The 72,089-nt window shown below is 41.2% G+C and overlaps 3 protein-coding genes and 1 pseudogene across 5 annotated transcripts; all 4 read right to left on the reverse strand.

Moving 5' to 3' along the window:
* Positions 1-301: 301 nt before the first annotated feature.
* LOC120547270 (uncharacterized protein KIAA0408-like) lies at positions 302-8,331 on the reverse strand. Of its 3 annotated transcripts, none has more exons than XM_039782799.1 (6): positions 8,151-8,331; positions 3,697-3,955; positions 2,821-3,117; positions 2,259-2,323; positions 1,261-2,158; positions 302-1,136 (listed from the first exon to the last, which is right to left on the reverse strand). In XM_039782799.1, the coding sequence occupies exons 2-6, from the start codon at positions 3,838-3,840 to the stop codon at positions 879-881; spliced, it is 1,662 nt and encodes a 553-aa protein (XP_039638733.1). In that variant the 5' UTR covers positions 3,841-3,955; positions 8,151-8,331; the 3' UTR covers positions 302-878. The 3 variants fall into 3 exon arrangements, with proteins under 3 accessions (XP_039638733.1, XP_039638732.1, XP_039638731.1); XM_039782798.1 differs by lacking the exon at positions 8,151-8,331 and adding an exon at positions 6,176-6,237; XM_039782797.1 differs by lacking the exon at positions 8,151-8,331 and adding an exon at positions 5,096-5,754.
* Positions 8,332-8,338: 7 nt separating this feature from the next.
* On the reverse strand, positions 8,339-14,237 carry LOC120547269 (protein SOGA3-like). Its single transcript, XM_039782796.1, has 8 exons — positions 13,045-14,237; positions 12,120-12,344; positions 11,687-11,845; positions 11,431-11,499; positions 10,716-10,985; positions 10,251-10,622; positions 8,610-9,269; positions 8,339-8,480 (listed from the first exon to the last, which is right to left on the reverse strand). Exons 1-8 carry the CDS (start codon positions 13,804-13,806, stop codon positions 8,370-8,372), a joined length of 2,628 nt encoding a protein of 875 aa, XP_039638730.1. The 5' UTR covers positions 13,807-14,237; the 3' UTR covers positions 8,339-8,369.
* A 3,352-nt stretch (positions 14,238-17,589) lies between these two features.
* Positions 17,590-25,921, reverse strand: elovl4b (ELOVL fatty acid elongase 4b). The gene is made up of 7 exons (XM_039782800.1): positions 25,651-25,921; positions 23,602-23,693; positions 22,764-22,951; positions 21,152-21,232; positions 19,677-19,848; positions 19,408-19,535; positions 17,590-18,972 (listed from the first exon to the last, which is right to left on the reverse strand). Exons 2-7 carry the CDS (start codon positions 23,666-23,668, stop codon positions 18,691-18,693), a joined length of 918 nt encoding a protein of 305 aa, XP_039638734.1. The 5' UTR covers positions 23,669-23,693; positions 25,651-25,921; the 3' UTR covers positions 17,590-18,690.
* Positions 25,922-58,909: 32,988 nt separating this feature from the next.
* LOC120547271 lies at positions 58,910-64,727 on the reverse strand (annotated as a pseudogene).
* Positions 64,728-72,089: the final 7,362 nt, after the last annotated feature.

Genomic DNA, 72,089 nt, shown 5'->3' on the forward strand with positions numbered 1-72,089 from the left:
ATAGTACTTAAGCATATTCAGTGTGACATAATCCGCCGTGTCATATATCAAATATCTGTGTTTAGAGGACAATCTGTAAATCGTCGCATATTTTACCATGCAGCTCCTCAGGTATGACTGAACCAGCAGATGTGTTAAAGGTGGAGGATCAATTAGCAACTGACATTGCTTGAGCTGCCACTGCACTGACATGCAGGGATATCCATAGGCTTGACATGCAGCAAATAATCAACACCCTGAAATATGAGCCATCGTAAATGCAAAAATGCAATGCTGCAATAGAGAGAGACGAGTCTTTATATCAAAGCACTGTCATATTTATTACCAAGAAGAAAAAAAAAAAACATTAAAGGCATATCATAGTCATTTGTCACAACTGTTATTTGAACACCTTAAATATATCACTTTGACAATATGATACATTAAAACACACTGTTGTTGACAGTTAGCAGATTGCTGCTGGGAGCACAGCCGCGACTTAATCTATTCCTACTGGTGGCCAGGTTGAATTTGATTCAACAGGGCAACCATGAGGATTAAACACATGAGCATGCACCCTCAAACTGGGGCTGCATGCAAAATCTCATTATACAGAAAAGACCTGAAATTCAATACAAAAAAGAGGATAAGGGGGTAAAAGCAGCTAAGCAATATGTTGATGTGTTGGTAAAGGTTTCATCACAGAAGAAGCAAAAAGCCACAGCAACACTGGAGAATGTCGTGGATGTGTTTTATCTGGAACATGTCATCAAGATGAAATTAAGCATTTCTTTAACTCTCTTAAAGCACTTTGTTTCACAGAAAAGTCCTTACTATTTACACAGAGAGAGAGGGTTTCCCTGGAGGAAGGGATCAAGCTTTGGTGAAATGGAAAGGTATCACATAATGACTGTCTCAGTCTGAAGAGAATAGGAAACGAGAGGCCGGTGCTTCAGGACGGGACTTGGGGTTCTGGTCATGGGGCTAGGGGGGCGAGTCAGGGGACTGGGGGGCCTGTACATTGGGCCTGATGGGGTGGTGATGATGGCAGTAGGGGTGCGGCCGGCCCACCTGGAAGGAGGTCGCTGATTGGCTGGCCGCGCAGGACGAGAGAAGCTCTTTTTAGGATTGGCTGGGGACAACTTGGCTGGGTTTACCTGAGCGGAGACATAATGGGACACGTTAGATTATGTAGTATCAGCACACGTTTCATTGGTTTGCTTTTGTAAAATTGGTGCTAATTCTGAACTTAATGACAAAAAGAAGCAGAAAAAAGCCTACCTGCTGTGGATCCTGTCTGTAAGCTGTGTGTCCTGCTCTGGGACTGGAGCTGTACTCATGTTGGATGTCCAGCATGTCCAGCAGCTCAATAAGTCCTTCATCCTTCACTCTGCCACAACCTAGCAACTCCTGTCCCACTAGCCCACCCCTCTGGATCTTCTGAGCTCCAGAGGAAGCACTTGAGACCCTGTAGTCCATTTTGGGCTCCACATGTTGGGGTGCAGGCTTCCTTGCTCCCTCTCTGTCTGCCCCACTGTTAGCCCTGGGTCTAATCTTTGGGCTCCCTGCCACCTGTGATCTCCTCTGGGACTGCTGAGGACTCCGCTGGGCCCCTTTAGAACCGCTGTAGCCTCCTCTGTGATCCTTGTAGTTCTGTCTACCAGAGTCTGATACTAACCCCCATTCTTGGCCGGGCTCTATCTCTGCTGTCAGCACACCGGAATCTGATTGGCATTTCTGGGCAGGCACACGCATGGGCACCCTGCCGGAGACTACAGTGGCTCCCAGAGCTCTGCGCTGACAGCTCGGGGTGGGACACTTTGGCTCTTGTGCCAGCCCCTGATTGGTCACCACCCCTGATTCGGTGAGCATTTTGCCCTCGTTTTCCTGAAGCATGGCTCCAAACTTCCTGAGAACAGAGGGGCTGCCGCACTTCCTATCTCCCAGGACGCCAGGACCGTAGGACTTCCTGTCTGGAGCAGGAGATTCAGCTGTTGTTATGGGGAGCTGTGAGCGTGGTTGTACAGCAGGAGCATCCCTTTGTCCAAGAGGGGGCTTGGCACCTGTGTTTTCTTTGTTGGGGGAACTCTCTCTGCGGGGGGAGCTCTTCATGTGAGACACTTGGTTCTTCCTGTTTTCAGTGTCCTCAAAACTGCCCACAAACTGCTCTTCACCAAGCCTGAACCAATCCGAAACAAACAAAAATAAGATTAACAGGTGTTTCCCTTACATCACATCATTCTACAAAAGTTCCAAGAATGGGGCTGCAGTGCACTTACCTTTCATTTCCAGAATTTTTTCTGATCTCTGATCCCGGGCTCACCTTGATCGTGTCACTGAAGCGCTGAGAGAGAAGGGAAAAATATATTTAAGAAACAGCCATATCAACCTCTACCTACTATATTTAGAAGCTTTAAATGAGTGTGCTACTTCAAGATCACTGACAATGTTCCGTTCACTGTACCTTACCAAAACTGACCCCTGATCATCAATCAATATAGCACTGCTAAAACCACTCTGATCTACTCTACTTTAACTTTGGCCATGCACATGGCTTTTTATGTGGAACAGGAAACAGTTTAACGTCTTGGCTTTCTTTCTGACTGCTTCGTCAGGAGTTGGGAAAGTGCAAGAGTTGGTGAAAGTATGTGAAACTAACTCCTATCTGGTAACCTGTCAGTGTAAGCAGACTGCAAGGAACCAGCTAACTGTAATCAATATGTTCCTGACTGAACCCCAGCTGAACCCCCGTATCATGTCCACATATCTGGTTTCCTCAGATGTGCAGATGCCAACAAAATGAGGCATAAGGCAGTAAAGTAAAGAATTGCCTTTACTCACCACGTGGCGAGCTCCATTGTTCTTCCGGCTCATTTGCTTCCCCTGCCCCAAATAATCCTGCAACAAGTCTCCAATCTCTGAGTTGGCGTGGCAGTAACCGTAGCCATTTTGATGACTCGCAGGGTAGCTGTACCCACTGGGGCTATAGTTACAGCCGTTACTATAGTGATGTGGCACAGGTATAGCTCCAGGGTGATTCTTGCTATGATGGCTGGGCGCAAAAAGACCATTGCCATTTTTCTGGTGGTCAGTAGTGATATCGTTTGCTCCTCTGCGGGCCTGAACTTCATTGTACAACTGAAAAATGAAAACAGAAGAAAACATAAACAACTTCTCAAGTACTGTACACAACTACATGCAAAAACCACTCAACAAGGGGAACTGTGTTTACACAACAAACAAGTCTTATAATTATCACAAAATCGTTGCACAGCCTAACCTATATTTATGATCAGCACATGTTATTCCACTTTGCACAACTATGTTTCCCATCGCAACCCTTAATGCTCCTTTAGTATCCGCTTTCAGACTTTGTGTGTGTGTGAGAGAGAGAGTTCAGCATGTCTGTCGGCACATCACAGTTTAATTGGCTTGTTAACATTTGTCTTTATCATTGCTCCAACAAGGCCATGAGGTTGAGTTAGTCGGTGCGGTGCCAACAGTTTATTATGGTGCACTAACAAACAGACTGCGCTGCTCCACAAGTCACTTTTTTTTTTATTCACTGACTCAAACTGTCCACTAATCCACACAACGTTCTACTGTATTCAATATTCAACGTGTGTTTTCAAGGCAAACAGCAGCTTGAGATCATATTTTTGGACTCCGGTCTCTATGGCATTGGAAACAGTCCAACATTTTTATACGTAATCTTACCTCTTCAATTTGTCTCTGGATGTCCTGCAGCTGGTCCTCCCACTCCTGCATCTCTGAGTCAAAGTTGTCCATCAGCTCCGGCTTGTCTTTACCCCAGCCCCGGCCACTGTGTTCCAGCCCACGCTCCAGATCAATGGCTGCCATGACGCAGGCCGTTCAATACCCAGAGGCCTCTTTAAATGGCAATTTCCCCTTTCTCCTGTTTCACTTTCCTGTCAGAGGTCACCGTAGGGTTGGAAGGATCGATGGACTGGAAACACTATAAAGACAAATACATGGGGGAAAAAAGAGGGTTGGAATACATTATGTAGTTAAGTAGTAATTATCCTGATATAAACTTCTTTTCACAGTGTTTCTGTGTCATTTAGCCCCAAATCTGATTTGGCAATCTCATTGTTACTTAAGACTTAATACTTAAGTGAACATTTTTGACACTTTTTTACAATGCTAGTCAACCTGTTTTCGTCTCCTAACAAGGCAGAATAAAACATACAACTGCACCAGTGGCAAAGACAACTAATTGAGGACAAATTGCAGCAAGTGAAACCTATTTATTCTATTGGACTTGAGTCTGACTTGTATTGTTAGGCATTTTCCGTCCTCACATAGGTCAGATATTTACAGTCCTCTTCTTTCACATTCTCTAAAATTCACAGTCATGAAAGCCTACCTATGCAGCACGTGTTGCGTGTGTTGCATGACAGCTCTTGGTCACTTTGACCCTTCAGCCTGCCTCTGTACGCCGCAAGACATGGTGGAAAAACTCAACGCAAACTCTGTCTCTGTGTCATATCTCAGATGATTTCAGGGTTGCCCCTCAGATGTATCCCCAAACCTTGTAAATGTGGCCATTCATTACTGTCATGGTGGTGTTTTGTCCCAATGGGAGCACTAATAGCCTAACTATTATTGCAGCCCCTGCTTTGTTGTTGTTGCCATCATTAAATATGACAAGTATCCTGGTTGAAAGTGCCCGAATGTACCAGCCACTTCCCTCCCACCTGTTATGTAAGAGTAGAGATATTAATAATCTTGTAACTATGCATAGTAAACTGGCTGCATGGTCTGTACACATGGCAGAGGGACAGAGAGAGAGTGAATTTATGTCAGAGACAAAAACATGAAAAAAACAACCCAAAACTTGCTCAATAAATAAATGAAGAAAAAAAAAGTGAAGTAAAAAAAATGTTATTAAAAAAATGAAAACTTAAAAGAAAATCACCATGACACTAAACAAGATGACAATTGGCCCAGGCAACTTCAGGTTTTGCCATTCATGATGTCTAAATTGTAAGCTTATATACAATTCATTTAAAATGATATTGTCTTAAATGACACTAAACCATAAGCAATTTCCATTACAGCCATTTCCGCCTCAATGATAAACAGCTGTCCTTACCTTTCTCAACATAAAAGTTTTCAATGCTCCAGTGTAAATCCTCAGCTTGCTCTATTCCTGCGTGCTGTGCGCTCTGGCCTCTCCAACAGATTCACTCCCCTCGGCGCCTAATTGTCAAGTCGCCTCTCTCCGGTGCTTCCCCTTCCCTTTTCCTCCACTGTGTAACGTAAAACCCTGCGGACTGGATTTAAAGGGCCCCAGTTCTTCTAGTTTGGCTGTTGGGGTTAAGTCCGGAGCGTTGAGCTAAAGGGTAAACAACTTCTGTTCCAGCCGGGGTACCCTGCCTTTATACTGCTCCCCACTGTTTACGTGGGTGCGCCATTGGAGCCGGGATCAAATATCATAATGTCAAATTTATTCCAGCATTTTCGGTCTCGGTGGGACAACTGTCGTCACCAGCATCCTGGCTATAATTACTGGGGCTCACGGTGAGAGGGAAAGTGTTTACATAGCTATTTCAGCTGCTGCGATCCCTCGGCCAATGGGCTTCTCTGTTGCTACTCTGCTTTAGGATGCTTGGGCAGATTTGGTCTTGTGACCATGCCCCACTGCAAATCATTTTTCCAAGGGATGCCAAATGGGTGTGTGACACCATGAGTAATAATGTGTCACAGTCAATAATATCTTTATTGAAGGTAGTCACGAAAAGGAAATTGCAACGTGGATGCCTTGCTTGTTTGGCATAATTTCAGTCTTTTTTTTTTTTTTATTAATTTATTTTATAATATTTTTTGTCATATTTATATTTTAAAAGAGCAAAATGTGTGAAACCTTATACAATGTCCTGGACTAACCCGAACCTGCGACTGTGTTCTTGACTCATCCCGCTGCTACTGTTCATCTGACACACCATCAATTACTAATGCCTGGCTCTAATCAGGGGTCCCGCTGGGAATTTTTGGGGGCCCCCCTTGGACAAGATCTGACATTTGGCACTCAACGGGATCATTAGAATTCCTTCCAGTTTGAAACACCTGGATCATTGCCATTTTCCCTACACCTGTTGTGTTCCCTAATAAATGACAAATCCTTCACCAAGTAAAGGAGAGGGGATAAAAACAAACTTTAGCCTTACTTTACCTTTAGGCAACAACAACAGGATGGTACAGCTAGTGTCGTTCTGAAAAACAAAGTAGAGGCGACTGCTGTCATAAGCCTGTGACAAAATAAACTATATTTAGCAACAAGGTTAAACCATGACATAAACCATGGCATGGAGAGGTGATTTAGGTTTCCTCCCTTGCAGCTTTGTGACCTTAAACCTCGAGGTAAGCAACACTAAACCCTGTATGACCTCCATTTCTGAAACATATTCTATCTACAGTATCTCTGTCTATTAATGTGAACCACATAATCTCAACTCAAAGGTCCACTTACTGGCTTTTCAGTCTTATCTCATGGTCTTCATCAGCAATAAAAACTGGCTTAAAAAAATACTTTGGCATTTGGTAAATATATTTATTCACTTTCTTACCAAGACTTAGACGAGAAGATTTATACTACTCTCATGTATGCTAAGCTGCATAAGATGACGCTATAGAGCCAGCAACAGTTAGCTAGCTTGCTTACCATAAAGACTAGAAGTAGGGGGAACGGTTAGCCTGGCTCTCTTCAAAGATAAAAAATAAATAAAAAATGTGCCTAGCAGCACTTCTAAAGATCACTACATAAAATGTTTCATGTCATTAATCCGTGGAAATATAAAAGTGGAAGCCATGGCTTGCTAGGTTTCCCCCTGCTTCCAGTCTTTGTGCTAAGCTAAGCTAATCAGCTGCTGGCTCTACCTTCATATTCAGCATACAGACATAGCCTAACAGTGGTATCAATCATGTCATCTTAGTTTTAGCAACAAAGCAAATAACTGTATTTTCCAAAATGCCAAAACATTCCTTCAAAACAGACATTTCATCCGTCTAAAGCCAACATGGACAAGAGACCATGTAACTGCTCAGGAAAATGGACCTGAGCAAGCTCCATGGACCCTAGAGTCGAAATTGTTTTGTCACACTTACTGTTGAGGTAAAGAATGAACTTCTATAATCAAAACTATCTAGTATTGGTTTAAACGGACATACATGCTAAAACTACGAACATTTCCAAACACAGAGGACATATTAAGCACCTCTTTGTTGACTGCTGTTGTCATGCAACAATCTTGCCCCTTAATGTGGTCCAATATGAAAATATTACATTCCATTTGTTTCTTTTTTGTTATTCTTTAATATTTACATATTTTGATGTTCACTCTGCTGCAATACAAACAATCAGATCGGTGACACATTAGGCTTGTTCGAGATGAACTGCGCCTCGCCTGTAAAGTGGACGAGAGCAGGTGGGAGCAGCCGGTGGCGGTGACAAAAATTCGCTGTCAAGTCAGACAGTTTCCAGCCGATTCCAGCAGCCTTCAGGCTGAACAGGAAGTCATAGAAACACTGTGGTCCGATTCCGATTTAATAAAATATTATCAGACCCAGCTTGTAAACAGTCTCCAGTTGTTTTAATTATGACAGAGTAGCTCTCTCGATCTGTTGCTGATTTTAATTAACACACTGTAGATGATCTGTAATCTGAACGGATTTAGTCTCTCTGACTTCTAAACATAACTATCAGCCACACAACATGTGGTTTCTACAGAATAAGCCTTTAAATTAGACAAATAGCAGTTAAAATCCCTCCAATTCAAAATCAATAAAAAGTTTATATAAAATGTCATCATGTTGAGTCGATTCTGAACCAATCAGCTGTTAGGTCAGCTGAGAGGCCGGCGTTTCCCAGCATGCCCTGGGTCCGCCTGGGTCTTGCAGTCGGTGAAAAGCAACTGCGCTGCCTGCATCTCAGAACTGCGGCCGCCTTGATCTCGTGAGGTTATCGTTACCCACGTGTGCATGACATCAGAGCAAGTCAGGATCAAGTCAAACACAAATCTAACCGGCATACATTGGGCGGCGATTGCCGGTGATCAATTCTGCGCAGACCTGGCTCATCTCGAACGAGCCTAGTAATAAGACAATAGTCAGGTTTTCAAAGAACTGGGATAGTACACATTGTAACTCACCTTCCGGAGGGGCTGATATGGACAGTGATGGGTTATGGATAATGTAGACTCCAGTGTTGAATCTAGCCACACTCTCTTGAATGTGACTGCAGCTTTGGCAAGTGCTGAGCTTTTCCTGTGCTTTTGGTTACCTTGGCAACAAATGATGCGGGGGGGGAAAGAAAAACAACAGAACAAAACAAACAAACAAGGGATGATGTGAATTAAGGGAGGCGAACATCACAGAACAAAGAAAAGAGTAAAAAGAAAGACTAGTTTAAAGATGGTGGCGTAAGAGAGGGAGGAGAATAACACAAGTATGAGGATGAGCAAAATGATAGGCTGGAACATCTGGGCGAAGGAAGGGCGGAAGGACAAACCAGGAGGTTGGATTTAGTGAGAAAACGGTAGAAATAGAATCAGCATTGAACTATTTCAGAAATTTTTACATAAAGCTCATAAAAAAATGTTTTGTCTCACCGACAGTGGCTCCTCCGTCTCCCTGTCCTCATGCCTCGGCACTTCCAGTTTGTCTATGAAGGTCTGCAGTTCTTTTCGGAAGGCCTTCATCTGAGCGTTAATGCGATACAGCAGCTCATGTTCCCTGATCCTGCTCCCATCTTCCTCCCCACCCTCCTCTCCCCTCCCGAACATCAGGTCACTGTTTGAGACGTAGACCCTAGCCTCTGTGATGATAGTGGCCGTGTCAGCGATGAGCCGGTCCATGGTGCGAACGAGCCTCTCCGCCTCCGTGCGGATGTCAGTCATTTGCTGCCTTTCGCGCAGGGTGCACCGGCCCCCAGGCAGAAAGCGGGCCAAGGCGGAGGAGGCGGCACCCTCGGGCCCAGTGGGGGTGTAGAGGCCCCGCGTGGGCGTCAGGCAACGGCTGCTTCCGTTATTGTTTCTGACCTCATCTGAGTCACTTTCCCCACCTACAGGGCCCTCTCGTTTGCGGTGCGGTGGGAGGAGGCGGGAAGAGGTGGAGTCCTCGTCACTCTCACGGCGACCACTTGTCGCACCGCCTGCATCGCTCTCTGCATCGCTGTCCCGTGGGCTGGGCCGCAGGGAGAGGTGGGAGGCCAGGTCATAGCGCTGCATGTTGGAGAGGAGCACACGATTCTCGTACTGCAGCTGCATCACCTGAATAAAAACAAAGAGATGTGCAGTAATAACATTTGGTAATCAGACTTTTTACAAAATAGGACATACTGAGCAAAGATTTTAAAATTAGGCATAACAGGATACGTTGTTAGCTCCGCAAACGACATGGCTCTATGGATGGCAAAGTCACTTTGGTGAACCATGACCTTTTTATCCAGCGCTATCATCAGATCAACATTTTTTATTTGTCCAATACTTTGGTTTATGACCGAATACCTGCAAAAATACTGAAATTCCCATCAGCTTCAGCTGTACTTTGTCTTCAGTGCTAATTAGAAAAAGAAAGCATGCTAACATGCTTAACCAAGATAGTTAACATGGTAAACATTGCAGAACTTCAACATGTTAGCATTGTAAATGTGAGCATGTTAGCATGCTGATGTTAGCATTTAGCTCAGCGCACTGCTGTGCCTATGTACAGCCTCACAGAGCTGCTAGCAAGGCTAAATACTCTCTTGTAGGAAAGGGATCTGTAATTTCCTAAAACAGCTGAACACTGTATTTTTCTTTAGCAAAAAATAGCCTACTCAAACTAGTAAATAGTGCATTTACAGCTTTAGCTGTATTTTGTATTCTGTGCTAATTAGCAAATGTTAGCATGCTAACACAAATGGTGAACATGGTAAACATTAAAACATTACATAGGCCTACATTAAATCAGCATTTAAGCATTGTCACTGTTAGCATGTTGCCATGCTAGCGTTAGCATTTAGCTCAAAGCACTGCTTTCCCCACGTGCAGCCTCACAGAGCTGCGAGCATTACAGTAGACAGTTGTTTTTCTATCTTTGATTAAATTCCTACAAAATGAAACATAATTACATTAGTAAATGTATATCTATATGAGGAGTAATAATATTTTATGACTATGGTTAAGTCATAATCACAGAATATTTTATGTTTTTTCAGCTCATAATCTAAAAGCAAATTATTGTCAATATGATCAATCCGCTTGAAATACCTTGCCACTAAGGTCATTAATCTGTAGCCTTGCTGCCTTTAACTCCTCCTGCAGGGCTTCTGCCTTTGCTCCATCAATCCCTCCACCTCCTCCCCCGTGCCTGGCGCCTCCCTCATGGGTGCTGGCTTTGAACCGCATCTTGTTTAGCTCAGCAGTCACTCTCTTGTTTTGATCTTCAGCATCTGCTAGATTCCTCCTCAGCAGCTCTGCCTCGTCCTCCACCAGCTGCAGCTGCTGTCGGAGCTCCGTCAGATCATCACCGCGGCCCCGCCCCGAGCCCTGCCCACCCATCGCTCCGCACCCAGAGCCTCCAGCACCCTCTCCTTCACCGCGGAGGTCGTCGAGCTCGGCCCTCAGGCCACGGTTCTCAACCTGTGGGGTAGAAGGAGAAGAGCTCAACACTCACATGACTCCCACTGAGGTGTTACTCCCTTAACAGACTTGTGTAGCATTGTCTGCTCTTACCTCCAACTCAACTATTTTCCTCCCCAGGATGTTGGCCTCCTCCTCCACCAGGCGGAGCCGGAGCTTTAGCTCTGACTCGCGGGTGGTGGGCGGACCCCCAGCTTCTCCTTTAGGATGGGTGCTGTCCAGTTCACCATAGAAGGAGCGGTACTTCTGCAGCTCTTGGTCTAGACGGTCCTTCTCTTTGTCAATTTTGGCCGTCTTCTTTCTCATAAGCACCGCTTCCTCTTTGATGAACGCTAGCTGGCACTTAAGGTCCTCATTGTCCTCCTGGAGCACAGAGATAACACAGACTGTACATACTAAAGTGCATTTAAGCAGGAACGGTTCCAACCTAATCCTGAAGTTCACAAAGTAGGTTTCCACAATAAGACATAAAGACAGAAGGACTTAAGATTAAAGAGAAGTTTTTTCGCTTTCAAAGCTAAAACATTATCTATCATTGGACCAAGAGGACGTTTGATGTCCACTAAGTCTAAAGTAATTCCTGTACTTTTCTTTCAAATGATTTGAGCGCTTGCTTTGGCCTGTTGTGGCCCCGAGCTGAAAAGCAAAATGTTTGACTTGAGAACATTACGTAAGGATGTGAGCGAAACCTGCAGAATCTATATATTTTTATAATTCCTCTTGATGTCTGGAAAAATATTCATGACAAGACACAAATATAAGGGAAAAAGAAGATAATTGTTTTTAATTACTTGTACAAGCCTCTCACCTCTGTAGGAGTCTGTGCTGATTTCCTGTCTGTCTTCTGGATGTCCTTGCTTCCTCTTCTCTTTTGAGACTGTTGGAGGACAGTTCGAAAGATGAATGTTTAAATTTGTGATGGTTTTTGTCTGTGTGTGTGGTCGTGGCAAGTAGGAAATTCCCATGTAACGCCCCCAAACAGGAAGCGGTGCATGGTGTACAGCTAATTTTTTGCAGCTAGAATTAAATCTTTCAATAGACTATCTATGTAAGTATTTACATACCTCTTTGTTTTTGTCTAGTTCATTCTGCAGGGCTTGTTTGGTCACTTCCACCTCTATGAGTTTCTGTCTCAGTTTTTCATTCTCCTCCTCTGTCTTTGTGCGCTTCTCCTCCACCTTTTCCAGCTCGTGGTGCAGCCTCACAGACACATCCTTCGCTACCTGCATTGTTTAGTTAGTGTGAGGATATCATTTTAGAATATTTTCACTCCAACTTAGGGGATTTTCATGTTTTATCTTCAAAACAAAATAACTACATATAAGCATAATTTATAAACCAGCATAGGAGTTAAAGCTACAACCATGACAATTGTTTTCTAAATGCAATGTTTTCACCTGTGGCAGATGCTACATTGAAAGCTTGCATACACATCCTTGGGATTGCTCCCAGAAAGACACACACAGAGAGTTGAGCACGTTCCCCTCCCCTCTGCACCTTCAGGTCCTGCTCCAGACTCCTGAGCAGCTCCTCATCGATCTCTCCCGTCTGGGCGTAGCGCATCTTCTTCCTCTCAGCCTTCCTCAGACGATACTGCAGGATCCGGCAGTTTTTATTGGCTCTCTCCAGCTCACGCCTCATCTCCTGCAGCTGACACGTGTCTTCTTCGTAGAACGTGTCCCGCATCTCGTCCATCTCGGTCCTCATCTCCTCAATTTCACACTGGTGGGTGCATAGTAGAGATTATATTAATAGAGGTTAATATTAGGATCAACTAAACTCTGCTGTTTGGTTTTAGAATCTGACTTTTGACTCCACAGTCAGTAATGGATGTTTTGGACTTGAGCCAAATATAGTCAGCTTCAGACATGTGCACAAAATATCTGAATTCAAATTTATTTCATGTGCCAAAGACTGGATGTGAGTTGCTTCAATTTTATTTTTTATCAGTATGTCTTCTATGACAACATAGCACATATGAAACCCCAGCTGTTGACTCCCTTGATTGTCCCTCATTTGAAACACAAGATATCATTGATTCTAGCAGATCGATACCAATGTGTGTTCAATATCCAATTAGTCATCTGTAGCCAGTGTATTTTCAACTTGGGTCTTAGCTTCATGTTCTGTGAGGACGGAGGATGTTCAACAGACAAATCAACTGATGTTTACCTATCTAAGATACTGCAAACACAAGATTTAGTACAGAGTACTGTGGCCCCAGGGTTTTATGGGCCCACAGGCTTCAAATAGGCCCTACCAACATGGATTTTTGGTCATCCTATTATGAAAAAACAAACGTCGACTGTTTGGCAGTGGATTCTGGTGAGGTGACACATTGTCTTTTTTATCTGCCATATTTTTATATGCTGCTAGCTGATGACAGAGCACCAGCCTAAATAAAAAATAGCATGCATCAAACCTTAAGATCTTCATTTTCATCAAGCAGTCTTTCCATCTCGTCTTCAAAGGCCTGGTCCTGCTGTGTCACGGACCCCGCCTCTGTTGCCTCTGCAGCCGGCTCCGGCTCTCCCAGAGCGGCCTCCTCTGTTCCCATGTTATCCGTCTTGGTTTGCATCTTCGCACTGCTTCTTCTCAATCTCTTCTGCAGATGGAACTGGATGAGTTCAGCATGTAAGCATCCTCCTCTCCACAAACCCAAACCGAGGCCCGAGCCGCAGCCCTCAGACGCGCCGCTTCTCTCCCTACGACGGCCTTCCTCTCCGGGTATCTTCCCTTTCTCTGCCACGGAGAAGGAAGGCGATGCTCTGCCGGGCAACAAACGCTCGGAGGAGTCGCCCTTGAGGCAGGGCAGGCGTAAAGCGGAGCGACGGGCCGATGCTGATGATTCTGTCGGACCTTTCCCGACAGCATCCGCCCTGTTTGGTGCGACTAGATCAGCTTCAGCACCATCCGGATGAACAGCTGCCCCTCCGCGGCTCTCGGGCTCCCTCTCCCTTCCGTCTGCGGACCTCAATCTCTCTCTCACCCCGATGATTCTGCTCCTTCCCGCGGGTAGAGGAGATCTGGACCTGCCTGGGCGCCGTGAAGCTCGTCTGTTTGCCCCTTCCTGGGCTGTAGCCGGCGAGGGAGCCCGGTGCTGCCTCCTCCTCCCTGCGCTATTGTCTGCTGATGATGTTGACGATGATGGAGGATCTGCAGCGCCGCTGGCGGCAGGCTTCATTTTATTTTTGCTTCACTTGGGCCTAAATAAACTCCAAACGTAGACTGTAATTTCTTGCTGTTCATCACGAGTGAAAATGAAAAAAGCTGTATAGAAATTCCACACTTGTTTATTTACATAGCCTATGTTTAGCTCGGTTTTAAGAGTTTTTAACTTCCAGTAGGCAAGCCACAAGATGGCGCTTTTTTGCGACTGCTTTACACTATGGCTTTACACCCTCATCACCCTGACCCATAACTTTACGAGGGATGTGTAGGCCTACTTGTTTTGTCCGGGACCATTAAATATGGACTCTATCCTGCTGGACCGACAGCCACTGACCGACATATTTAAAAAAATAAAATCTAAACTGTGAATGCATTTTTACACAGAGCTCCACATAATGGGTGAATTCTTACCGCAGAGCATTAAGGAGAGTCGCTGACACAGGGCACCACCATTGACATATGGGCACCACCAGGCACTGCAGGGGCACTGGTCATATGACGTAGGGGACGTACGTCAAAACCAGGAAGCGGACATCCACCCCTACCCCTTTATTTCTCTCTGTCAAATTCAAATTAGTCTTAGTGGAACTACCATAATAAAGTACAATATTGCTGTAGCAGGTTGCACAGGGTTTAAAATGTATGTACAAATTTACATGTACAAATTTAGACTAAGGAGCTGAATATCTTGTGATGAAAACTACACTGCAGGAGTAGGCCTACTTACTTCCATGCATTATAAATAACAGTTAGCCTATAATTGCTGTCTAGACAGAGTAAAATGTGGGGCTGGACTATTCCTCCACCCCCCAAGTTACCACAAATTAATTAGTAACTAATTTATGGTAACTTGATTAAAGGAGCACTCCAACTATTTGACAGCCGGTAAAATCAGTTGTATACTGTCCTCTGTAGCTCTGAAGGTGGCTTTCTAATGTCTGAGAAAATAACTCTGATAATTTATCAGATTTGGATTGAGATTTATCATTTTCAACAGAAAGTCTTTGTTACAGTTTTTTTCCGATTGCTAAACGACAGTGGGCACAACTGACGCCGCATGTACAGTCTGCACAGCAGCAGTTCATGTGGACCAAACTCTAGTTCGTTTTTCATTGCTTGAACACAGTACCACACATTCAAAACAGAATATATTTCAGTCTGGTGCCTATCAAACACTGCTGATTGCAATTTTAGCTGAAAGCCTAAGCAGGTGTCTTGTTTTAGACTAGTTAGTGAACATATACGGTATTTATACACAGGAAGCTCAGAAAGCCTTTTTTTGTATACAAACACCAAATAAGAATGAAACAATTATACACTGTACCGTTTGAGAGAAACAGGTAAAAGAGCAAAGATACCAATATGTCCAGGTAAGATGTCTGAGGTTACATACACAGCTATAAAAAAAGTGAAAAACATTATATCTTTACTATAGTAAAACTGCATTCTTACTGTTTTTCAGAAAGTAATAGGTGGAAGCAATGGAAACACCACATTCATTTGTATTTAGAGATGATGCAGACATCCAATGTGATGAAGAAAACTTGCCGCATGATGCTGGAGAGAGGCATGATTAGTCACACTATTCTTTGTTACTGTTTTGCACCTTTCCAGTAATTCCATGAATTACTAGAGACAAAATACTATATTGAAGCAAACTGCTGATTTTCATTCCTTGTTGTTTGCCTTACGTAAAAATTGGTATATTACATATAATCTATATCTTTTCTTTAAAGAAACTATTGAGTAGTGTGAAGTCACTCAAATTGTTCAAACTGTAAAGATGAGAAAGTTTGTAATTTGTGTATTGGTTTTTGATGCTAGTGTGTTTACTGTTAGTGTGTTCTGAGTGACAGTGTGTGTTATCTCAGTGAGGATTGTTCATAGTGTTTGGCTGCATTGAGCCTGTTTTGAAATGTGTGTTAAGAGTTGTGTTGCTTGGAATGAGTTTTGCAGGAGATGTGAACTGTTTAATTCAGGTGACTGTTGGTAATGCAGACTGTAGTTTGAGTTTTGCACATGTGGCTTCAGTTGTGCCCAGTGTCGTTTAGCAATAAAAAAAATAATGTATGAACTTGCAACATGGAGTTTGAAAGATGTGGGCATTTATCAGGCAGAAGGGTTTAAGAAAAGAGACTATTGAAGTGCATTAAGGGAATTGTAAGATCCATAGTGGGGACCAAAAGTTGGGATATCTCATGACCATTCTTTTTTAAGTCTGTCTCTTGTAAATCCCCAATCTTAATGAAAGAATAATGCTAAATTGTTGACATTCAGGCCCAACAGAGGGTGCTCTCCACACACAAAACTGAGTCAGCGCAAGCTCTGAAGGCAATCTGTCCCACACAAACGGAGAGCCAGTAAAACGCTGATTGTTTCAACTCTGTTAGGCTAGAATGAGCTCCTTAGTCATATAATTGCTAATGAGATGAGTGAGTGACGGGTCGGGTCGGGTTTGCAGAGATTTAGCTCCTGCAAACTGACCCTTCAACCCTCCTCCCTCTAATAGACTGGCCCTCTCAGAATACCAGGTGGGTCAGTCGACTGTCAGTCAGTAAGCTAATGAAATGATAGGCTTATTTCCTACACATTATGAAAGCCGGGGAAAGAGTTATACTGTATGTTCGGGAACCAGCTATTTGTTTTACACCTAAATATTTATCTTAAAAGAGTTGCATAGGGATGTAGTTATTTCTACATCAAAGTGTAGTTGCAGTAGGTCTACAATTTGACACACAAATCTGTACCCAAGCTCCATAGTATGTGTGTACATGTATAGCAGCAGGGATGTGGGTTATAGTGACCTGTGCTAAATGCCTTTGATAGAAAAGCCTTGGCCTTTCTGCAATCCTCTTAGTCCCTGGCTTAGATCACTCTGTGTCCCCTGTGGAGGACAACACCTCCTCTCATCCAGTCTATCATTCACATCTACACCTTTAGAACTCCTTCCTTCAACCTCCACCCTGATGCCATGGGTGCAAAGAGACAGGTGGTGGTGCACCAGGATAAGATGGAAGTCTGTAAAGTTGTGCATGCAGTGTACAGTAGGTGGGAGGGAGGAGGATGTGGAAAAAGTGTCTAGGCGTGAAAAAACCCTCAGTTGCCTGAGACGTGAAGTATCAGGAATAACCGAATGGGTGAAAGAGTAATAGAGTGTTAGTCCCAAGCTAATAAAGAAATGGATGCTGATTGTGTGAAATATGTGGATGAGAGGGAGTCCTGAAATTAACCAGAATATAAAATTCACAGCACAGATATCCCTGTGTTGTTTGTGGAAAAACAAAACTTGTATTTTCTAATACAAAATAAAAACTTTGATCGCTCTGTATTTTCATTTGCACAGTAAATTAACACTATATCAAAGCCAAATGTAAACTAATCCATACAGTTTGAAGTTGCAGTAGCAACCTGGTGGCAGATTAGTAAAGGCTTCTCTTCCAGTGACCTGCTATCCTGGGTAACTCATGGAGTGACGTGGAAATAAGCTCTTTTGGAGCTAAAGCCAATTTACCTCCAAAGATTAGGACAGATCTGTCTGGACAGGCTAAAGTCACAGCCTGCCTCTGCCTCTCACACACCCCTGGGATGGAAGAGAGATGAAAGAAGTATGAAAGAAGAATAAGGAGAGAGAGGAGATGGGAAGATGGGGGATGGGAAGGCTTTGGCTCCAGATTAGAATCCTAATGAGTGACAACCTGATGTTTTTTTTGGGTTAAAGTTGCTGATTTTCCAATTGATTTAGCACATGCATGGCATGTGTTTACTCACACCAACACAAAGACACACAAACATAAACTATGGGGTGCTGACATTGTCTTTATTTCAGTTATATGTGACGCCAGAAGCTGTGTTGCTTTCATTTTTAATAAGACAATGAAATAACCATTTGTTTTCTTAAAAAAAAGCTCTTTTTAGGAGAAGTTTCCCTTCAGTCCTACATGGTAGTGAGACAATATTGAGCTGAATTTCAAATCTCTTACCCTTGCACCTCGGCTACATTGCACAGCAAAAAGAAATAAATCAGAAGGACCCACAAAAAATATTATAACAAAGATACCCACACATTTGCATGAATACTAGAAGAAACTAAAGCCCCCATCCTCCAAAGTCTTTTGTACAATTTAGTCACAATGAACACAAAGAAAATAGCATGTCATTCTGTAAATGCAGCACAGTTATATCAGTTTGAGACAGCAGAGAAACGTCAAGTCCATAACATGTTGGCTTGGTAGATGTTGTAGATGGATGAAAAGTAGTTAAAATACAGTAGATGGCGGTTGTGAGAATGATTTTTTCATTCACTAACTTTGCTCAACTCTAAGTATTTGTAAACAAAATCTCTCCCCCTCCGAACTGAGAAACAAAAAGCTTTGGTATTAACATCTGCATGTTTTTATGTTGGTAATAGTAATTCATGAAAACTCTTTTACAACACTATAAAATAAATTAGCATATTAAAGACTATTTAAGCTTTCCGTTGAAACAATAATGGAATCCTTAGTACAAAAGTTGGAGGTGAATTTTGGTTGATTAGTTAGTGGATGCTGAGCAGTTTGTAGGTCCTTAAATATTTATGCCCTGTTCCGGTCCAAAACACAGTTGGACAGAAGAGCGCGGAGCCTACATGATCAGCATCTTGCTTTTCTTGATTAACAAAAAAAAACAAAAAAAAACAACACCCCTCGCTTCCTCCCAAAATCCCTTACAGACAAAAACACACACTTCTACCCTTTCACCTTTCCAAATTGGTCCCAAATCACCTCCTTCTACATTATTTGCAGGGATGATGAAGCCAGTCTGGTTTCTGTGTATCCCTTCCCTAACCCTCTCTCCTTCTCTGGCCCTTCAAACAACTGTCCTCTTCCTTTTAACCGCCAAGCACGCCCTTTTCCATTCTTTACTCTCTTTTCGCTCTTCCTTTCTTTTGCCTCTTTCCGTTATCCTCCACGTCTTCCACTTTGCTATGACCGTTAGTTACCATAGAGGTGCCGTTTGCCACAGGCTTGCCTCCCTTCTGCGCAGAGGAAGGTTTGCGCCGGTACGCGTGGTAGTAGAAGTTGGCGAAGAGGATGATGAAGGTGACGGCGTAGCCAATCAGAGCCCACTGCATCCAGGCGGGGAATGGACAGCCTGTGTAGAGGGAGTGTCCAGCATGGCCGATGGTCACGTGGAACTGGATCTGTTGAACACACAAAATAATACGCATAATAATAATACTACATAAAGTAGTTAAACAGCCTGAAACACAAAATGCAATAAACTTGCAGAATGTACGACATGAAACTACAAAGCATTCCTGTGAGCATTCCTTATAATGTACTGCACAAAAAAATACTTTTTCATATAGGACCTATCATTGAAATAGATCAGTAACAAATTAAGAACTGTCACATACCTGTACTGCTTCTAAACGTCTAAATAAAGCATGTTTCTCAAAGCCAAAATAAACAACACATTTTAACACTATGACTTAAGTCTATCTCATTGACCTAACGGCAATGTTATGACTTATAATTAACATAACAGTATAATTAGTGCACATAAAATTGTTATTTTAAGGAGGATATTTCACTCAAAACACCCACAAAAAGTAGAACCATAAAATAATACCCACCATCTGGATAATGGTGAGGTATTTCTTCCACCAGAGGTACTTCTGCATCTGAGGCCCCAAAGCTGCCAGGCCGTAGTAACCGTACATGAGGACGTGGATGGAAGAGTTGATGGTTGCACCAAAAAATGCTGTGGAAAGATTGAAAGGGTTAGAGCTGAATCAGATGTCACGTCGTAGCGTGCAACTGAATGCCAGAGCCACCAAAGACGAGGTCAACGTGATGACTTCAACTGCTGGATGTCATGAAGATGTAGAACCTTTTTACTCACATTGTCCACCGGGAACCCATTTGATACCGATCCACCAGAGGATGAACATGGTGCAGTGATGGTAGACGTGGAGAAAGCTGACCTGGGTGAACTTCTTCCTCAGGATGAAAAACACCGTGTCCAGGAATTCCACTCCTTTGGAGATGTAGTACCACCAGAGAGCAGATGCTATCTGAAGACATCAAACAGGGAAGAGTGAATTATTACAAAGCTAAATCTTTAAATTATTTTTTGGGCATTTTTAGGCCTTTATTCAACAGGACAGCTGAAGACGTGAAAGGGGAGAGAGAGGGGGAATTACACGCAGCAAAGGGCCGCAGGTCGGAGTTGAACCCGGGCCCGCTGCGTCGAGGAATAAACCTCTATATATGGGTGCCATGAGCTATCCGGGCGCCCACAAAGCTAAATCTTCATGTTTTTGCAAGCAGTGGGGAAAAAAAAATCAAGGAAAAGTATATCATCAAGCTTAAAACATACGGTACAGCAATATCATACTGTCAGATAGATAGCATGAAGTAAGGATCGTAACAAAATTCTCGGTCACTCACATGTTGTGTATTAAGAGTAATTGTATGAAATACAGTATATTTCCCCCATTTGTGCTGTACGCTATTAGACGTCCCACAGGAACATGTCACAAATCACTGTGCTTTCTCCTATGTAATGCTTCATCCCTACCAGCCTAATACACACATGCACATAGTACACATGGTTGCTCTCTAAGCTGTGGTGGTGTGGCATCATGCCATTATGAAAGAGCTAGGCCTGAGGGTGGAGTGGTACTGTGGAGAGACCAATTACTCCCGCCTATCTGACTGCAGGCCACACCCTGTTTGTCCTGAAATCCCTAGAGATATAAACTTTGATCTCTCTCTGTCTCTTTCCTCCTTTAACCCTTGACAAAACAAAATGCACGGATCTCCTTGAGGTCGTTGTTGTCACATGATAAATTTGGTACTTGTGTATAGAGATGTTCCGATACCGATACCAGTATCGGAAAAGCTTCCGATACCGCCTAAAATGCTGGTATCGGTATCGACAAGTACTGGAGTTTATGCACCGATCTGATACCACGTAATTAAGCTCTGAAGAAAATCTACTTTAAAGTAGTTTATTTATGTTCTCTATCCGTTTATGACTGACTGTCAAACTGAATAATAAAAAAGTTTGATGGCGTTCATTGTTTGTGTTTGTTCATGTCTCACAAAGAGTTTAACAACAATGATAGACATCACATCACATCCATACAGGGATAGTAATATAGAGATGTTAAAACATAGTAAAATATATGTATTTTTTTAACACACTGGTATCGGATCAGTACTCGGTATCGGCCGATATGCAACTTCAGGTATTGGAATCGGTAGCGGGAAGGGAAAAATGGCGCCGGAACATCTCTACTTGTGTACAGGTGTGTGAATGTGCGTATTTGTGTTTGTGTTTGCTGATGTTGTGGTGTATTGGAGGGAGCTTACCCTGACTTCGTTGACATCGTTGGAGTAGTTGACAGGCTGACAGAGGTAGCTGTACCCGGCTGCACTAGAGGCTAGTAGGAGCTGATTGGAAGAAAGAAACCACAAACAACTCAGAAAATGGTTGACATTTCCTTAGATATGGAGAAAGCAACAACTAATCCAGTGCACAAAAGTAATCCCTGTTGACACTCTTTCTAAAGTGTTTTTGAGTTCTCTATAAAACCAGCAGAGAACTATTAGACATCTAGGATTTTTTACATTATTTGCTGTAAATAAAAAAAAAAAGGCATTTAGATGCACAACCACTTGCTAGGTGCTTGGTTGAGATAATATGTAGAGCGAATGCCCATACATAAAACTCTAAAAAAATGTAAGTGGTTCAACTGCAATTGTTTTGTCTCTTTACATTAAGCAGTCGGTTTGTCACAGTGAGAAGGATCACTGGTGGTAGATATGGTACTCACACTGGTGTAATCTTCTCTACACCATCTTTATTGTCTTTTCTAGCCTTTTTGTAGATTATGTGTGAGCAACTAGAAAAATGAAACATGCGTAATTAGTTGGAGTTAACACAGCTTTCCTCTATAAGCAATGGCAGCAACAGAAGGTTTGCTGATCCGAGAGGGGGTCGGGGCGGGGCTCTGTAGATAGTCTATGTCTATGACGTTTCATATCCGGGATTGTTCAGGTGCCGCCTGAAATCCTGCCGGATGTCCCTAGTTTTCGGCCGGATGTCCGTCACCTGTTGCTTTCTTTGTGTTGGCATTTTAAACCCCGGTCGATTTCTGAGGACTATGGTTAACTGCTCCTCAGATCTATGCAGGGTAACTGGAGACAGCTAGCTAGACTATCTGTCCAATCTCAGTTTTCTGTTTGAACTAAAACAAATTTTGAACGTACACATTCCAAGTTCCTTCTTGATGCTATTCTGCATAGGCAGCGTCATTTAAGTCCGGCGCTGCCAATGAAACAGAGCACGTTTTACTCCCATCCTGGAATGTTGTGTGGACTAGCCAGACCCTCCTCCGCAGCGCTGTGGAGGAAGGTCTGGCAATGCGAGACTACTCTGTAGACAGACCTACAGTTAGCAGCTGCAGCATCTCAAATTCAGCCAGCGCAAACCCCAGCGGGCCCGCGGAGTGCGCTAGCTAGCTAATTCTTATTTCTGGTCCGATAAAAAATTAATTCATCAAATTCAGTGCCCCATATCGCTATTTTTCCAGTTTCAAATCCTTCATATTGTCAACAAATTAACATGTACAGCTGTCCATGGGAGAGATCAAACTATAGGGGACGCCATATAAAAAAAAATCATGTTGCTTTAAGTTACATGTTTTGTAACCTATTAGATCTACATAGTCTATGAACATATACTGTATAAACATAGTACTCAGTGATTTTATGTCTGGTAATGTTTATGCGGAAAATGTCTCTGCATATAATATTTATATTTGAGTGTAAAGCCAAGTCTGACTGTTACACAGTGTTGCTCTGATGTAGCCTGAGGGAAAGCCATTTAGTAACACTTAACACGTATAGGGAAAACGTATTGCTGTGTTTTCAGTCGTGAAATACTGTAATGCATGAAGTAATCTATACAGTATGTCCTTACCTCTTTGGCGATGTAAAAGTTGAGGACCACCATGCTGAAGTTGTAGACTATGAGGGTCTTCCTGAGTATATAGGGCTGGCGGTCCTGCATGTATCTAGGCCCCGCCCAAAGGAAGAGCAGGTACAGGCAGCTGATGGCCAGAGTGGGGATGGGAGATGACATCATCGGCCAGCTCTCCACCCTCTTGTCTAGAGGAAAAAGGGGTTAATTTTAATAGTGGGAAAATGTGTGGTATGATGTTAAACAACATAACTGTTTAACACACATGGAATGCAAGCAGTATCAAGCTTACTTACTATAGTTAACTGTCACAGCCCCACAACTACTGTATAGGCCCTCTCCCACAACTTTTATGACACTTGGTGTGATACAAGTGTATCGGGTAAGCCTTGTGCTAGATAATTACATTTTAGCATTCTGATGATCAGTTAAAGGAAAAGTTCAAGAACAATCCCATTCTTTTTGCACTTTTGTTTCTGATGACATTATTCGTATGAGTAATGGAAACAATTTCCTTACCAGCCTTATTGTAAAGACATAGGGACAGTGCACAGGCCATCACCACGAGTAAGTTTTGTAAAACAGTTTTTTGAAGTAAGTCCCCAGTTTGACTATATTATATATAGTACGCAGTGGGGGGTTGAAACAAACTGAATGTTAAAATGATGTGCACTCCTCTATCTGAACAAGTAAGCTGGTGACTACAATTGTATCATTCTACCTTAAGATTTACCCGATAATTTGTATGACAGATAACAATCGCCATTTTTTTCTTCAATAATCTTACATTTGAAGTGACTCACTGTGATTTAGAAACAAGTGATTGTAAAGATCTTACCTGCTATAGTAAGGCCCCATTTGTAAAATTCTACAGTGTCATTTACAAAATGTGTTACAACCTCCATGGCTCTGCCTTTGGTCCTGATTATACTGTGGCAGGGAGAGAAAGAGAGAGAGGCAACAGAGGCAACGTCAGTGAGAACCACCCAAATTAAATTACAGGCCATACGTATCCTATCAGTGTAACTGGTAGCATGAGGAGCTATGCTATGTAAGCATTTTAGTATGTGTCACACTACAAATGTTCTTGTAAACCACTGAATCACATATTTGCTAATTGTTGATGGGCGCATATTTATCATGCCAAAGATGTCTAGACTAAACCCAACACTTTCAGCACATCAAACTGAATTCTCAGGGTGTTGAGTTCCTACAGATAATGTTTGTGAAAACATTCACGAGAGAGAGCCTTTTAGAGAGGGATTTGTATAATGCTGTGTCATATTATATGCTACAGAATGGAATCATTCAGCTCATTATAAATGAATGGATAAAGTTTTTTTTCCCATTACACTCTTTTTTAGCATTGCTGCAAACATCCTAGAAGAACACATTATGCTTCTCTTCTCTTGCCCTCATTTGAAACAGCATGGTAACATTAACCTCCACAAGAGGCTAATGCACGTCCCATTGATTCTTATGATTCCTGGCCAGTCACAACAGTTGGACATAATTGTAGTACAATGAATGGAGGATATTGGGTAATACGTTTTTCTCTGTTTCTGACACTTTTCTCTTTCACACAGATAGTTAATAATTTCTCTATTAACCTCTTTTAACTTACTAACAGGGTAAATATGACATAATAATCTAACTAAAAGTTAGTACTAATGGTACATAGTAGACCTACATCAAGAGAGAAGTTGACTTTAATAAAGCAGCATTACATAAACACTTATTATCCACCTGAGAGCTAAAAGCAGGTGTCTCCATATGAATCAGTAATTAATCCGATGCGTCCGATCAGGTTCCCTTTCAATAATTAATTGCTCTGTATAAAGTGACATGGCCACAGTCCACCAACGAGTGTTCACTGGCAGGAAAGTGCTGAGTATTTAGACCAAATATTGCATATGGGTGTGAGGACTCGATAGCCTGCAGAATAGACTACAGTCTTTTTGCAGGACTTCATATAACAACATACCCACCCAGAGTTTAGTTTAGTTGCAGTGGGCCGCGGAGGGAAATCTGATAGAGGGTTCCCCGGGTTTGTGCGCACACAAAAAGACAGGGGCGCATGTGTCAGCAGGTTTCGCTCGGACCGCTCAAGAGGCTTACATTCAATTGATAAACGAGCTTAGATGTAGGCCTTCTGTAAGTACAAATGCCCAACGACACACAAGCCCGTTTGATGGTTATCTGCCTGCATGTGCTATGACAAACTAAAAAATGCCTTGTTCATGAAGAAAATAGAGAACTTGCACACTGTTAGAATAACATTGTTATTGTAATTTTGCAATAATAATAATAATAATAATAATATAACATTAAAAAAAACTCACAGATAGCCTAATTTGTTTTAAAAAGAGCCAATAAAATCCTTTACACTTGTTTTATCTCAGAGATTTTAGGTGAATTCAAGTGTGATTTAAATGTGCGTTTTTGCCCAGGCTTAAGTTAACAGGTGGGTGAGTGAAAGGTGCTGAAGGCGAATGCAAACGAGAAAATATTAGCTACCAAACTATAAAATTGTTTTGAAAAGTGTCTTCCTCGACCCACGTAGGAATTGATTTGACGTGGACAAAGGGCTGGGCTCTTTCCCAGCAAGGCTTCTTAATTAAGCCCAAAAATCTGACTAAAACTGGGAGTTAGCCCGTTTTTAATGTAAATGCAGGAATATAATTTAGCATGCCCGAAACCAAATTACGACAACGCATCTCCCACACACACACACACACACACACACACACACACACACACACACACACACACACACACACACACACACACACACACACACACAAACACGGTGAAATGAAGGAGACAAAACAGAAAAGACAGAGAAAGATCTGTGAATGAAAGTGTTAAAAACGATGCCGTTACTTACGTTCTCGATATTTAGGAGCGTGTAATGACATCCGGTGCAATTTGATGCCCAACTCCTCTCAGTTGCTGCTTCGCTTTTCTTCTGCCGTTACTGCTAATCAGTTTCTACACCGCTCCGGTTACTTTTCGACATTAAACAGCTATTTGGCAAGAAACTAGACAAGGCAAGAGAAAAGCTATGACTAAGATGCGCCAGTTATGCATTCAGTCCGTGCCGGCCGCTCAGCCGCATCATATACTTGCAATCTCCTAGACATCGAGAAGCCAGATGGCATTGCGCATGCGGGAATTGACTCTTTTGTGTGTGTGTGTGTGTGTGTGTGTGTGTGTGTGTGTGTGTGTGTGTGTGTGTGTGTGTGTGTGTGTGTGTGTGTGTGTGTGTGTGCGCGCGCCACAGCAGCTGCTGTTGGCAGCTCATTGCTCTGATTGTCAAAGACGCTTACTTTCTTCTGTTCCATCCTCGCTATTTGCTACTACTATATAACTAAACTAACTTATTAACTAACTAAATGACTTCATAAATCTATGGGCTGTTTGTGTAAGATTCATTCGATTAAATTAATACGAGTGCGTGCAAACTAGTTAGCAATTGAACCATAGACTGTTAATTATATACAGTCTATGAATTGAACACAAGTTTAGCTTAAAGTAATGAATAAAGGTAGGAATAAATAACTAAACAGTTCAAATGATTAGCTAAAAGTAATGGCTAAACGGTCAAAATAGTTAGCTAAAGTTAATGAGTAAATGGTAGAAATAATAGCTAGAAATGGCCAAACAATTAGCTTCACTCCACTTAGCCTAACGTTGCTAGTATGATTGCTGACCAAACCAGCCTAAACACTGACAATTCAACAAGCATGGAAACATTAACATTATAATGTACTGTATAATGTTATACATTTGGAAGTTAATGGTATGTGAGTTCACATGACAGGGCTGTGGGGGTAAAAAGATTGGGAACCACTGGTCTAAATCCATCTACTTTGGCTCTGCAGGTTGCTGGTGATATGTTCTCCCATGTCATCTCTGCCCTGGTCATCCCACTAGATGGTGCTGTCAAGCTATCATTGGATCTTCAAGTGGTCTGCCCCTGTTACCATATAAGTTCTGCTGCTGAGAGATGAGGTTTCTTTAAAGGAAGCCTAACTCTGTTAAAGTAAGTCAACTAGTTCCTTTTTTGGCTAAGGTATATTGTTGGTCATTCACTTCATATTGCAATAGGCCTGTGTCACTAACAGAGTTTATTATCACCATACAAACACTAAATCACAAGTTACAAAAAGACTGAAATGTAGTCGTGAATCTGAGGCATACATCTATCTATTGAATCTAGCTGAGGACCATGCATGAGCCAAATCAAATTTTTCAAACAAACAAAGAAAAACTCAATACAATAAGTCATTTATGTACTGGTGTAAAAATAGTGGCAGTTTTCTGTCTTTTCCCTTCCTCTTGGCTGCAGCGTGGTTAAACCTTTATATACAGTCTAGGGGTTCAACGCTGTTAGATATCTGGCAGATGAAGGATAGCATATTCACATTCACGGTTTAGCTGTGATTTACAGCTTATATGTAAATGTTGACCATAATCTAGAAAGAACGGCACTACTGTCCACTTAATTTGGCATGAATGGTAATATATGTAAATTCAATGGTGAATTATGTATGCACACTACTACACTAGAAATAACACTTTGCAAGTTTCCTCTGGCACAATGTATTCCACGTTTGCCTTTATTGTTCAGTTCATGACTGCAATTGCACTGTAATTATGGTACTTGCTCAGGCAACAGCAAAGCTCTCATTTCTAAAATTGACAATCTTAAGAGCATCCTCCCCATACTAGCATCAGGATGTATGGTGTTGGAGAAGAACATCATTTAGGCTTATAGGTGTAGTGTTTGTTTGTAGGTTAATAACATTTTTGTGATTACAAAAAGCAAAATGGGTTCACATTATTGAATTAAGTTGACAAAGTAACATAAACCTGTAGATGAAGACATATTGATATGTCATCTACAGGCAAACTGCAGCCTTTATGCTCATTGCCTGCATGTGTAAATGCTGTAGTAGCTACAGTATATCTACTTTTGCAGCTCAAACTGCTGCTGGTATCACTTTTCCGATCCTTTTGGTCTTGCAGGATGGGAAAGTGATCAGAACTAGTCTGACGATGACCCACCAGATTCCTAATGAAATTAATTTGCAGCCTTCTTAATGTGATCGTGTGTTTGTTTGTGAGTGAGCTACAACATAGTTTCCATGAGGTGTTTCACATCTAATAAAAGAGAGCTTTACTCCAACGGTTTTTGTCAGATTCACCTGCCTGCCTGCACTCTATTGGCCTTACCACACACACACACACACACACACACACACACACACACACACACACACACACACACACACACACACACACACACACACACACACACACACACACACACACACACACACACACATTTAAATCTTTGGTGTGGCTTATTCAAAATGTGGCAATCGTAGAATGTGAAGGACACGGTGGTCCTATAATGAGAAATGTTAAATGACTATTGGTCTGTAGCTCTACCGACCACATCAGGGTAACCTAGAAGGTTGGGTTGGCTGCAGATTGCGGGGTGAATAAACACACTTAATATTAGAACAGCCCTGAATCGTGCACTTACAACTCTTGGCTGTAATACAGCGAGACAGAGTTTCTGTGCAAAGTGGTATTGCTCATGTGACATCTGGAAAGTGAGTCCCATTGAGTTGTGGTTGTTCAGCTTGTATCTGAATGTACTCTTTGTGTGTGTGTGTGTGTGTGTGTGTGTGTGTGTGTGTGTGTCAGTCAAAGTGACGGAAGTAGAGTTTAAATGTTGTGTGTTGGTGACTGAAGTTCCTGTTTTCACCCTTCCTAGTTTCTTACTTTAGCTTCTTTCTTTCTTTTCTTTTTCCTTCTTGTCCTGTTTGCTCTTTCTTTCACTTCACTTCCCACTCGGCCCCTTATGTTGTGTTTTCACGGCTTGTAAAGTTAGTGTCTGTTAATCTTACACACTATTTATCACTCTTTATGGTCTTCATATTTCATTTTACACCAGGCAGTGACATTTTCAAAAGGGTAAACATTTCCCAACTTCCAACCCAGCATAGCCACACCACAGTATCTCATTTTAGCCCCCACAGCATCCATCAGAGATTATGATTTATGCTGGAACCCACTGTGCACAAACCACCAAAATCTCTGTAAGGGAAACTTCCTTCTGTAGACCGCCTTCACAGTCAACCACCTGGGATGAACCATTTTCCACATAACTCTGGAGCGGTGCACTGCTGTAAAAAGCCTTTTGGGAAATATCACTTCTCATTCAAATACCACTTCACATTCTGCTAGTAAGGTGGTCATTTTTTTTTTAACACGGAACTCCTGTCACTGGGAGGTCAAAGTCTTGCAACATGAAGTATCTGTTTGCACATATTTGCATATGCAGAAACACTCATCCATCACTGGAAGACACATCAATCCATTGTTGTCATTTGGGCATTTTTTGATGACATGTGAGAGGAGTAGCACAGATCAACGCATTCTCATGAGCTGGCTCGTTTGATATTGTATGAAAACTTATGCTTAACAATTTGTAAGATATCTCACGAAATGGGCCCTTTTACAGCAGACATTTTGAGATGTCATAGCAGGGCAAACACGGGTGAAATTGATCAAAGTCATTATGGTCCCATTCTGTTTAGTGTGTCACGGCCATTCCAGTGAGCAGGGCCGCGATATTACGAATCCCACTATGGCCACGCCAAGACCCGGCCTTCAATAGCATTTATTGGCCAGGTGTCCATGAGAACGCAAGGTAACGTAACCCCATTTGTTCAGGTCCTATCCCTTGACCAATCGGCTATCCTAACCTTAACCACTTGAGGTGAAATGCCTAACCCCAACCAATCGAGCTGCTTCATAGGGCAGGTCTTGGCGTGGCCATAGTGGGATTCGTAATTTTGCAGCAGGGCAGGCATGCTAGCTCATACAAGGGACCTGGCCCACCTAAATGGAACAGGGCATAACTGTTTTGCTACGGTTTCCAGGTTGATCAACATGTTGCCTCGAAACGGTGTGCATGGCGTGCACCCATGGATAAAAGCTATAGTGCACGACTATTTTATATTAATGAGCATCTGTTACATTCAAGCCTTTGCCAAATAAGTTGATAATAAAGCTAATTAAGCCTATTAGCTCCACAAACCTCTCTCTGTATTTCTCAGTATGGCCATGTTTACAAAATGGTGTCTGGCGACTTTCATAAGCAGTAGCTCGAGTGATGCATTTTACGTCACCACTGAGGAAGGACAACAGCAGCGTTCAGTTTTGGAGACGAAGAGGACATACAAATTCCAAGATAATTACCTCTTCTGAAGAGTCTATCATGTTTTTTTTAATCCTCTGTGTCCTCCTTGATTTTATGGGATAAATGCTACTAGCAACTGCGTGGAGGAGGGTTGGGGGTGGTGCGTGACCACCGAAGGCTTGCGTCATGTGGATGCGCTGACAGTGTTGTTGTCATTACTTAGAATTCCTCATGGAGGAGACAGAATCTACACACTAATAGCTTTAAGAGAAAGGCATGCAGCTGGCTTTGGTACTTTTTCTCTCGTTTGGTGGGCGTGTCACAGGTGTTACCCAATCAGTAGTGACGTGCATGTAAACCTGTGGTATTGAAAAGGCAGTGTGTTTGCAGTGTTCAACACACTGCCGTTTCAGTTTAAATAAATGTTTGCTATGTTTTTTTGGGGCTGAATGCGCCCCCGTTTCACAGGAGAAAGTCTTCTGTTTTCCCCTTAACTTCTTCCGGGACACGAACTCCGCTCCCCCGCTTAAAAAGTCCTGTCTTTCAGACCCATCCACTACCTGATTTCCTCCCTACGCGGATGTTTGCGGCCTTATACTGCGGCAGTTAGTTTGGGTCTTACAGTTATAAATATGTGTAATACATAGAAATTACAGTGCATTACTTTTTGTAGCTATATGTATGAATGGTTCAGGAGAACAGCCTGCACACATAGATGTATTCTCCATGTCCTGCCTCTTTTTCAACACATGCAACCAGGAAATTACAAGCTTAAGGAGATTTTGCTCTTACAGTGTGCATATGCACTTACTTTTCTCAATGGTTTCTCTGTGTCTATGGACTGTAGGTGAATATGCATGTGAACCCATGTGTGATGACAGACAAATCTCTGCACAATGCACATGAACCCTAAAGCAGTACTAAATCAGTTGGAGTTTTTGTTTCAGGTTTAGCACAGTGGATTATATTATTCTCATATGCAGAAAAGTGCAACAGTTTCCCATAAACAACAGAATTTGTGCTCCTTTCATTAGTGCTCCTCCCCTAACTATAGTTTCTCCAATTGCATCAAATTGCCCTGAGTCATTTTCTTTCACAGTTTTTGTGTAATCTGGATCAGATCCTTTCCATCAGAAGCTTTTTACATGGTTTTAATTGAAAGGCATATGCATTAGGCTGATGACTAACTAACTAATATCTCTGTTTGGTGGCTCACAAGATGTGACATTAGGGCACAGCCTGTTCCATTTTGAGGATAACTTTTTTTTTACTGCTACTCATAAAAACAGGATTTGAGCTGCATACACACACACACACACACACACACACACACACACACACACACACACACACACACACACACACACACACACACACACACACACACACACACACACACACACACACACACATTGTTTTTCCTCCCTCCTCTAAGCCAGACCTCTTGCTCCAATCAGTTTCTATTTATTCAGTTTTTCACTCATTTACTGTTTGTTATGCTTCACGTCTCTCAACTCTTAACCATTTTCATTCATCATCTTTCTGAGGCAGTTTCTCTTATGTTTTTAGTTTAATTTCACCCACTCAATTGTGTGCTTTTGCACACACACACACACACACACACACACACACACACACACACACACACACACACACACACACACACACACACACACACACAAAACCTTTATTTATACAGGGTAGGTTGGCTGAGCATGCAGCGACAACCTGTTTACAGTGTAACTAAAAAAAATATAATATTGAAGTATAACAGGACCAGACATAAACAGAACACAACAATGAACTAACAGAATTGGTTAAAGGTCCCATGACATGGTGCTCTTTGGATGCTTTTATATAGACCTTAGTGGTCCCCTAATACTGTATCTGAAGTCTCTTTTCTCGAAATTCAGCCTTGGTGCAGAATTACAGCCACTAGAGCCAGTCCCACAATGAGCTTTCCTTAGTATGTGCCATTTCTGTGTCTGTAGCTATTGAGGAGGAGAGAGGGGGGGGCAAGGTGGAGGGGGGTGTGTGGCCTTGACCAACTGCCACTTTGCTCGTTTGAAAGCCATGATGTCTCTCTCTCATGGGTGGGCCAAATTCTCTGGGTGGGCAAAGCAGAGAAAGGGGAGGTGATCTTGCTCCTTATGACCTCATAAGGAGCAAGATTCCAGATCGGCCCATCTGAGCTTTCATTTTCTCAAAGGCAGAGCAGGATACCCAGGGCTCGGTTTACACCTATTGCCATTTCTAGCCACTGAGGGACCATAGGCAGGCTCGTGGAACGCATATTAATGTACGCATATTCATTTTCATGCCATGGGACCTTTAAAGCAGTTACAGACAGATATGGGGGAATTGTGTAAAATGTTTTTGAGATGACAGAGTTGTATAAAAGCTTTAATTTTTGGCAGCCTTGCAAATAATTCCAGTAAAAGTAATCTTTATTAAATCACTTCCGTGCAAATGCTTCCTGAAGCATCAGTTAATCAGTGCAGCAAGCATCAAAGTGTCTTATATAAACCACCAGTTCCAGAGAAGTAAAGATAAAATGTAATGGTAGAGATTTTCTGATAAGGGCTTTCTAAAATGAAAAATAGCAGTAATTATTACATCTCGCATGCAGGGAGGGCCGACCAACCATATCATTTAAAATGGTGAGTATTATAATTATCTGCAGAAGTAAATCTAAAAGCTGAATGGTTAACTCAAGCTAAGTGTGGAGACAGAACTGACTGCTTCAATTGCTTGGCTTGCACTCTTTTTCTCCTCTAATGAAATCTGAGTCTCGGCTCTAAGCTGCAGCCTCTGTTATTAAGGAATGACATTCTTTGTCCTGGCTTTTGCCATACTGTAACCTATGCGGTGATCCTAAAATACTGTTGCTTCATGCGCTTAGAGAAAACCAAGTCTGGTAAATAACTGCTGGACATTACAGATAATTAAATGAAGATTGATTTTCATCTGAAGTAGTTCTTAAAATTAAACAATGTGTTTTATCTGACACTTTTTGTTGAATATATTTTATCTGTAACCCTGTGGTGAAGTCGTCTCGCTCAGTTCACAGCACATTTAATTACACCACATACAGTGCCTTGCGAAAGTATTTGGCCCCCTTGAACTTTTCGACCTTTTGCCACATTTCAGGCCTCAAACATAAAGATATAAAACTGTAATTTTTTGTGAAGAATCAACAACAAGTGGGACACAATCATGAAGTGGAACGAAATTTATTGGATATTTCAAACCTTTTAAACAAATAAAAGACTGAAATATTGGGCGTGCAAAATTATTCAGCCCCCTTAAGTTAATACTTTGTAGCGCCACCTTTTGCTGCGATTACAGCTGTAAGTCGCTTGTGGTATGTCTCTATCAGTTTTGCACATCGAGAGACTGACATTTTTGCCCATTCCTCCTTGCAAAACAGCTCGAGCTCAGTGAGGTTGGATGGAGAGCGTTTGTGAACAGCAGTTTTCAGTTCTTTCCACAGATTCTCGATTGGATTCAGGTCTGGACTTTGACTTGGCCATTCTAACACCTGGATATGTTTATTTGTGAACCATTCCATTGTAGATTTTGCTTTATGTTTTGGATCGTTGTCTTGTTGGAAGACAAATCTCCATCCCAGTCTCAGGTCTTTTGCAGACTCCATCAGGTTTTCTTCCAGAATGGTCCTGTATTTGGCTCCATCCATCTTCCCATCAATTTTAACCATCTTCCCTGTCCCTGCTGAAGAAAAGCAGGCCCAAACCATGATGCTGCCACCACCATGTTTGACAGTGGGGATGGTGTGTTCAGGGTGATGAGCTGTGTTGCTTTTACGCCAAACATAACGTTTTGCATTGTTGCCAAACAGTTCGATTTTGGTTTCATCTGACCACAGCACCTTCTTCCACGTTTGTGTGTCTCCCAGGTGGCTTTTGGCAAACTTTAAACGACACTTTTTATGGATATCTTTAAGAAATGGCTTTCTTCTTGCCACTCTTCCATAAAGGCCAGATTTGTGCAGTATACGACTGATTGTTGTCCTATGGACAGAGTCTCCCACCTCAGCTGTAGATCTCTGCAGTTCATCCAGAGTGATCATGGGCCTCTTGGCTGCATCTCTGATCAGTCTTCTCCTTGTATGAGCTGAAGGTTTAGAGGGATGGCCGGGTCTTCGTAGATTTGTAGTGGTCTGATACGCCTTCCATTTCAATATTATCGCTTGCACAGTGCTCCTTGGGATGTTTAAAGCTTCCGAAATCTTTTTGTATCCAAATCCGGCTTTAAACTTCTCCACAACAGTATCTCGGACCTGCCTGGTGTGTTCCTTGTTCTTCATGATGCTCTCTGCGCTTTACACGGACCTCTGAGACCATCACAGAGCAGGTGCATTTATACGGAGACTTGATTACACACAGCTGGATTCTATTTATCATCATTAGTCATTTAGGTCAACATTGGATCATTCAGAGATCCTCACTGAACTTCTGGAGAGAGTTTGCTGCAACGCAAAGTAAAGGGGCTGAATAATTTTGCACGCCCACTTTTTCAGTTTTTTATTTGTTAAAAAAGTTTGAAATAGCCAATGAATTTCGTTCCACTTCATAATTGGGACCCACTTGTTGTTGATTCTTCACAAAAAATTACAGTTTTATATCTTTATGTTTGAGGCCTGAAATGTGGCAAAAGGTCGAAACGTTCAAGGGGGCCGAATACTTTCGCAAGGCACTGTACATAGCAGTGAATGGACTCCAATAACCTTTTGACCAAACTCCACTTGTAAAAATCCACTTGTTATTCAACTACGTATATTTATTGACCGTGCCTTTACTAATGGTGAGAAACACTGTTACAAGCACATAATTACCCACTTTATGGGCTCCTACATAGCGATGAATGTGCATTCTTGATGTGAACAGTATTGTTCTCTACGTCTGTAAGAGTATGATAATATTTTGAGGGAAAATAAGTTTCTCCTAAGGCTAAAGCTAGCTGGACTTGGCGTAACTTCAGGAAATCTGATTCTCTGGATTTTTCCTCGCTGGCACCCCTGGGCCAGCCACTTATTTTGACTGTGTTGAGCAAAATTTGTCATGGTGGATGGTGTAATGAAAATCCATTAAAAGAAATACGGCTACACAAAACAAGTTATTAGATCATTTTTAGTGGTATAAGAAGTTTGAGGTGAAGCCAACGGAGAGGGTCTGCAACTGCGGCCTGGAAAGCTGGAGTCAACATGAGGCACTTCCAGCACAATGTGGTCACTAATTATATTTACAGCTGGTTCAGGACCCGCCCTGCCAATATACCCATAACAGGGACATGGTTAATGGCCAATAGACTACACTGCGAATTTAAATTAACTTGAGCTCTTTTTTCTGGCCTGTTTTTTTCTTCCGACCAACCTTTCAGTCACACTCAGTAAAGATGTCAGAAAGCTCAAAGCTTTATAAAATGTAAATACAAATTTTAAGAAATATTGTAATGCTGTTGTGGAGTGACTCCCGTATTTGCATTTATGAAGTTTATAGATAAACGATAGATATCGAATGAGTAAAACAAACCTGATGGCTTCCAAAGACTCATAGATAAATCAAAATTCAGTTCTCTCAATGATTTATCATAATACCCAATCTGATACATTATTGTTCAATTTTATTGACCTTTTTATTGCTTGTTTCTGTTGTCACGCTCATGACATAAGGTTGTGGTTGGTTAGATGCTTGGTTAAATATAAATAAAAAATGTCAGTATTCATAGAAATACTGGCAAATACTGATACTACGCTAATATGTGCTAATATGTGCTATACCAATCTTTATACAGTAATACATAATTTTTTCAGTTAGTAGACACCAAATATATGTACAGTACAATTTTCACTGACAGGAAACGACACAAGATGTGCAATGGCAAATGTCAATCAAAATGTGACTTTTTTTTGTGAAATTTTGTATCTCTCATACAGAAAGTTGGGGAACTGGGGATCCCCATAATGCAACTCAATAACATCTGTCATCAGACCCCCCCCCTTTCTGTTAAATGCCCTCATCTTTCCAGCTCAAGCCTACAGCATGCATTAAACAACTGTTTTCACAGGCTGAGTAGTATTCTCCATGACAAGTAAACTGACCTTTGTGTGGAAAATCAGTGGCATGCCCATTTTCTTTTTTTTTTTTTACAAAAGAAAATAGGTTTTCCAAGACTCAATACTCAATTTTTTGTTTTCCTTCCTTTCAGAGATGCTCCTGGAGCTGAATCACCTCTGTCAGGGACTTAAAATGTGCATCTGTGAGTAGCTACCTCTTACTGACATCTTTGATTATACTCAATTTTGTCATTTTCCCAGTGTGACCACACTACATACTCTAAACCCTCTTATATTAGTATGTACAGTAGTATGGGATTAGGACAGTATTAGTTTGACTGTAGGTAGGCACTGCAGGTATAGCAGTCGGTAGTTAATCCTCTGCCCCAGAGAGCTCAAAGCCTCTCAGGCCTGTCGCGTTCTGTTACTGTTAATCTGAACTGGATGCATTGCCAACGGGCTGACCCACTGCCTGTGACCCTGCCACAGCTGAAGTCAGCATCTGAAGTCACTTAGAGAGGCAAGAGTGACCTGTGCCAGTGTGCTGCAATGTGAGGATTACCAATTACCCGCCAATGTGCCAATTACCTGGTTTAAAATGCCAATGACCTTTGATAACATTTTGAAACTGAACGTTTTGGAGTGATTTGGTGGATAAAGTAATTATTTTCACATTCCAAAGGCATATAAATAAAAAGGGAGAGTAAATAACTATATGTGTATATATGTGTGTATGGGCTATTACTAGTTTAATTTGACTTGCTTAGCAGACAATGAGAGAGACCAATTTTGTTTTAATAGACCCACTGAGGTGAGCTATTAATTCAGAGGGAAAGCAGATCTGCTTTTCTGTGTACGGATGCTGCACATTATGTGCCAGCATCCTCTTTGTGATGGACAGTATGTCTGAAAAGATGCACTTTAATTTAGCACACCTCCAGCCACTACCACTCTGTACCACATAGGCAGCCGCTCTGTGAAATGGCTGCATTGAGGAGACATAACAGTTGTTGTTTTCAGGAAGGAATTCAGTTTTTTGAGTGGGTCTTATTCAACACATTATCATCACTCAGAATATTGTGGGCTTACAGTTTAACCCATGCATACACAGAATAGACCAGGCATGTAGGTATTGGTTTGCTGTATGCAGTGAAGTGCTATGTTTTCTTGTTACTTTCAGTGGTTGATTAATGATGACCATTACCCACCAGTGAATCAAATAAAAAAAAAAATTTTGAAGGCAACTTTTACCCCCACTGTTTAAAAAAACTGGACATTTACAAAATTTTGAGGGCAAAAATAATAATTAGTACATCAAGTTGGTGTTTTTTTTATGTGAAATGAGCCCACATTAAAATACATACAGTAATCCTTATGCCAGCATGAGTCAATAAAAAGCATACTATTGCTATTATCAGTGCTTTTATATGTAACAGTGCTTTTTGTGCAAATGTTAGAGATGGAAATTAAATAAATTGAATGAAAATAAAATTATGGCTTAATGTAGGATTAGGATATTGGCCTAAAATATTAAATTATATAGTTTTTTTTCTGAAATCTTGGGGGCAATTTATGCCCCTCGATCACATTTTTTAATCGCATTTTTGCCCTTTGCCCCCCTTGATCTCTTACACTGTTACCCACAATCCTTACCCTTTTTGTGTGCATGTATATATAAGCTACCCCTAGCCCTTAATTCAAAGTAAGGGTTAACTGAATAAAACTATACCCATTAAGGCTATCTGTGAATATCACTACTGACTAGTGCACGACTGCTAGGAGCCTTTACTCAGAATAAGTGAAAAAAAAGGTTATTATGATAAATGATGAGCCTATGGGGTTTGAAATAGAATAACGATTGTGTATTTTAACTATATTTTAACTTTTTTTTAATTGTCTCAGCACCTACACTCACCTAAAGGATTATTAGGAACACCATACTAATACCGTGTTTGACCCTATCCTCTCAATATGGGCCAACATTTCTAAAGAATGCTTCCAGCACCTTGTTGAATCAATGACACAAAGAATTAAGATAGTTCTGAAGGTGAAAGAGATCCCCCACACCATTACACGTGGTAACAAGGCATGACAGATCCATGTTCTCATTCTGTTTACGCCAAATTCTGACTCTACCATCTGAATGTCTCAACAGAAATCGAGACTCATCAGACCAGACAACATTTTTCCAGTCTTCAACTGTCCGATTTTGGTGAGCTCTTGCAAATTGTAGCATCACTTTCCTATTTTTAGTGGAGATGAGTGTTACCCGGTGGGGTCTTCTGCTGGTGTAGCCCATCCGCCTCAAGGTTGTGCGTGTTGAGGCTTCACAAATGCTTTGCTGCATACCTCGGTTGTAACGAGTGGTTATTTGAGTCAAAGTTGATCTTCTATCAGCTGGAATCAGATGGCCCATTCTCCTCTGACCTCTAGCATCAACAAGGCATTTTCGCCCCCCAGGACTGCTGCACCATACTGGATGTTTTTCCTTTTTCAGACCATTCTTTGTAAACTCTAGAAATGGTTGTGCGTGAAAATCCCAGTAACTGAGCAGATTGTGAAATACTCAGACCAGCCCGTCTGGCACCAATAACCATGCCACGCTCAAAGTTGCTTAGATCACCTTTCTTTCCCATTCTGACATTCATTTTGGAGTTCAGGAGATTGTCTAGACATGGACCACACCCCTAAATGCATTGAAGCAGCTTCCATGTAATTGGTTGATTAGATAATTCATTAACATGAAATTTAACAGGTGTTCCTAATAATCCTTCAGGTGAGTGTATATAAATAGGGCTGATACCATGGAAAAAGACCAGACACGTTTCATCCTGTGCTCATAGAACTAGGGTTACAATGCATAACCATATATTATATCTCATAACGCATTATGAACAAACCAGGTGTGTTTGATGTGTCTGAAGCATCCTTTATATACCGCATACCCAAGTATGAAGACAAGCTAACTACTCCTCTAGACCAACTATCTCAGCAATCACACTTCTACTGGACACTGGGGTTGCCCAGTATTGACCAAAATTGTCCTAAACTTTCCATGAGTCCCACACATGCATGTGTCTTTTCATTGTAGCATAGGCTTATAACAGTGTTTATTTCTCATTGAACAGATTACTCTTCCAGTATGAGTGTGCTGGCTCACTATCGTACTGGCACACCTAAATGGAACAGAGCAATTATTATTGTTAAGTGTCTTCACATGATTTTTGATGAAAGTCAAAATACAAATTATTCTGTCATCCATCCGAAGGCTGTTTAATTGGCTGCCATAAATCTGTTGTATGATTTATTCCTCTGCTGTGTAACTGATGGCTAAATGAATGAAAGGGAATCAGTGCCATCAGTTCTTACGCCTGCGTTGTCTCTACTCACTCATTACAAACCACACCTTCAAAAAACACATCTGGGATATTTACCTTCGTCACATTACATGGAAAAGCGTGAAACCGGTAACAGGAATGTGTTTCATGTTGCCAGCTTGCTTGTGTGCACGCTCGTGCTTCTCGTCCTCGTGGACGTTCATGGCAAACAAATAGAATGGGGACCCGCCCATACAAACACCCCAGGGTAACTATACAAAACAATGTCATTCTTGGTTAAAAGTAGAATTTAATAAACAGTCTGCATGCTAACATTGAGCCATTCTGTCCAACCTAGCTATCAACCCATAATGTTAGTGGTATACAAAAGAATAACCTCACTTTTATCTTATGAAAGCCAACCTCCAGCAAACTTTTTTGAATGACAGATTTAAGGAAAATGTGCACAACATACACCATGCTTTAATAATTGCAATAGCAGAGCCACAAAAAAAGAACACAATCTTTACATGGGTACTAATAAATCATGACTAAGCTGTTAGCAAATGTACAGCTTTGGCTTGAAAACAGCTACAGAAGTTCATTTTAAAACATCCAAGTTTAAAAGCCTCCATGAGACATTTATGTGAAACACCAGAAGTTTTCTCCAAAGAGAGATTACTTTTTGAAATGTAGAACAGAACAAAAAATCCCCAATCTTTTCCCCAGTATGATCTGGAGCTATTTACCATATTTAAGGCTACGTACCAAATTGATTTGAGACATTTGTTATCATTGGGGTATGTTTTTAGCTGGCTAGATGCCATGCGTACAATATGAACGCACACATTGTTTTTATCTTTCATTACCTTTCCTCTATTTATTTAGATTCGGATCTTGCATACAGTAAAGCCAAAAATACAATGATCGTAAGTCACCAAAGGATTATCACATTTTACGTAGAAATAATTTATCAACACAGGCAGTGACTCAGTATAGGAGAATAAGCAGTTTGGGGCCTTTCAGTTTCAGTTTCCTGCTAAGAGTTAAATGTGCAGTTCAAAGGGATTTTTTGAAGTTAGAAAGCCATGCTTTTCAGTTGTAATGGATCAGTGCAAAACGGGTTGTATTGTAGACTTTTTAAAGAAAGTCTTTGTTGTGTGTGGCCTGTGATCTAATTTAAAGACAGCATTAGGGGTTTGTCTTTGAATGAATAAAAAGGACTTTATTTTCTAACCAGAGTTTAATTTTTTTGTTTGTGTAGTCATTTCCAGTTGTCCTAAGGACTTTTGGATCTTTCACAAACACATTTACATTGTTAGTTTGATGATTGGCAATATATTGTTCTTGCAGTTACACTTACAGCAAAAAAAATACTGTATATGGTCTTTGGTGTGCATGAATAAAGGACAAAGTGAGACAGAAAGTGGGAGAGTGTGTATGTGCGAGTTTTTTCATGCATGTTTGTTGGGTGAAAAGATGTTTGTTGCATATTTTTTAGGCCGTTGCCAGCTGGTTGAGTAACCCCACTCTACCATAACTCTTACCTACATGCAGTAAAGCTGTCTCGTAATATTTAATGAGAGACTAAGTATTGCTAATTGCTCATTTCAATTACACCAGACATTTATGTTAATTGATCCTTCCCTGACCAGTTAACCAAAACCTCTGTTTTGGTTGTGTAATTGTGGCTGGGGAAAAGGGTGATGAGCATTCTTTTGGGGGGTTGAGTCTCATGAGTTTTATTTAGCAACAGAGGATCGACATGTGAGAGTCCTACGAAGCAACATTAGAGGAATAGTTGCATTTTAGATAAATGCACTTAAAGGGTAACCTCTGTGTTTTTCAACCTGGACCCTTTTTTCCTATGTTTTTGTGTCTATAGCTGCTTTCCGACCGGAGGGATTTTTGCAGTTCCTAAAACATAACATTCCTAGAACCCTTTTTTTCTCGTGTTCCGACTGGACCAATTTGGGGATTTTTAAGTTCCTCTGGCCGCAGTTCCTGTAACTCTTTCAGCTCCTACTTCAGGGCAGGGTCTTTTTCCTTTTCCCTTTTCCACATAGGAACCCTTAGTGACCTAGCAACGTCTGAAACACAAACAATACATATTCTTCACTGTCTGTTGCAATTTGCCTACGTATGCTAACTCATAAGACAAACATCACGCATTCAACCAGCTAATTGTTAATGCTAGTTAAACTTACCCGTCGTTTCGTTTGCCTGATGCGCCCTGCTCTTCTATCTTCTTCCATCATATTAATTAGGATCATATTACACTGGAGCCTTCATCTTGTTTCTCTGTTAAGTACTCCAGCCTAGTCTTTAAATGTAGCCGTTCGAAACTATAAAGACCGTTGCCGTGCTTGCGTCACTCCCTTACCCCTCCTACCAGTTCCTATGGCCACTTGGCCAGTGCGAATGCAAATGGCATAAACGGTTTTGGTCGAGAGTAGTTAGAACTGTTTAGAAGTGAACTGTTCCTATAACTACGTTCCTGTAACTACTTGGTCGGAAAGCGGCTTAAGTGACTGATGGGAACAACAATCTTTGACATTGGTCCAGTATTACAACGTAAGTTAATAGGGCAATTGTGCAGCTTCTATTCGTTCACAAAAGTGCTTGTTTTGCCTTTGACAGGCTCAGATTAATATTCTAAGCGTCTGACAACATTATGGAAAGGATTTCTAAAGAGGTTGACCTTTCTGTTAAAGAGTAAGATCCTTTTTTTAAACAAGGTTGTCTTGCCATGTTTGTAGTGAATGAAACTGACAAGACTTTTGTTTTGTTCGACCTCATATTCATCTTATTCATCTGTTTCTTCACTGTGGAACCGGATGAACGGTATGAAGAGACATTAATTGTGTATTTGTCAAGCTATTATTTAGCAATAGGGCAACAGCTAATCGATTCAATAGATTTTAAAAAGTAGTTTATTTTCATCATTAGTTGGGACTATGATGCACAGCATCAATCACGTGTCAGATCTCATTTTGAAACCCAGATACAGTAAGTTTTGAAAAAAGTAGTGATTATGTAAAACACAGCAGTATGTTTCCTCAGGGAAAGGGCTGATTTAGATTTTCCTGCTGAGATGTTTTCAAAATGACACAGTAGATTTTGTCCTACATCCAAGGAGCTCATAATTGGAAAGCATTAACAGAAATGCAATTCAAAAGTGTTCCATTTTCTTTCATTCCATTTCACAAAACCACAATATTTCATGCTTACGATGAAAAGAGACAATATTAGTAATTATTAAAGCATAATGCTCCAAATGTTTCGGAACAATAAACTATTGTCTGGCTGTGTTGGAAACTTGCATGTGTGTGCTTCGATTGTTGTTCTTTATTAAACTTAATCAGGCTGTCACAACTTCACCCAAAATGAATTATTGATTAGGTATGAGACTTGTGGAAGACACAGCTGCCATTGGAGTGGTTGATGTGGTGAAACAAAATTTTTTTGCTTGAGGAGTTAGCAAAAGAGAAAAACTTGCACCGATAGACAGATAGTTTGAAGACTTGGCTGCATTCTTGAATTGATTTTCTCATTTTAATTCCCAAGGAAATGTTTTCTCACCAAATTCAAAAAGCAAAATTGCTGGAGTTTGATTGTTTTCTAAATAGTGCTTGCGTGCAAAATGTCAGAAAAGATTACTGGGAGATCGTTGGCAGTGCAGTCAAATATTTACTCCCTTCAGCAAAATTTTACAAATACCAAGATTCAGACGACTTTAAGGTCTTTTCTCAAAACACCAAGGACACGGAGATTTGTTGCACTGTTACTGTTACAGATGACACAAAAAGCACATTTCCACATACAGTACCCTTACACACAGACACACGCACACCATCCAGACACCCCTTTGGGCTTCCTCGGGGATGAATCATCCAGGGGTCTGATGTGGTTAACAACGACCAGTGTTTCCATGTTTGCTCAGATTTCGCCCTCACAGCCACATGGGACTTAATAGGTTGAGAAGCTGCGTTTAGCTTAGTCATCACAAAGTTTCCTTCATTCCCACGATTTTTCCAGTGGTTGCTGACTCAATGAAAGACAACATCTTTTTCGACTGAAACAATACAGCCAGACTTCTAAATATCCTTTGTGACATTTGAATATATTTCCAATGACATAACAGTTGCGTTACCTGGATATATCTTACAGATCTGATCTATACAAGACCTTAAAAAAGTACTTCACCAATTTAGCATTATGCTCCTATAACATTGTCGGACTCATCATGAACAGTTTTTGTTAAAAAAAACGTTCAAAATTGATGCAGCAGAACAAGAAATGTTGATATTTTTTTCACGCATTCTTACCTACATAACCCACAATTCAGCTTGATTGCCGAGAGTTTGTTCAAAGATTTGGATGTGTTATGGTAGTAGCAGCTAATGTAGCCTTGAGCCAAAAGCAGATTTCCTTTTATTTTTAAGCTTTAGGTCTTCAGCCAATAGTATGAAACGGTACACACTTCCTGTCTGATAAATGGGCGTAACCTCATTTGAAAGTGTAGTGAATGTCATGTGGATGGATTAGAAGTTAATATTTGCTTTTGCTAAGATTAGATATTTACATAGCTAAGAGCCATATTTAGCATTAAGAAAATTTGTTCTGTTAGGGCGTTCGTGAGCGTTAATTGATGTTAGCTTATCCATGCTACCAGATCTCGTGAGAGTTTGTTCCTGAGACGGAAACAGGTCTCGAACTAAGTACATTTTCACGGAATTTATCCCTCTGAAAAATGCCATTTTAGTGTAAGAATGTTCAGGAGATATGTGGCTTGTGAAAAATAAGTCCAATATTTACTTACTACATGGTGACTATGGGGCGAAATAATCGGTCATACTCTGTGTTCATGCTCACTTCTCCCATAGGAATCAATACACTCAGGGCCTGCCGCCGGCCTCCTAAAGAGGCGTGGCAGTGGAGAAACCCACGTGACACAGATACAGGGAACTACTCTGAGTTGGGTCGTCTCAGTTCTAAACCCTCTCTGGCCATATCTTGTGTACATCATATATTCTTCTCTCTCTGTCTTACTATATTTCTGTGTGTGTGTGTGTGCGTGTGTGTGTGTATCATGCTCTCACCCACACATAAACAAAATGACACGCATACATGCTCTCACACACACTCACAGTCGTGTCTGGAAGAGATTGTGCTAAAGTAAGAGATGATTGAATGCATCGCAGACGTCTGCCGTCACTGAAATTCCTTTATTCTTTCTGATAATTTACCAGACCACTGGTGGTGGTGTGTGCAGCTTTTCCATTATACAAACATGTCTGAAAGAGTCAATACTGTGACATTGTACCAACAAACTTAAGCCTGTGGGGGGAAAAACATTCTTTGAGTATTTCACTTTGTTTTATCGTCAAATATGCGTTTTCAAAACCCAATGAAGATCCTAACTGGAGATAGGTCTGTTCTTTGTTTGAGCAGTCGGTGGAGCGTGTGACCAGGCAGTATATTTTGGGCCTGTTAAAACAGTCACATGTGTGTGGGAAGTTCTGCAGTCATCTTCTATTGCACATGACATGCAAATAAATTAATTAATGTACCTTAGAACAGTTATAATAATCAGCTTTTCGCATAATTCATTTTGATATGCCCTTTTGTTTGTGCAGGCTCTGCACCTTTTGCAGCATGTAAAGATGACTATATAATGAACAGTCACATAGTGATACAGGTCCAGGCTCCTCCAGTAACACAAGGACATTAGTTGAGCCACATCAATCATTCGTCTCTATGAGAACCAGATTAAACATATTGAACAAAAAGTGGTCAAGTAATGGTCTGGAACACCAGGACCTTATTATTATTATATGTTGATCTTTTGTGTTGTGGTAAAATGGCTTTGCCAAAATAGCCCATTGTCACAAATTAGTGGTGGTCCTTAGTGTATGGCCTACCTAAGGCAACCATTTTGTCTCCAGACATGCCAGTTTTGCTTACACTAAATGACAGAATCCAGGTCTAAAAAGATGTAGCTCCAGGAAGTCATGTAAATGTAAAACAAGCGGTTAAAGTGATTCTTTCACCCTGTCTTGTTTTCCAGTATACTCATTGAAGCAAAGAATAAAGGTAAACTTCTCTAAGGCAATAAATTATGTCTGTTATACTGACAAGTGACAGTACACACTATGTGACTATGTGCTGAAGGAGGGTAAAGGCTGTAATTTGGGAGAGGAGAGGAATAAATGCTGTATTTTTATGGCTCTTCACACCAGCAGATCACCACGTTATTTATGATTCTGTCAGCGCAGGGTACATGGGAGGGGTTGGGATATTTTTGTCAGGGATGTCAAATGAATTCTGGAAGTATTCCTAACAGCAGGAAGGGGATGGCCCGCTGTATATCACAATCTGGAGATGTCAACTAATTCCATCAAAAGGCCAAAATGAATCATGTGTTAGTCCGTCTCTTAATGCTTTCCTTCCCTACTATGTGTGGCTCTCAGCCCCAAGTCCATTCATTCCTACTGAAGGAAATGTAAATCTTATAGTTTATAGCTTTCCTAAAACCAGCTGGGCACTGTAGTTTTTAGCAAACATTACTCAAATAGGAGTAAATGGTGCATTTGTTGGGGACTATTTTCAGCTGTGGATTTATACAAATTATGTCAGCTAGTGAGTATTTATGGCAGCAGGATGGTGTATGTGGGATTGATTCAAAATAAAAAACTAAAGTGCCCATGTTCATTGTAATAAAGGAACAATGTCAGCCAGTGCAAAGGTTTGGCTTTATGTGTTTTAATAGTTTGTGGACAACAATGGAGCTCTATTGCACAGAGGAATAATATATATCTGGCTTTGGATGCACACACACACACACAAACCCACGCACACATAAACAGACACACATGTAAACACACACACGCGCACAGGTAAACAGACACACGTAAACACACACACACGTAAACAGATGTAAACACAGACACACACACGTAAACACACATACACTTATCCTTTATTTAATTTAAATAATAATATAAAATATAATCTATATTATAAATATTCCACTTGAGTAAAAAAGAAATGGTTCATTTATTTACCAGAGCCAATTCAAAACACAATAATTTTTTTATGTTATTTATTTCCAGCCTTTCTATCTTTATGTGTGCACTCATCTGCTCTGTGTGTTTGTGTATGTGTGTGGGTGTGGGTGTGTGAGGCTTAATGGAAGAGCTGCAAATACTTTCCATTTATAGATCAAAAGTCAATTCCATCTATGTGCACGTTGCTCACTTCTTCTGAAAGTCAGTGAAGGAAGTTTCCTTTTATGCACATACAATCATTTCCTGCTCATTTTCTGTGGATGGTGCTTCAAAAATCATGGTTTAGTGTTGCATTTTTTGTACAGACCATATTTCAGGTGGAATTATTCTTCTATTTCCATACTGTAAGCATTAAACCTGTTTAACATCAGCAGCATGTCAAATGGGGAACTGAGTTTTATCATCATTTAGGAGGAATTAAAGAAGGAAAAACATAAAAAGCCATCTGTTTCCAAATGACTTAAAAAATGTAATAAACTGCTGTATTGGAATAAAAATGTCAGTGTACATTGGCATTTACATTCATCATCATTTTTGTAGTTGAAACTTTATGGGGCCTTCTGCTGTGAGGACAATTTCATTTGATTTCTAAAGGTCATGTCCCATAAAAAGCAAATGACTGTCAACAAAAAGTAAATCACTGTATTTTGCCGCACAACTGTACTGTAAAATAGTTTTTTTCCATTCTCGCCACATACAGTATGTTTTATTATGTGCAGCGGCGTTGTTATCCATTGTTATCATCTCTGGAAGGTAAAGGCTGCTCATCTTCCTTTTCGCTCTCTGGTGATGTCTTCCTCTCTCCCTCCTGCTGGAGGACAGTAATCAGTTAACTCCAGAGACAGGAGCTCGATCATTTCCTTCTCTTTCCATCTTTTTAAATACACTTTCTTACGACTTTTTATTGAATGTCAGTATGAAGTTTTCCATGGCAGTAACCTCACAGTGCACACATTAAATCTTTGACCAGCCGCTTTTCACTGACTGACGTGTTTATCTGCGTATGTGTGACATCATTAAGAATGCGTTACATCCTTGGAGGGTGTGGAGATAAAATGACTTGGACACGGCCTTTGACAAACTGTTTGCTGTTGGTGGAATCTCCTGCATAGTATCTCGAAAAAGTGTTGTTAGGCCACAATCTCCTCTCCGATTGAAATAACATGGACATAAACAAAACTGTCAGGGGTGTGACATAGTGGAAAAATCTGTGTGTGATTATGTGAAAGAGGGTCAGAATGTAAAAGAATGGGTAGATGTAGTCCAAAAAACACATCAGTGAGGACACTAAACAAACTACAGAACTAAACAATTTCCCCAGGAAAATCTGTGATAAACACAACTGCAAAACCCATTCAAACCTGAGTATCTATTCCTTCCTAATCCTTGCAGACCAAAAGCTGTAAGAAAGTGAGCAAAATGTGTCATTCTTTAAGCAATAAAAATAAAAATCAAATAATAAGCATGTCACCAAGGAAGCTATCATTTATTACTAGAAAGAAAACCACACTATCACAGCTGTACACATTTCCAGATGCTGTGACCCTGCTTGAACTCTAACTTACACATCCATATTGATGGATGTCTCCCCCTTTATTACCTTTGTCCCCGCTATCACCCCCTCTCTTTTCCCTCTCTGTCTAACTTTCTTCGTCCCTCTTTTTCCTTTCTGTGTCTCCCCAGCTGTCTGCTCACCAGCTGTGCTCAGATGGCTGAGAGGAGCAGACACGATGGGTTTTATTAGAGCGTGCCCACACAAAGACGCCCACGCAAACATACATGCATCCCAGAGTGACCCGCCACAGCAGGGATCCAGGACTTTTGTCCCTGTGTCGAGGGATTTCTCTCTCTTCTCATTTTTTTCACATTTTTTCACTGTCTATGACCACATCAATATGAAACAGATGCCCCTAACAACAAGTCTGACTGCAGACAAACTTGGAATATGGTCCCAGAAGGTCAGGAATTTGGCTGTTTCTCAGCTCTAATCGGATTAGTGTTTCTTTTCTGTGTGTTTGACTAATATGGAAGTGATTAGACTGTAGCTTTGGGCCAAGACAATGATGAATGTTTGTCGTAAAAACAGGGTGATTGAATAAGCTTTGTTAAGTCAGTATTTCTCTCTATGTATATGATTTATCCCGAAGCTTATAAGAAATATTTGCTCGATAGCCGGCAGAGGTCTCTAGTGCGCCTGCTCAATGGCCCACACAGTGCGGAAGCAGCACAGCACCAATCATCTGGGTAACTTTTGGCTCCATGATGGCTTCATGCGCCACTGAGCAACTCTCATAGGAATGAACGGGCCTCTGCCTTGAACGCTGTATCCAGTTCTTATTATACATCTATGGTTCTTGCATAGCACATATGCTGTTGTCACAGTGGCAGATTTAGAATTCAAATGTCTTCCTAACTTTAAAACAATGGGTCCTTGATTTCAGAAAGAGGCAGACTAAAGCCAGCTGCTCAATTGTAGTCGGTTACCGTCAATTTTGTCAGCTGAAATTATGTCGCTGGCAGCTATAGCTAGCTAGTTAATTAAGCTAATGTTAGCGTCAAACGTCTCCTTTTTATTGTTTTCAACTGAATCGTTTTAAAACAAGAACCTAGAACAAAAGGCAATTTACCGTAATATACACTTATGACTATATACATGATATCATGCTAATAGATGAGGCTACATGTCCTAGGCAGAAAGTCAGCATCCTCACTTAATAATCATAATCCATGCAGAAGACAAAGACATGAGGAAACAACATTTATTCTATTATTTCCATGTAGAGCTAGCTATTGTTAGTATTATAAGCATGATGAAAACATCGAAGTGCCTTAAACTTGCATTCTATCTGAATTCCACCAGGTGGCGGCACGTGCAGTTGCAAAAGGAGGTAGAAGTAGAAGTCTATGAGAAAGTGAGCCACTTCTCACTTGATTTATTACCTTAGTAAACATTTTCATAATGAGTTTATGGTCTCAATCGCTAGTTTTAAGTCTTCTGCAACACAGAATGATGTTCATTTTGTGAATTATGGTCTCGTTGATTTTATGATGTGATTGCCAGTGAAAGTGTGTAACGTAATGTAGAATGTATGCACTAACACTAATATGCGTCTAAAATCGCCACATCCGCAACCACGATGGCGCGCCCGTAATGGCAAACTCGACGATTCATAGCAGATCTCCACAAACCAATGGGTGACGTCACACATGCTATGTCCACTAATTTACAGTCTATGTTTCAGTCTGTGGTGTTGCCATGGTGACAGGAAGGACGGTGTGATGCCAGCCCCTCTGACCATGAGTAAACCGTGATCAGACGTACGACTTTGTGTGTGTGTGTGTGTGTGTGTGTGTGTGTGTGTGTGTGTGTGTGTGTGTGTGTGTGTTGGGTAGGCGGGTTGGGGTAAAGGAGGGGTTGAAGGGGAGGAAAGAAAGGTGAAAGTAGTGGTCATGGGGAAAATGGACTGAACAGGTTTCCAAGGATGTGAAAGATGGTCGGCCTCATGGGTAAACATAGCTCTAGCGTGAGATGAGAGAATACTTTGAACTGTGTGTGTGCACTTTCCCATAGTGCTCCAGTCCAGCTCCTCCTGACCATCACCTTGGATTTCCAAACTTTGAGACGATAAATATTCCGCTCAGTTCATCAATCAGGACATGCGAGGCTCCCAGGCATGAAAGAGTGAAGTGTTTGGTCAGATCTACAGCTTCTTGCTAACACTTTGCTCTCTCTTTCACGCCCTCTTCTCAGCTTTTGCTCTCTCCTTTGTTCTACCAGCGCCCCTGACCTTTGACCCTTACCCCGGTCATTTGAGAGCCCACATTGGAAGGCTATGAATTTGTCGACAAGCAGTCAGTTCAACAACCACATTCTCAGACCAAACTCTCTATTAAGGAAAAATTCAATTTAAAATGGATGGGGGTGCAATAGTAACAGTAAGTGGGAAATTGCATTACAATGAGCAGGAAATTGTGACAGTATACAGTAGTTACATAGTCCAGGAGCATGCTGGTAGCCTACTGGTTAAGCCATATAGCTCCACATCGCTGGTTTGACTCCAGCAGGGGACCTTTAGTCACGTTTCTACCAAGCAGTCCAGTTGTTATAATCCACACTTTGAACAGGTGGATTGGGGATTTTCATATCCTTTGTGTTGGCACACAAATTCTCAGTAAAAACCTTAAAAAAATAATTTCTTTGAAATCTTCACACCAATTGCTCTTGATGTTTTACCTTCCAAAAAGTACGAACCACAGACATAGTTTCCACTATGCACATCAAGCAAGCCAATTTTCAGAGGGTAACACCTGATGAGCACAACAAAAACGCAGCTCTTTCTCTCTGAGGCTGTTCATGCCATTTGTGTGTAAAAAAAAGTATATGTACAAACCAAAACAAAGCAAAAAAATTATTCTCTATAAATCCCCTTGATCAACCATAGCCACCAATTAAATGATAAATGGAATGCAGAGGAGAAAGCGAGTGAAAAATAGAAACACTGAAAGAATATAAGGGAAACATGGAAAACAGTAAAAAAAAAAGGTCAAATGTGGAGAAAATGTGAGAGTGGAGAAAAAGAGGGGGGTTGAAATTTCACAGTGTGGGTAACTTTTCATTTTTCTTCATAGAAATGCAAACATGTTGGTGAACTCGGTTTGAAGGCCACGGTTGAATGGGCACCGTCTGACCGTTGCGGTCACACCATGGCGCTATGATTTACTTGACTGCAATTAAAATACACATTACCATGCAATTAGTTGTTCTGTTTTTAATGATTTTGCTTTTGTAAAAGAAGAAAATGGTTGTAAAAACAACCATCTGTTTTCCAAATCGGTCAAAGAACGCTACAGAATCCTGATAATTATCTGACCAGACAATCGGATAAGGAAGTAACTTTTTTGCAGATTGGTAACGGTTGGATTGGAATTACTGGTTTGTCTGACAGGCCAGAATGGGATGTTGATATTGGCACTCAAACCTTGTTTTGGAAGGATATCGGCCAAAGAATGAAGGAAAAAAGAAAGAAATAAGCTGGTTTAATATACTATTATTATACTATTATGTATGAGTATGCTGAAGCAGGCATATCATTTATTGTTTTGTAGCATGTCAACTATTGCCCATTAGTCTGACTAAAACATATTACTAATGTACAGAAATGTCACATGCCTGCTGTATGTACCCAACATGTTTATCTTTTAACATGTTGGCATCATATTTACGCTGCTGGAAGGCAATCAGTTCTTAAAACGTAACTCTCTTTTGTTGAATGAATAGAAACACCACAGACTTATCACTCTTATTGGACGGCAAACATGCCAACATGCACATGCAGCAGCAGCAGCAGCAGCAGCAGCAGCGACTTCTCTTCTCTTCTCTTCTCTTCTCATCATTATTGATGATAAAAAAAAGTTGTATTCATGGCGATGAGGTTAGCCGGTACACTTGACTGATGTGAGTCTAGCAAGAGTTGGATTAAAAAAATATTTTTTCAGCTGATTTGGATTGCTTCTGCAGAGTATCTCATCCCCCAGTATTAGCTCATTGATGACATATGAACAGTACTCTCTCTTAAGCACTTTATGTAGTGAGATGACAAAAGAGACAGAGCCAAAGAGGCCCAAGATCATCCAAGCTAGCTTCCCCTTGGTGATTGATAGAGTTCAAAGTCTCACACTGATGTGGCAACATGTGATAGCGCTCTGTCAAAGGCAACACTTTGGTGCATCAGTTACAAGACTCACTATGGATATAACTAAGGGCCACAAGAAAAAAATATTTAAAGCTGGTATCCATAGTGTTTTTAATCAATAAACCCTTTATATATCTATCTCTGTGTTGTAGCGTCTTAAGCACATTGCCCAGACTGTCACATACTCTGTTGTCAAGAAATACACAACAATACACAGTTGTTGTAGCTTGACAGGTTGCATCTCTCTTGTTTGCCGAACTAATAAAGAGTAACAACTGTTATGTCTCTGAAGCAAAGGCACATAGCTTGACATTGTTATAGAGCTGCAAAACCTCTTAGGTTTGGGTGGACGTGTACACAACGTGCCTGACTTTGATGCCAGTGACTGCAGTACACTCTTTTACCAAGAGTCAAAACTGGTTTCTTTTAACCATGATCTTTCCTTAGTAGTTTTATCTGCCAAACCAAACCCTAAACATAGGGATGGCAGATTAGAAAATGCTAATGTGAATCATTTTTGTCATGACTGTGTGAGTTAATCATAAGCTAAGTAGTATCAGACTCTCCTACATGGGTAATTGTCCAAGCTTTGTGATGCCAGTTTGGAATAATTGCCAGACTTCCACACAAAAATGGACAAATGGAAAATGGCAGATTTAAACTTCTAAGTCTAACAAAAGTCATTTGCACAGCTGGATCCAAGCTATGGGCCATTGGTCCATTTCCACACAACATCCATTCAGCAAAATGGCCTTTTACATTACATGAGCACATGTCAAGTAGTAGGTTAGCATAATAAGATATATTGTTTTATTTAAGAGCCCTAAAGATTGGTTTGTCAGGTACAAATGCCCTTAATAAGATATATTGTTTTATTTAAGAGCCCTAAAGATTGGTTAGTCAGGTACAAATGCCCTTCTTGGATTAACGAGTACATTACAGTAAATTTACCCTAGTAAAGGCAGCTGGCATTTTGTTTCTCTCTGTATAATTAATGCCATTTGCAAATGTCATAATGCTGCAGCAGCTGAATTTGATGAAAAATGAGCAGCTGTGTCAAATTGTGGAGCTTTGGGTGTTTTTCTTTTTTTTTTGGCTGGGAACATTGCTGTGAAATTGGGACCAACAAACCCAGTCTGCAGACTTAGCCCAGTCTGCTCATGTTTTTTTTCTGACCGGCAGCATTAAAAATGCATAACTCCTCGAAAACATTTGCCCTGGTGGCAGTTTGGAGACAAGCTGTTATGACAAAAATGGTTTCTGTGATTAATCTCACAGTGCAGCCGCTATAACACGTTCCCCATTTTCCAGCTTTTTCCTTCATGAAGAGGGGAAATTGTTTCATTCTCGGACAGCCTTCAGGAAATGATGACACATGAATGATCAATGCCATACAGATACATGGATCAGATGATATATTATGCTATAAAGCTGAAGAACTAAACATGCCCACATATGCACGATCGTTTCTCGAGGCCTGTTTCCCTATAGTGACAAAGCTATACTTAACCACATACAGGTGTGTTTTTGGCACGAGCAGCGAGCTGGCAGGTGTGTTTGCTATTACAATGTGATAATGACTATCATTACAGCCCAGTAAGAAGAGATGTGTTAGCAGGAGGCTGGGACCAAGAGGAAAGCAATAATACTTTTACACATTTCTGCGTCTTACACACACACACACACACACACACACACACACACACACACACACACACACACACACACACACCTCAACAGTATGAGAAAGAGAGACAAACAGAAACTCACACAAATTAGCATCTTGGTGATTTAAGTTTAGCTCCAAATGAACCCTTTAGAAGGTATCTGTGCTGAGAATAAATGCCCATTACAGATTACCGTTGTTCATCGAAGAAGGAAAGTGCAAGTCAGTGTTTTAGACTATAATTGCTTATAGATAACATGAAGCATAATGATAAAATGCTGGACCTATGAAGCTAAATTCTATTAAATAGCACTCATGATTCATAAATTAATAATTTACAGTAAAGTGGTTTGCCTTTTTTAATCACCAATATGTGGACAACCAGGAGATGCGTTCCACAGATAGTGTTTTTTTTTTTTGGACATGATTACATATACACATGGACACACACACACACACACACACACACACACACACACACACACACACACACACACACACACACACACACACACACACACACACACACACACACACACACACACACACACACACACAGATCCAGGGTAACTGTAGTTAGGAGACAAACTGATATTTTCTCAGGCTTGCTCTTCATTTCTGCTTCCTCACCATCTGGGGCAAATCCATCACAGCTTTACAGCACCTCCTTGGGTGCTGTAAACAGCCAGATGTGTGCACACGTGCATGTACACACATGCAACACACATCTTTGAATAATTATACCTGTGAGGGCTTTCATTGACTTTACTTCATGATCAACTTTGTCCCTTAATCCTAATTCAGATTTTACCTTGAATCCTAAATCCATGTCCTAACATAAAGCTGACCCTTAAAGTATTTAAGGATCAGCAAAATGTCTTCATGTTTCTATTATTGCAAGCTAGGGGTGTCCCCGACTAAGAAGTTTTTTTTATTTTGCAGGAGAGAGGAGACCAGCCTCCCATGGCTATTTGTAAAAAAGCAACACTGATATGGTAAAATATAACTATCTCTGACACTTCAGCAGTCTGAAATGTCTGAAACTGGTACCACTTTCTAAGGTACCCTTTATGAAGGGTTTATGCATTTTAATTAATTGCTTAATTAATTATTAATTAATGATTTTTAGATTAGTAAGAAACTATTAATAGGGACAACTTTGTAGCTGGTTTGTCCTCCTGAAGCATGACAATTGCTTTGTCTTTTAAGATAGTGGTTTTTAGCTAGCTTTTTACAACTTTGTAACTGCTTAATAAGTGGTGTTGGCAACCCCCAACTTCTTCTTATTAATGGCATCTAACTGATTTATAAAGCATTAGTGAGGGTAAAATTAATTATTACTTGCAAACCCTTTTAGCCAAATAGCAGCATGTAGGCTACAATAGTTAGCATGCTGATGTTAGCATTTGACTCAAAGCACTGTTGTACTTACTGTAAGTACAGCTACTCAGAGCTGTAGCATGGCTGTATACTGTTGATCTTGTTAAAGGGGGCCTTATTAAAAACTGAAATCAAAACTCTGAATTTAACTTAATTACATTTAATAGAATTATTTAGAATTAAACTGAACGTTTTTGTGCAGCCCCATGCATTCATATAAACATGCAGACACATGAGAGACGTTGCATATCTACGGATTTAAGGATTTATTACTGACTCCTGTTCCTATTGAGAAACAAGCCAGTCATTTTCATTTCTGTGTGTCAAATTACCAATATGTCTCTCCCTCTCTGTTACCGGCTGGTTTCTGCCCCGTAACAAGCCAATCGTATTCTGGCCCTGGTCCAGCTGACCAAACTATTACACACAGGCATAAAGACTTTAGAGAATGTATTGCTCCAGCCAGCCAGTTGTTTGGCAACTCATGTCACTGAAAGCAAGTAGAAATTATTATTATTGTGTTGCCTAATAATCAAGAGGATCAAGTTTTGCTTAAGGCTGCTATTCATAATCTCTAAAAACAACTTCACCCACACATGTCTCACACTAAAAACTAGACACGTTTTCCGGTAACACAAATACACAAACAGCACAAATACACAAATGCAGACACACAATGCCCACACACTCTTTTTTTTCTCGATCTCACAGATCTCTTTTGCTCACTTTCACACACACAGACAGACACGCATCGTTGTTTCTCACAGTCTGGTCTTGCTTTTGTTTGATTTACTCGGGGGCCTCTGACCCTGGCTGGGCTGAGCTGGATGGACTCTTGGTCCTGTTTTTGCTCCAACTGGTTCATCTCCAATATAACCCCTCTGGCCCTAAGTGTGTGTGTGTGTGTGTGTGTGTGTGTGTGTGTGTGTGTGTGTATGTGTGTTTGTGTGTGCGTGTGTGCGTGTGTGTGTGCTTAGACTGATACACATCTTCACATGCTATCAATTCCTGTGTCACTCTATGGTCCAAAAAGCACAAGTATCATGCATAATGTGTCTCTGTTATTTTTAAAAGTGCATGCCTAATAAAACTATCATTCCATTGTGTGTCTGTGAAAAGCTGCATCTGTGCTACCCGCTGCTTCTAAATAAGAGTTAAACTAAATGAAGTTGTCTTCATGTACTTCTACGCAAATTAAAACCATCTTTTCAGCACTACACCCTTAATTCCAGTGTTTTACAAGCTGCTAACTGACCTTTTGGTGCTATTCATTTCCTGTTATTATGAAGCTCAAATCAATTAAAGATGGCAATAATGATGTGACTCCAGCCAACCTTTGCCTGTGAAAATACCCACACATGAGCCTGAGAGAATAACAGTGAGAAAGGAAAGAGTTTTGATCATTAAAAACACTAAATGACCACTTCAGAAAGTACCTTATACAGAAATAATATCGCAATAACTTTATATTTAAAAGAAAAACTGAATAAAAAGTGACTTATAATTTGAATGAGCTTCCTTTGTGGTTCACTTAGCCCACTTGTTTTTCAAACCACATCTCCTTCAGATCTCATACCCCATCTGTCTTAAGTTAGATTATGGATAGGCTTCTTCATGGTGGTCCTTACAAATGTAATTATCATTTCATTTAGACAATCATATCCTCTGAGTACTTACATTTTAACTGACGTTTTAATGTTAAATATAATACATCATTCCATATAGTTGGCTTCAACAGAGCCATTGGCACAATGTGGATATCTATCATGGTGTCTATATATCTGTCTCTCCAATCTGAATCAGTGTCTGAAAATCTACAACAAAACAGTGTGGTGATAGATATAATATCCTCCTGGACTGTAAGAAATAACTAAATCTATAGTAAAAAAATCTGTCAGTGCTTATTTGAAAAGATAAATCACAAAGAAATCCTTTTGTCATCATATTTCTTTGATGGCTCCTCCTAAAGTCGTAGCTGTGGTATTTTTCTAAACACAAGAATGATCTTTGAAGCCGGTCCATAGCTCTGAGTTTTTCAACAGACTCCTACTGTTTTCTGCCTCACATGTGCCATCCCAAAAAATTAGTTGATAAAGACTCACTGTGGGTTACAACTTCTTAGAGCAATTGTTTGACATTTTTGGAAATATGCTTTTGCTTTTTTGACAAGTTAGATGAGAAGATTAATACCGCTTTGATTTTTGTACAATAAATATGAAGCTTGAGCCAGCAGGTGGTTAGTTTAGCATAAAGACTGGAAACGGGGAAACAATGAGCCTGGCTCTGTCCAAAGGTAACAAAAAAAGGTGGATTATGTTCAATTTAGCCAGAGCCACGCTAGCTGTTTCCAGTCTTTTGCTAAGCTAAGCTAACCGGCTGCTGGCTGAAGCTACATACTTTGTGTACAGCAATAAGAATGGTATCAATCTTTTCATCTATATCTTGGCAAGAAAGTGAATGAGAATATTTCCCCAAACTCTCCAGGTCAGAAATCAGGACATTGCTTACATTTTTCATGAGCTGGACATGAGCTTTAAGCATAGACTATATAAAACAAGGATTTAACCCTCTTCGAAAACTGCCTGATACACTTCGGCTCAGCCAACCTGTCAAGATACTACTTACTGTAAAAACACATATAGTAACACACTACCTACACTAACGAGGAAATCTTTGCCTGTGTTTTTGGGTTAGCTCTTTTCCTCGTTGTGCAACACACTAAATGCCTCAATCCCTAGTTCTCAGTTCCCCTTAAGCCCTTGAGAAGGAAGTGGCGAGAGTGACCTAAAAGACGGCCGGAGATGGGGGAGGTATGTGTTACAGTACAATAGCTGGTAAATCTGTCGGCAGTAACAACTCCAGAGCACTGAGCACATGCTTATGGAGGGAGGCTAATCAGCTTTCTGCATATGGGCTAATGTCCTTACAGTGGCTGAGAGGGGGGAGGCGGGGGGAGGGCTATATTTAGTGTCCACTCTCTCCCTCCTAACAGGGGATAACATTGGCTGTTGCCTGTTTTCCTCTGCATAGCTCATCTCTCTCTGCTTGAATTCATCAAGAGGCCCATTTAGGCAAAGATGAAGGGAAATAAGTGAGGACATTGCATTAGACTTGCACACAAGCACTTGAAAAATAAAGAAGAGAGAAAAAAACAGGACATCAAAGAGACAGACAGACAAAAAAACATGAAAGAGAGACTAAAGATTTTTTTTCTTTCTCAATGTCAGCAGGGAAAGTGACATCTGGAGGCTGGGGCCTTTGGGCATTTGAGTACTGCAGACCTGGAGCCAATCTACTCAGTCAGAGTCCCTGGACACCAAGGCTCTGCTGGTAGTCAGGAATGTGCATATACATGGCATATACCTGCTGTTGCAAATACATTCTCAGCTAATGAGGACAACGGTGCGATGACGCCTGCTGACGCTCGTTGACACTTGTGACGTCTCTTGGAGGAAAAACCCGTCAAGTTCAGATGTCACTTGCTGGCAGCAGCAGTTGTGCCTTCTGGGATTGTGTGGGCATCTCAGGGCATTGACCTGATGAAGGCTTTTCCTCTTTCTGCCAAAGCCTGGGCACAAAACCTAAATGCCAGAGGTAATAACCTCGGCTAAACTGAGGTTCAATGAGGTGAAACGTCTAAAAGAATACGTCATGCAGATTGTTATTGTAGCTGGTAGTGTGTATGTGATGAGGGTTATAACAAAAACTGAACTGAACAACTACTGTTAGGTGGTCTTTTTTTGTTGCTTTTAATTCTCAAGTTTTTCAACTTGGACACATATCATTATTTTCATGTCCAAACAGGATAGCAGTTAAAAACACGCAGAACAGTGAAACAATCTCTTTAGAGCAACAAAAACCCAAATGAAACACAAGCTAAATCAGCATCTCAGCATAGCCGCCATGTCCACCTGCGCTGCTCTTCATCAGCCAAAATACAAATTCGCACACACCACAAAATAAAAACACAGCTTTGAATCCCCCTGCTACATCAGCCAAACTGTACAAAAATAGAGATCGATAGAAAAATAGATCTGACATGTTTGAGGGAACACGCTGAGTCTCTTGCACTTGTAAAGCTAGACATGTACATCTGTTATTTTTACAATAATCACAAAAGCCTACTTGTCTTATTGCCCTTCAAAAATCCATGTGATGGTCTTTGGTTGGTTTGGTTTGGTGCGTTTCCATGCTAAGGAGAGATAACATTTTGACAGCTCGCAGTTACCTGCGTATACAGCCCAAATTTCTACACATCCCAAACTTTGACTCTTTTCCATAAAGAAGATGAGAATATGAAATATACATTGGCCAATATTCACTGAGCTTACATCATCTTTGAAGGTTTTCAGGCTACATGCAGCACATGTTCTGATGACATTCTCTTTTGCTGGGCCTCTGACTCTACCAGTAGTATGCTTTTACTCCCCTTCATTCAAGACTTGCTCTGCTGCTAAGTCCCTGCACACACAATCCATCGTCAAACCATACAGTTTTTGGAGTCGGGCAGATGTTTTCAGACATCTCCTTTCTTTCTCTCTTACAGTGCATACACAGTTTGAAAATGATTTCAAACTGTGTACAAATGATGTAAAAAAAAAAATTACATTTTGTATATTTGATAAGAAGAAGAAAATATAAAAATAATATCATTATATATAATTGTATTAAAACTTTCCAGTGTAATTAGAGAAAACTGGTTGTCCCTGTTTCAAAATGCATTTCAAACACATTGGCCCTTTTTTGAATGTTTAATACGAATTTGAAACTTAAAGGTGTCCTTTAGAGTTCTTGACCACCAGTAGTGCTATGGAGCAATGTTTTTACCAGTGGGCCCCTGTTTTGTTTTTACTGTGCTTGGCACCAGGGTGCTTATGAACAAATGCAACCATGCGTCTTATATCCTGCCTTCAGTCTCACACAATTACTGATACTGCCTTTTTAAAGGCAATTCAATTCAATTTTATTTATAGTGTCAAATCATAACAGATGTTCTCTCAGCACACTCTTCATATAGAGCAGGTCTAGACCACACTCTATAATTTAAAGGGACCCAACATTCCCCAGGCAGTAATGAAGAAGCAAACATGTATGTAAACAACGCATGGATTTAAATATTCCAAAGGTATTTGATCTGCAAATGTTTTAGGAGAAAGAAAGCAAACCCATCACACTAACCCTACACACAATGCGTTTTGGTGAGACTAAATGTAAACATAACTTCTTCTTTTATACATTAAGACTCCACAGGGCAACTTTAAGTAAGCTTGAGTCTAATATCTCAAATTTTAAATGCATTTTGATATGGGACTACATGTGATGAAATTGCATTTTGAAATGCATTATGGGCAAAACGTTTACATATCCAAATACACTTCTCTATGTCGCATTGCATCCCCCAGAGATGGTAACATTATCTCCTGTCTGTGATAAGTTGTTTTTGGTTATTAAGCTGTGCATTGGACCACCTTATTTTTGCAATCCAATAAAAATGCAAAATGCTGCCAAACCACTTTCTTTCTCTGTGTATTTCTCTCAAAATCACCATCTATTTTCCTCTTATAAGCATTTTTGATCCAACCTCCACCTCCCCCCTCCCTCTACAGATGATGAGATTATGTTGCTACTTCCTCTTTGGTAATCAGGGTGTGCGTTTGTCGAGCAGGACTGCAGATAAGAGCAGAGTCTTTAACTAAACATTGTCGTATAGAAAATCAATTGGACCAAAACCTCCCTCAGTGTAAGAGACCTTACTCAGCATAGGTAAACTCTCTGTTCCGCAGTACATTCATTATCACCTTGAAAATCAATTACGACTCAACAGTTGTCTAAGATAAAGAGTCACAAAAGTATCTCTTCCCTTTAGGCTTTATCTAGGCACTTAAAGACAATTATTCCTGTACAGAAATAAAGCATGCATTGTTTCGTTGTTTTGTCTAAGAATTCAGATAAAGTTCAGTATCAAACTAGATCTTTGGATTTGTAAACAGTATCCAGTTCCTCATTTTGCATTGCCTGTGAAAATGAGTCCCATACAAACACAGTGCACATGGACATAGTCACAAGGTCTCCGTTGTTTGACCATGAATGCATATCAGCACGACATGTGTGTCCTCCGTTACTCTCTGTGGCTGCGTGTGAGTTTGTTTTTTAATGTGAAGAGGATGTGGATATTATACATGTTCATCATTTCAAAAGTAAGTTCCGTATCTCACAAAAGGACAAGAAAAAAATCCTTGTATCCAGGCTGTTGGTCACTCTGAGGGTCTGCCAAATCAATCTTAGTGCTGATGAGAGAACCCTAAAACTGATGGGTCAGCCTCTCTCATTGGCATCTCTCCCTGTGTGCTCAGCTGCTCCTGCTGTGGCACCCTACCCCAGGGAAAAGCCTTTCTCTGGCCCACTGCCTTGATCCAGGTTCCATTTCCCTTCCTTCTTTTATTCTCTCCTTTTATCTAATTTTGTCTCATGTTCTTCCTTCTCTCATTTCCCTCAATTCCCTTCTCAAGGAAGAGATAAAAAAGATCATCATTCATCCCCTTTCAAGAAGTTTCCGCCGGATACACAAAAGTGCATGAACGTACACAAAGTTTAGTTACAGGGCAACCAGGTGGCGTACATGGGATGGTGATGAGGAGGAATGTACTGCTGGGGAGGTGAGGGATGACAGGGGTAGATGGGCTGAACCTGCGCTACGTAATAGTTGCTGAAGTTGCCGTCTGAGACATAAGGAGCCGGCTGATAGAAGCAGGTGACGTTGGCGGCGTTGGGGATTGCGTTCTGCTCGGCTAGTACCCGCAACGCCAGCGAAGAGATGAGGCTGAGTGTCTGACGCCTCTCATGGCTCATCAGGCACACCGTGCTTTCCTGCACCACCTCGTACAGCGTGGCCAGATAGTCATACTTCCTGTCCTCCAGGTCTACAAAGTGGTTCTGTAGATAGGACTCCAGCTTTCTCCTCTGCTCGCTCACATCAGGAAAGTCTATGAAGAAGCGTGAGCACATGTAGCGCTGCAGCAGTTTCATCTCTGTGTCAGAGGCTGCGCAAAACCCCGCACCAGCAGGTGGCAGTACTTCATCAGACCCCCGCCTCGAATCTCCTCGGGTCTCCTGGTGCAGATGAGGCGCTTGCGCAGGTGATCGAGGGCGGTGGGGAAGTCGCCGTAGACGCTCTCCCCGAGGATGGTGGGGTGGAAAGTGGCAGCCATGGGGTGCTCCGAGCACTCGTAGAAGAGGAGAAGTGAGTCCAGGCGGATCTGAAAGGAGTCCACGCTGAACTCAAACTGCCGTCGAAGAGAGTCCACAAACTTGAGCTCCACGTTCTTGCCACGGTTGTTGGAGAGGGAGATGAGACTCCAGCGGTCTGAGTCATTGCACACTTTCACCATCTTTTGCACATAGGCCTCCTAAAACAGACACAAGTTAAAGCATTAGGTGTCATCACAGACTAAGTCCAATGCATCTCATGTATTTGCAAGTTTTAGGTAAATGACTGAAAACTTAAGTCAAGAAATTGACATTGTTGGAGTTAATAGGTACATATAGGTGGATTTAACTTCAATATCCATACTTATGAATCAAAGAACACCTGAATATAGTTAATCAATAAACCATCATAAAAAACATTTGGCTCTGTGTTATATTAAAGTTATAGTGTGTTTTTATATTATTATATTTTAGTGTTATATATTTGAGTCATAAAGGCCTACTGCCTCCTCTGTGTCTGTTCACTAACTCCTCCTCCTCTCTGTCCCTCCTTTCACAGCTATTAGTTCTTGCACAAGTGCATCAAACACTTTTTTTTATTCTTCTGAAAAACACGAATGATTGCGCTGTGGGTGTTACATGTTAAAAACCAGTTATGGTTTAAGCAGGCTTCAAAAACCGGACATTACTGCTGTTTGCACCAGATAAAAATCTTGGATTTGGTCTGTTAGTCATAATGTTGTGCTGATCAAATCTGTTGGTGGGCCATTAGTAGCCTAGGTAGTCTTCAGTATCCCAGGTAACTGAGGGCTGACTTAATGTGGATCCGACTCCAATTGGCTTAAACAGAATCCTCTCTGAATTGGAAACCAACCTTTTCACTATCTGAAGGCTTACATCTCTGTGCTGGTTGGATGTATTCATGGCAGATCTGAATATTGTTTGTGTAAGATTTATTTACATTTAATGTAGGTGCATTTGCAAAACGAAAATGCACATAGCTGCAGCAGGGTGTATAGTGTACATAAGTGTGAACGGAAATAAAACCAAAAAAGTTCAATATCTATCCTGTCAGGTTTAAAACTTTGACACACAAAACATTCTATATACATATGTGAGTCACATGTTATAATAACCCAATATACTACCTTTAAGGTCATTGGCGTGATCTTTTCCTTATTCACTCCCTCGGGCAAGAAGTCTAGAAGAGAGTCCAGCACTATATCTTTAACTATCTGAAACTCCATCTCTCCTTTCAGCTCCGCGCAGAATATTAAGTCCAGGTCTTTCCATCCCAGACCACTGTCCTCGTGCAGGACGTAGCTGGCCGCGGAGCCGTTCAGTCGCACCTCCCGGACATGTATCCGCTTCTCCTCCATGCGGCTCCGGACCACCTTGACGATATCCCGTGGCTTCACCTCCAGAGTGGGGAAACTCCACCGGCCATGGATGGGGATGGAGCCGGTTAGGATGGTGTCCAGCCGCTGCACTTGCTCCCAGTTGAGCACGCTGAGGTTGACGCTCTCCCCGTCCGAGCAGCTGTCGGACGCTGCAGACTCAACACTCTCGTCCATGTTGAGAAGAGGTAGACAGAAGGATGTAAACGACAAAACGTTCCCCTGACTCCTGCTGGAGCAGTGGCATCAGTTAGCTGCAATTTTGTGAAGAACTGACCGTTCAGAGCTGGAGCTGATGTCTATCATAACAACAAGATGCTGGACGACAAAGCGTCTTTACGCATATGACAGAATGAACTAGTTGGGCGGTGTTGCGCTTGTCCTACTTCTAACTTAGACAAAGTTTGTAGTCCAGACAGTTTCAATTCATGAACTTTCCAGCCACAAGGCTTAGTCACTGTCCAGCATCTGCTGCCACGATGCGCGCTCCGCTCCAGCGCTATCGCCAAACTCTGGAAATCAACTGTAAAGGTCGAAATGATTGTTCATCACAGAGACAGCCCAAAGGCTCACTGACGCATCCATCGCAGCCGAGAGAACGTCTCCACCACCGCAGAAGTTTTACCTTTGTCCTATTTTGACTAACTTTTACGCACAGATTATTGCGCGTCCCTACTGCGTAGCAACAACTTTACGCATTCGTTTTAAGACTGCTAGACTTCTTCACTGCACACCTACTTTCATAAAGTGGCGTATGGCTGTTTTTCCTTCACATTTTGGCCGTCTGTTGCTCGTTGGTACTGCGTCACGCCACAGAGGTCCCACTCCACAGCTGCTGTAGAAGTTGTGAACAGAGTGCTTCCCGTCTGAGAGGCGTTGGGGCGGGTCAGTTTGATTGACACCTACTAATAGCTGCCTCTGCTTCCCATAGTTAGTTCGAGTGGAGACTGAGGCGTGCCTGGAGAATGGGCGTTAGAAGAGAAGAGGAGAAAGGGGGGGCAGACGCTGACCCCTTGGAAAAAAACTTTTCTCTCTTTGAATCGATTTCTCAGAACTTTTCTCTCCTGTCCAAACGCCACCCTGCACCTGTCCTACATTTTCTTTTATAAATAGTGCAGCTTATTTTAACAAGTAGATATTTGATGAAGAGTGTGATGATTTTTTTTTAGCATCGCAAAATGTAAATAATTTCACTCTTATATTACAGTTCCTCAGAAGTCTGATCATTCACAGGTGAGGCTGGGAATGCACATACACCCAACGCCCCTCTAGGGGTGGTTTTTCACCCACCATCATTTGGCCCTGCAGGCATTTGTGTGTGCAGGGGGTTACTTTACAAACTTAAAGCACAATTGCAGAAAACCTACCTGTATGACTATCTAATGCAATATATATTCAATTAACGATCAAAAAGATCTGTATTCAGTGTTTGTGATGAGCACCTCTGATGGATGTAAGCCCTGTGTCAGTATGTAGGGTATAGGCCATATAGTCTGGCAGGTTAGTTGTCATGAAGAATCTATCAGTGCAGAGCTTGGCGTGGATATCTGCGTCACTGCAGACGAGCCCATAAACCAGCTTACTGCAGATTACCCTATATGTGCAGTGACACACACATTCACACAGACACACACAGGCATGCGCACAGAGATGCATGCATATGTGTACACTCACACCTCTGAAGATATTGCAATGCTTATGCCACTTGAAGGTATTACTGCATGCTCTGTGCATGCTCAGATCATTAAAAAAGAAAGCATACTGTACATACTTCCACACTTTTACATAAGAGTAGTTTCAAAACCTGTGATATCTAAATATTTGTCTCAATATACTCTGAGAGCACTTTATCTGTCGAGAATTTGAGTCATAAAGTCATAGATATCACATGCAATGTGATATATATTCACATAATTTACTGTATATACACATGCATATATGTTTGCTGTAAGTCAAGTTTACTGGAACTAATTTCAGTATTACTGGCATTTGATATTTAGTGAAGTGTTTTGGAGCGGTTTTCAGTTCTTGGTATTGTTTTTTTCTGAGTCTCATTGGATAAACTGTGAGCAGAGCAGAAGCAACATGGCAGAAGCTACTAACAACCTTTAGTTAAGGAACATTTTAAATGTAAATACATTTCAGTGCAATGGAAAGCCTGAAACATTATTCACGGTAAATTAAAGACAATTGTTGCATCAACATTTTCAGACAGTGTAGCTCCATGGTTTGACACAAAATAGCAGGTGAATCACACTTGGCACTTTCACTGTTCACCAATAGGCTCAATGTCCGTCTTACTGCTGGGGATGCTTGCCATGAAGCTGCTACTGTACTTACCTGACCTCTGACTTGTCAAGTGGATGACACCAGCTTGGTTCCCAATGTCTGACGACATCAGAGGATTGGCGAGGGGATTTCAGACAGACCCCTTGTCAGGCTGCCAAACCGATCGCCACATATAGAAACAAATGTGTGTGAGTTTGTTTGTGTGAATGAGCCGTTTGTGCATACATCCCTCTTTATACTCAGAGACATCATAGTAATTGAAGATACGCTTCATTCAAAATGTCAGAAAGACTTGGTCAACACATCATTGCTTCCTGATCACATCTAAAGTATCTCCTTCACCCTGTCAATCCCTTATTCCCTCCCTCCGTCCTATCCCACTCTTCCCCCTTTTTTAGCTCATCCTCGATTCTATTTCCTTTTCCACCATTCCCACACGTAGAAGTTCATTAAGAGATTACAGTTAGCCCGTTAGCTGAATATGCCTCCACTTTCTTGCTTCTTCCCTTTCCCGCCTCACTCTCTTAACACCTTTAACTATTTTTATTCTTTTGTCTGGATTTCCATTAGTAGGGGAAAAAATCTGTCTCTGACTCCATGTTGACCGAACATGCACTCTTTACTGAGGCCATCTAAGTAATTCTCTCTATCTCCTCCGCTGTTGTGAAGTAAAATAAGTATTTTACAACTGATACAAGGGAATATAATCATCTTGTCTTTGTATTGTAAAGGCTAACTTGTTTTAGGGTAAAAGAAAATAATCTTTTTTCATTATGATTATATTTTTCTTTTTACAAGTGACCTGGCTTCCACATCGCAGGTGTTGGTGTACAAAGTTGCTAACAGGGACATGATTCAGTGTCCTTTTTAGTAAAACATATTTTTTGGTATGAATATTTTCATAGTCGGTTATCCTGTGGCATCACATTGACTAACAACCAAATCTTTAACCTAGCTAATTTGGGCTAATGATACCAGGACTTTAACAAGTTACCGTAAATACAAGCTAGTGGTGAGCTAATTTGTGTTTTTCCAGTTTAGGGACACCACAGGGGGCAGTAAAGATGTTAACTTTAGCTGGTTGAAATTTAGCTACCTGCTTTCTGTCGAATAATGTGTTTCAGTGCATTGTTGCACATTAGTGTTTGGTGTTAACATTGAGCCAGATCACATTAACAGTAAGATTTTATTTCAAGGGAAGAGTATATCTGCTCTGTGGAAACAAAGTATCCATAACATCTTCACCAGGTTGCTATTAGGTCCAGACATAGACGTATAGGTCTTGCAAAGAAACTGGCTAGCTAGCTACAATAGATTTACCTCACCTTCCATTTTAAACAAAAAACTTCTACCTCCTTTTCTTTCTCAAGCCGCCTACATGTGATCAGTGGTAAAACCGCTCTGTGCTTGCTGTGCTATAGTTTACCTATTGGGGGAGAGAGGCGACATCTAGGCTGGAGGGCTATCGTTGGCGTTGTGCACCGCTCAAAGAAGCCACCGAGCGCTGCATTCAAAGTTCAACATATTTCTACTTCAACATTGGTTGTTGCTGACCTTTTATTGCACAACCAACAGCTGCATGTGACATAGCCAGAAACAATGATGACATACAGTATACTTACCCTGCGCCTTGCCTTTGCAAGCGACTACACTATGCTCTGTGCCCTATCTTGCGGTGAGCAAAAAGCAAATTTCATCATCTGGAAGCAGCTTTAGTCCCACAACCTCCTCGCATATCTACCTCTTTTAATGAAAACAGAAATAACTATTAAACTTCCTACTTAGCTACTAATTCCCTTGCATGCCTGTATCTTAAAATATTCCTGTGTCACAGTATTTTATTGTCAAGGAACTCTAATCCTTTAACTTATATTTTAGATTGGGAACCAACAATTCTTATCTATCTTGTATTATCTAGAGTTGACAGAAATAATCCATGTTGAAGTTGTCAATTTACGCTTTAGCACAAATAATGATTATTCTGCAAGCAGTTACAGTACTTCCTGTTCCTGCTATAGCCTATGCATGAAATTCACATTATCAGTCCATTAGATAAAGCACACAGTAGCTAGCTACAGACTCTGTATGCAGGCAAAGACAAACCTAAACAGTATTTCCAATCAGTTTTAACCCTGACCTCAGTAAGAGACCTTTGCTGAGTAGTAGTGTAAGCCCCCACTAACTCTTTCACAGCCGCTAATGAGATTCGCTAACGTTCCCTGCGCTGTAAGCCATGCTGCAGCGCTCCAAGAAGGTGCTCCATGTGGGACTATGTTAATGACACATATAAAGAAGTGTGGATGTTGTGTGTCTTATACCTGCTGCTGTGACACAGTAGTTTCCAAGTTTGGGATTAATAAAATCCATCTATCTATCTAAACTGTAAGAGTATCGTGTTGAAAAGAAGACAATTTTGCAAACGTTTGTCTTTAAATTTAATTTGTGCAAGAGTTACTGTAATTGTCCGAGCACACTTGACCGTGCACACTTTCACAAACATGCATTACCCAAGCAAAAACACATTTCTGTATTTGTAGTTATAAAATGCAAACAGCATGAAATAAAGAGGTTTACAATTCCCACAGCGGCTATTATTTGTACAAAAACATCCTGTGAACTGAACTCAGGCCTAGTGGTGGGATCTGTGTCATGGCAGTGTTTGATTAGGCTATGTAGCACTGACCTCCATAGCACATTGTGACACATCTGTTCCACAATACAAAAAAAGAGTAAGTGTACATTTATGTGTAAACATGTAAAAAGTCCTGCTAGAAAGTCTGTTACCAGTACTGTTTTGTCCACGTCTGCCATTGCAAGAAATTTTGCCTCATTTGTGACGCCTCACAAAGGAGATAACGGCGCACACTCTGGCTTTACCCGCCGAAAACTCTGTTCCCTGTTTTCAGGACCACATACAAACAGTGCTTCCAAAAGTCTTCAACCTGGCCAGATTTTTCCTGAAGGTCGGTTTACAGTGACCTAAAATGCTGTTTGTGTATGGACGGAAGGCCAAAATGCATAGAAAAAACGAAGTTTAAAAAATACCCGTGGACTAGGCCTCAGTCTTCTAATGCGGCCCCAGAGACTCAGAGAATCCCCTTGCCAATATGTTTCCCTATTTTGCTAAGATTGTTCTGCTTTCCTGACCTGTCTTGACTGAGGGCAGCAAAATGCTGTGACAAAATAAACAGGAAGTAAATTTCTCTCGATCAGTGACTCAGCTTCCTGTGTGGTACTGTGGTAGGAGATGTCAAGACCACATTAATACTCTGTGCTCTCTGTCCTATGTAAACAGACACATGCAGAGACACACACATGTTCAAAGACACGTCATGAATTGACTCCTGGCCCTTAGCTGTGACAACAATGTTTTTTTATAAGTTTTATAAGCAGTTTGTTAACCAGTGGTTCCTAACCTAGGGGTCAGGGCTACCACAAGTGGCCGCAAGATAAATGCGAGGGATTCTGAGATTTTGAATAAGAAAAGGAAAGCAGGATAAAAAAAATCTGCAAGCCTTTTAAAAATTATTGAAACAAAATGGGGACAAATCTTTAGTCTTTAGTTGAACTGGTTACAGTAGGTATAAAGATGGTTCCTGTGTGAACATTTACTTTTAATATCATTATTCCAGTTTTGTGTGTATATGTTGCAAATTCCTAAATAAATGTGTTTAATCAGATTTTCCAAAACAGCAAATATGACGCCAGGTACTGAGCAGTCGGAGAAATAAAATGACAAAGAAAATGAAGTAACTAGAGTTAATTGTGTATAATTTACACTCATAATAAGATGAGTAACTTCTTAACTCTCATCTCACTTTTCTTTCAGTTTCATGGTGAACTGGAAAACCCCTGTATAGTCTCAGCAAAGGTCACACAGCATGAAGGTATTACAGTGCCATCTGCTGGATTTGAGCAAACTACCCATGTTGTACTGGATTAACTGGAGACACACCAACTGTTGAAACCTCCTCTGACATCTCACGGGGTGGCGCTCTTTTCACACTCCTAACCCAGTAGTTCATTATACATTCTTCCTTTCTTTCCTCTCTCTTAATCTCACGTTCCCACACTCCAGACTCCACTGAAATGTTAGCACATGTATCTGTACAGCTGTGTTGGGTAAACAGTTTCATCCACAAGCCAAGTTAGGTCATTTTATCCTTTAATGCGGCGTATGATTCTGCTATTAAAAGCTGTATGAGTAAAGTGCCCTAATGAAATACATGCAGCGATAACAAAATAACCCAAATTAGCCATAAATCACTCACAGCGTCTCCTTCTCTCTTCACGTGTTTCATATGTGTGACGTGATTTAGGATGAGACGTGTTCTGTTTCGAATAATGCTGCCATTGGAGATATTGTATGTATCTGCTGTGGGGAATCGGTGTGTCATTCAGGTTGCGTGACTGATTTGACTGCTGTCTCAGCAATGCAACATTTTCATTCTTTTCTGCAGATGTATTGTTGTCGAGACCTGTGTCAGCATTATTATGTAGCCACGGCAACAGCTCACAACTTTGTCTGTTCCTCGTCTGTGGGTCGGATGACTCAAGTGACTGGTGCAGCAGAGGCGACTGCTAAGGATCAGCTTTGTTTTGATTCTGCAGGACGATTTATGGCGATGCAAAAGTAGAAAGTAATGCCTTTAGGGTATCAGCCAAAGTGTGTGTGTGTGTGTGTGTTGTGTGTGAGTGGATGCATTTCTTGCATTTCCCTTGTAATGGTTACTGTTCATTGACCTGATCTTACTGTTCGTATCTTCTGCATGCGCACAAGTAAATGTTGTGAAAGATGACATTTCCACTGTGCTTCGGCATCTGCAACCAGTCAGCTAGCTACCATCATAAGTGTGGCTTCGGTCATACCATATGTTGAAATGGCACCGAAAAAAAGCACACCAAACTGTCACAGTGCAGTCCCACCCTCCTGGTGACAGTCTAGTCATGTGTTAAAAATATGACAGTTTACTGCTCAGATCAGGTTCAGGGTGGCTTTTATGGAGCTGTGTTCAGCTCCAGAGCAACAAAGACAATCTTAGTGGTGAGATCTTGAAGAAAATCCACTCCTTGGTTTGGTGAAGCCCTGCGCGAGCTGCAGCTGCAGGTGATGTGGCAGTAATTTTGTGCCGTGGTCAGTCATTTGGCTCTTTGCTCTATCATGAAAGGTTTAGGGTGGAGCCCCACTCCTCTGCTCTTCTGTCTCGACGAGTACAACCCTGGTTAACAGTGATTTAGGGTGAGGTGTTCTTCTCTAACGCCCAACAAGCAGAACAGTGGTGGGTGATGGGAGGGAAGAGGACAGTGAATGAAAGATTAAATGATAAAAATAGTCTCTGGTGTACAATTGAGGTCTTGGTTGAAGAGACAGAAGAGTAGACTAAAGTGAAGACTGCATGGAGTGATGGTGAGTTGGACATCAGGGAAGGGTGGGGAAGAGGGAGGGGGTTGGGAAGCATAAACAAAACATTAGGAGCAGAGGTGGACAGATGATGAAGAGCCTGACATAAAATTGCTAACTCAAACCCCAGAGGACCACGTCACCGCCTCACATACAGCAATCCAGCCAAATGGGTCCATCTAAGCCTGATGTCACATCCACAGCTTACTCTCTTTAACTCTCATGCTTTCCTTCCACGGCCTACTTCTCACACTGGCCCATGTTTCCTCTTGACTTTGTTAGCCTTTTTGAGCTTCCTCTACCTTTTTATCCTTCTTCAAAGCCTGATGAAAAAGCTTTCTGTCTACTCACGATAAAACTTCCCTATAAACAGACTCTATTTCCCATCCAAGGACACATATATGACATATGCCCTTGCTATTTTTGTACAACACAAGAAAATAATTATTTAGTTTAAAAATCTGAAGCGTTTGATAGTAGCATCAATATAGATAAATATAAGTGATAGTAAAAGTCTTCAAATTTGGTTCACATGGTATAGACAAACAATCCAGGATGTGCGCTCGGCAGAGGGTTAGAGAACTCATGGACACGATGTCACGTTACCTTACA

Source organism: Perca fluviatilis, chromosome 18 (genome assembly GCF_010015445.1).
Source record: "Perca fluviatilis chromosome 18, GENO_Pfluv_1.0, whole genome shotgun sequence".
NCBI classification, from domain to species: Eukaryota; Metazoa; Chordata; class Actinopteri; order Perciformes; family Percidae; genus Perca; species Perca fluviatilis.

Excerpts from the sequence above, each read along its gene's own strand:
- LOC120547269 (XM_039782796.1), bottom strand. The coding sequence starts at position 13,806 with ATGAAGCCTGCCGCCAGCGGCGCTGCAGATCCTCCATCATCGTCAACA. Across the intron at positions 12,345-13,044 it reads ATGAAAATGAAGATCTTAAG|TGTGAAATTGAGGAGATGAG; the intron begins GTTTGATGCATG and ends TGCACCCACCAG. Across the intron at positions 9,270-10,250 it reads TTAATGACCTTAGTGGCAAG|GTGATGCAGCTGCAGTACGA; the intron begins GTATTTCAAGCG and ends GTTTTTATTCAG.
- elovl4b (XM_039782800.1), bottom strand. The coding sequence starts at position 23,668 with ATGGAGGTTGTAACACATTTTGTAAATGACACTGTAGAATTTTACAAA. Across the intron at positions 22,952-23,601 it reads ATGGGGCCTTACTATAGCAG|ACAAGAGGGTGGAGAGCTGG; the intron begins GTAAGATCTTTA and ends TTTTTCCTCTAG. Across the intron at positions 21,233-22,763 it reads ACTTTTACATCGCCAAAGAG|CTCCTACTAGCCTCTAGTGC; the intron begins GTAAGGACATAC and ends TCTTCCAATCAG.
- LOC120547270 (XM_039782799.1), bottom strand. The coding sequence starts at position 3,840 with ATGGCAGCCATTGATCTGGAGCGTGGGCTGGAACACAGTGGCCGGGGC. Across the intron at positions 3,118-3,696 it reads TCCAGAGACAAATTGAAGAG|TTGTACAATGAAGTTCAGGC; the intron begins GTAAGATTACGT and ends TTCATTTTTCAG. Across the intron at positions 2,324-2,820 it reads ACAATGGAGCTCGCCACGTG|CGCTTCAGTGACACGATCAA; the intron begins GTGAGTAAAGGC and ends CTTCTCTCTCAG.